Here is a 72089-nt window from a genome sequence, read left to right on the forward strand (position 1 = left end):
GAGCCCTTCCAACATTAGCTATTTCTAATTTTGTCATTTTTATGTGAAGAAGGTAAAATATTTCAAGTTATTTGAATTTATGCTTCCCTTAGCAATGAGCATTTTTTAAAAAATTATGTGGAATTTTAATCCACTTAATGATGTTCTATTTTGTGATAGGCTTCCATTGTTGATATGGGAATAAAGTCTGTTAAAAAAAAAAAAAAGTCTGTCAGTGGGCATGTAGCCATTTTCCAAAGGCAAGAGAGTATACATCCAACTAAATATCGATGTTTTCAAAAGTATAAGATTATAAAATAGTCTTTACTATTGTTGCTGTTCTTTAATGTACTTATACAGATCCATTTTTCTTAAAAGCTTAAGGTGTTTTATAAAGTTCTATTGGCCATATAATGATTAATAGTCATCTTGTATAAGGTTGGAAGCCTCTGTTACATTGATGGCTGTTCATCAAAAAAATTTCCTCCATAAACTTACATATTTCAAAGACATGGGCTACTTTTTTTTGAAGTGGCTATATCGAGGTTCTGTTCATTACCTTGAACTGCCCAGATTTATACATTTACATGATCTATGGCATAGTTTCCTCTGTGATATCCTTGACTTTTATAAACTATTTTTTTCCTATAACATTTTTCTTCAATTATTGTAACACTTGAAAAATTACATAAAATCAGAAGTTTCTTAGAGTATCTTAATGTCTATAATTTTAGACATCCAATTCATTGAAGTAAAAAACTAAATGAGACCTATTTATTCTTACAAAAACTAATGAGTTTTCTGTAATTTACCAAACGGTCACAAAACAATCCCTCTTTGTCTCTGTACATTTGCCCAATCTGTTCTCCGTGTCTGACATGAACTCAGTCCTCACCTCTGTCCCTTGAAATCCTTAATTTCCTTTTTCTGATCTCCCTTGCTGCTGACACTTTTCTCACTTCAATTATTTTTATTTATTTTGTATATTAATATTGAGAGGGGGGTTGTCTCCTTGAATAGAATGTAAGTTCCTTGAAGGCACGGGATGTGTAATTTGTTTTTGTAATTTCTGCTATCTAGTATAGTGTGTAGCACACAGCACATAATTAATAAATGATTTTGGACTGAAAAATTGAGTTGGAGCTTATTCCCAGTGGGGAGAAAGTTCTATTTTAGATCTCTCCTGGAACTGAATCTATACTCATTCTGGGAGAGTTTTGTTTGTCATAGAGCCATAAAATTTCAAAGTTGGAAAAGACAGTAGAGAATACCATATTTTATAAATTAGGACATGGAAACTCCAATTAGAGACATGGTTAAACCAATGTCACAAAATATGCCTTTCAAATAAATTTGCTCAGCTTTTAGTTATGACATTTCTCATGGTGTTTTTCAAAGAAATGATGATAATGGGATGTTGGAGTTCTAATGATCCTAGAATTCAACAATGCACAGATATTTATTCTACCTAAGGGACTAAGGATTCAAAATAAATACTCCTTTGATACTCCTCTCAATATCATCTGAGAGTTTGATTCTAACTGGGCTTATTCTGAAATCCCATTTGCTATTCTGCAAACTGAAATGTCCTCTTTTATTGAAATCTGAGTTGTTCTTTTTAAGTGGCCTCTATTAAGAGGCCTTTATTGTGGCTTCTAAGTGGCTAGACCAGTTCTCTAGATCTTCTGATTTTAGTACTATTTAGTACTTGCTTGCTGTAAAGGGGTCTAAACTTAAAGTCTCTACAATGGATATGTTTGAGTTTCCCAAATAAGCCACTTTTTAAAAATATATTTTTTTCTTTCTTTATAGTTCTAAACATTTCAATTTGGAAGTAAGAACAGAATGAAAATAATATTCAGTCTGGAAAAGAATACTCAGACAGGAAGATTATCTTTAACATTTAAGTAGAAAAGTAACATTAATCTATCTGTATCATTTCTAAAATGGAAATAATGTTGCTTTTGATAAAGATCTCACTGAGTTGTTGTGAAAATAGTATAAGGCAGCATGTTCCTAGCAGTGGTATGGTGGTACTTGCTATTGTGGTAAGCAAGCAGACAGGGTAGTTAGTCACCTTAGTTGCTTTACTAGTTTTCTTATGACTCAGGCTAATCCTCCCCTTGGATAGTAGAATTGCCCACCAACCTCTCCTTCAAGTTGTCCAGTCTGAGAGTGGGTTTCTTCTCACTTCAAGATTACATAGATGCTACAGGTCCTGACTCAGTGCCAGCCAGAAGTAATCCACTTCTGCTGACTCATTGCCTAGAGGAATTCTGGTTAACTTAACTTGTTAAAATGAACAATAACTTTCTTCTGTAGTTCTGAACCCCTGATCATACATACATTGTGCTCTGGCAAAATACTGCATTTTAAAAAAATTCTTTCTTTCTCCTCCAAACACCTCCTCTCAATAGAATTGTAAAACTAATAGAGATTATCAATGGGAATGGTTAGCAAACTTTTATCATAATTATCAGATTAAGAAATAAATCAAATATTTAGCAAAGAAAAGAACTTTTATCTTTGATATAAAAAACTTTCTAATTCAGTGGATTTCTAAGTTTCTACTGGGCATAGTGGATAGAGTTCCAGCCCTGGAGTCAGGAAAGTCTGAATTCAGATTTGGTCTCATGTATTTGCTGTGTTATCCTGAGCAAGTCAGTTATCCCTATTGTCTCTCAGTTCCTTCTCTGTAAAATGAGTTAGAGAAGAAAATGACATTCTTACGACACAGAGTCAGATATGACTGAAAAAGACTAAACAAAAGAAACTTTAAAGTAAAGTAGGAAGTATGAGGCAATATGGGACTCAAATACTAGACTTCCTCTTGGGGAGGAGGAAAGAAATTTAAAAAAAAATGGACTCCATCTTAGTCTAAAGGAATTTTCAGCATGAACTACCCTGTACTTCCTTATGCATATTTTGCTCAGAGCCCCACAAAATAGACATGTTACTCTGATTCATCAATTTGGCTTCCAAAGTGTTTCTCTTTTTCCTTCAAACCCTTAAGATAAGAAGGTCAGATCTATGAATCACATCAATCCTACCTGCCATTGTCAAAGTTAGAGTAAAATTATTGAGAACTAAGGAAAGAGATCATTACTGCTTATCCTTCCTACCCATTCATTCACAGCCTGGGGATCCCTGCCAATGCTTAGATTGGGTGCAATCAAGACTATTATATTGGTAAAACTAGTTAGCAAATCTTAAGGTTCTATATAATTGTTAGTTATCAATAACTTATACAAAATTTAGATAGACCTAGGCCAGTCGTTTAACCTCTTAGTGTCCTGGTCAATGCCCCAAAGCCAAGTTGTAATGCAGAAACCAGTCTGAACAAGCAAAGAAAGTTTCTTCATTGAGAGTTCCCTAAATTAAGGAAACACAGATCCCACTCTATTCTAACATGTAAAGGGTATATATTATTAAATACTATTTATATAATGATGCATATGAAATATGTATATGCTATATGAAAAAAGATGCTTCTGATATATAAGAAAGAACAACAGGATTATTACCAAGGAAAATTAGGACCATATTTTGACTCTTCCACTAACTAGACAGTGTCTACTAGCAAATCACTTAACCTCTTTAGGCCTTATCTAAAAAATAATGAGAAGATTAGAATAGATAAATTCTAAAGTTCCTTTTAGTTTTAAATTTTCATAATTCAATGGTACCATTAGAAGAAAGCTACAAAGGCATGCAATAAAGATCAATAAGGACCTGGCCTCCTTAAGAACACTAAAAGTTGGCTCTTCCTATTATTATACAGAGACTCTAGCTTTTAAAGACTTCAGATATGATCCTTGTGCAGCCACAGCTCAGGCCATTTATGCTGTTAGCTTTTAATAATACTCACTGCATCTCTTCCTGCTTTGACAGAAGCCTATGTCAAAGCCTGTAACCACATCAGACATACCCGACAGAGGAAGAATATCTGCTAAGGCATATCTATTAGCTCTGAAAGGAAGCTCTATAGAGCCGGCTATTAGTTATAGAGATGGGAGAAGAACCCTTTGTGATCTTCTGGTGTGGCCCTTTTAAATTGACCTAGAGATTCTCTGCCGGCACTTAGAAAATCCTTGTTGATTTTGTTGTTAAACTTGAATTTCCAAGCTAGGTCCTCATAATTCTTCTGCTGGCACATCTGGGATTTCATTGGATCAGACTTAGAACTTGAAGGGACCTACAAGTCATCTGTTTTGATTCTCTCATTTTTTTGGATGAGGAAATTAACATGAAGGAGGATAAGTGTCTTGTCCAAGTGTCAGAAATTATATTCAAGTTCAGGTCCTCTTGATCCAGAGGTATTGCGCAGTGGATAGAGTGCTGGAGCCAGAGTACAAAGACCTGAGTACAAATCTAGCTTTAGACACTGTATTTCTCCTTGGTTTTAATCCTGTGTGCAACTGACAAGTCATTTAACCTATGCTTCAGTTTACTATAAAAAGGAAATAGTAATAACACCTACATTTAATGGTTATTTGTAAAGATTGATTGAGATACTTTTTGTTAAGTGCTTAACACAAAGCCTTAACGTATAATGTCCTTATTCGGCCACATAAGAATCTTTGTTTGTATAGTGGTTTTTAAAGCATCTGACATAATTCTGACAGCAACAGCAACAGTCTACTTCAATAAGGACAGCACTGAGGTTGCTTCTGCTAACTCCAAGGCAGTTGTGGAAAGGATGGCAGAAGGTTATAATTAAAGATGTTGCTTTTTTTTTTTAATGTCTTTTTATTGACAAAACATATGCATGGTTAACTTTTCAACATAGATACTTGCAAAAACTTCTGTTCCAACTTTTCCCCTCCTTCCCCTAGATGGCAGGTAGTCCCATATACATTAAATATGTTAAAGTATATGTTAAGTACAATATATGTACAAATATTTCTATAGCTAACTTGCTGCACAAGAAAAACTGGATTTAGAAAGAAGGCAAAAATAACCTGAAAAGAAAAACAAAAATGTAAGCAAACAATAACAGAAAGAATGGAGGTACTATGTTGTGGTCCACACTCATTTCCCAGTGTTCTTTCGCTGGGTGTAGCTCATTCTGTTCATTACTGATCAATTGGAACTGATGTGGATCCTCTCATTGTTGAAAAGAGCCACTTCCAACAGAATTGATCCTCAGATAGTATTGTTGTTGAAATGTATTATGTATAATGCTCATTTTACTCAGCATCAATTCATATGTCTTTCCAAGCCTCTCTGTATTCATCCTGCTAGTCATTTCTTACAAAACAATACTATTCCATAACATTCATATACCACAATTTACCCAGCCATTCTCCAATTGATGGGCATCCAATTTCCAGTTTTTGGCCACTATGTAAAGGACTGCCACAAACATTCTTACACATACAGGTCCCTTTCCCTTCTTTAGTATCTCTTTGGGATAAAAGCCAAGTAGAAGCACTGCTGGATCAAAGGGTATGAACAGCTTGATAACTTTTTGAGTATAGTTCCAAATTGTTCTCCAGAATGGTTGGATCCGTTCACAACTCCACCAACAATGCACGAGTATCCCAGTTTTCCTGCATCCCCTCCAAAATTCATCATTATCTTCTCCTGTCATCTTAGTCAATCTGACAGGTGTGTAGTGGTATCTCAGAGTTGTCTTAATTTGACTTTCTCTGATCAATAATGATTTGGAACACTCTTTCATATGGGTAGAAATAGTTTGAATTTCATCATCTGAAAATTGTCTGTTCATATCCTTTGACCATTTATCAATTGGAGAATGTCTTGATTTCTTATAGAGTCAATTCTCTATATGTTTTGGAAATGAGGCCTTTATCAGAACCTTTAACTGTAAACTGTTCCCAGTTTATTGCTTTCCTTCTAGTCTTGTCTGCATTAATTTTGTTTGTACAAAAACTTTTTAACTTGATATAATCAAAATTTTCTATTTTGTGATCAATAATGATCTCTAATTCTTCTTTGGTCACAAATTCTTTCCTCCTCCACAGGTCTGAAGGTAAACTATCTTATGTTCTTCTAATGTATTTATAATCTCATTTTTTATGCCTAGATCATGAACCCATTTTGATCTTATCATGGTATATGGTCTTAAGTGTGGGTCAATGCCTAGTTTCTGCCATACTAATTTCCAATTTTCCCAACAGTTTTTTTTGGGGGGGAAAATTTTTTTTTTATTGTAAGTATTCTTGTTAAAGATATGCTTGCCAAGATACATGGGGAACTGATATAAATTGAGGACTAGCATCATTCACTAATAGAGAATAGTCAAAGGATAGGAACAGGAAGTTTTCTAAAGAAGAAATGCAAGCTATGAGCTTATCTCTGGAGCTGACGTTTTGGATTCACTGGATGAACATGTAGAGACTATTTTCTACTAATTTTTGATAGACTTGCCCTGGTTTTTCACTGATAAATCAGAAAGTGGGGATCCCATGTTACCTGATTCTTTCCCAACAAAAGAGTTTATCAAAAAGTGAATTCTTATCCCAAAAATTGGGATCTTTGGGTTTGTCAAACTGTGAACCTACCCTATTCCACAGATCAACTTCTCTATTTCTTAGCAATACCAAATGGTCTGGTGACTGCTGCTTTATAATATAGTTTTAGATCAGGTACAGCTAGGCCACTTTCATTTGCTTTTCTCTTCATAAATTCTCTTGAAATTCTTGACCTTTTATTCTTCCACATGAATTCAGTTGTGTGTTTTTTTTTTAGGTCATTAACATAGTTTCTTGGGAGTCTGATTTGGTATAGCACTAAATAAATAGATTAGTTTAGGTAGTATTATCATCTTTATTATATTCGCTTGACCTAAGGGATGTTGCTTGAGAGCCTAAAACATGATGGTCTGAAGGACACAGAAGGAGAAAGGAATCCATCATAGCCTTGTGAGAAGCTGTTTCCAGACTTTGGCATGCTGATACATTAAGCTCTCTTTGTAACTCCAGAATTCATCTTCACTCAGTTCATCAGAAATTCCAGAGATTTGAGCAATTAAGGAAGATGAGGAAAGTTAAATGTTTTATAGGAAGGTATGGTCTTCTTCAGGTGGGTTTCCTATCTTCCAAGGTCACAGGCAAGGTGCTGTCAATTAGCAGGGAAACCAGACACTTTTAGCTTTTTAGTTTCCAGACACAGAGATTTCAGATGTTTGGGTTCCAGAAAAGGAGCAAGAAATAGGGGGCATTTGGCAAGAGCAAGAGGGCAGAAATAGACAATGGATTAGGAAGAACAGAGGCTTTTCACCCCTAATATAATAGAACTGAGACTTTGCTTCAGTGGGAATATTTTAAAAGTGAATGCACTTAAAAAAAAACAATAAAAAACAAATATAATATCACAAAGGGACTATAGGATAGTAAATAGAGAGCTGTCCATGGAGTTAAGAAAACGAGTTCAGTTCCTTCCTCTGATACATACTGATCCCTTTAAGTCACTTCACCTCTCAATGCCCTCCAGCAATTCTTTGTAGAGGATTCAGAAGAGTTGAGCATCTGTATCAGTGGAGGGAAAGTTTCCACTGAGAGTTCTCTTCATGATGAAACTATTATATTTCAACACAAGGAGAATTGAGGTAAGTCATAAAAACATTTTTTTTTTAACAGACACAGGGCTTACTTTCTCTACTTTGTTGAATTGATCTATAGTATTATCAATGCTAAAGTCAAATAAAGAGTTGACTTCTGGGAAATGAATAAACAAAACAGAGTTTGAAGGCAGACACATGAGTAGTGTGACAAAAGATATAAAGCTGTAATATGCCAAATTCTTATATATAATTCCATTGGTTAACAGGCTTTTTGAGTATCAGGACTAGTTTTTAACAATAAAAAATACTAGAGATCCATGTCATATTGATTGTACTATTAGAATTCATTGATTCAAAAATAGTCTTAATAAAAGGCATCCACAGATTCAGTAGTTCTTTATAAAGGAAATTGCACTTTAATAAATGTAACAACATCTATATACATTTTAAAAATAATCTGTTAACATTATTATTATTTATTTAATCATGGCTCTTTTCATCCTCTGCACTTTTCTTCCTCCTTACCAGCTGCCTTACCTCTTCCTTAGTGCCCTTCTTCTAGCACTTTAAGCTTCTCTTTTAAGGTGTTTAAAAAGTCTGAGAGACATAATTTTTTGGTAGTCATTTTATTAATAGTGCTAAGTCAGTGGCACTCTAAAAAGACAAAAATAATTATGATGATGGACTCATGGCTTTTATACCCTTCAAAGAGAGGTGTTTCTCAGGCTGCCAATCAACTCTGGTTAACAATTAATGATAGAATGAATATTACAATTCTAATACATAACAGCCATACTTTGATTATGTAATTTACAGTTACCTGTAATTTTGGGAAATCTATTCAAAGAATTTATCTCTGCCCAAACCCAAATAGAAGATCATGGCTTCCCTACTTGGGTGGAGTCTGAACAAGATTGTTAAGAAAGTTAATCCAATCTCATTATCAGTGGATTATGAATCCAAGAGAATGAACTTTGACTTGAGGTCTAGAGAAAATGGGGGGGGGGTTTATTTCCCCAAATCATTAGTTATCAATAATCATTTCTCTCATTTTATATGTTTTCTTCTTATACTAAAGTGTAAACTCCTTGATGGTAGATACTATCTTATATGCTTATATTTATATCTTCAGTGCTTAGCACAATAGTTGGCATATAGTAACATTTAATAAATGCTTTTTTAAAAATTCTTAATTCACTTATTAAGTTATGGTGCATGTCTTTTTGAAATTAAGTAAAGTTCAAAGGAACAATTTTCAGTGTGCATAAATATTTGAAGACTCTTTGTAATAAGTTGAAGAGTCCCATCTCAAGAGTCTCTGGTATACAAATCTGCTCTGTCATACATTATTCCTCCAAATGTCTTTCAGGATAATTTATTCCTAGATATAGACTCACTATTACTTTTTTGGGGTGATATTTTGTAGCTTGTTTTCTTTTACTATTTTCCCTCACAAAATATCCCCATCCTTCTTACTCCTCAAAGTCAATTGGGATAATTTCCTGCCTTAGTTGATGTCTTGAGAAACTCCTATTTTCATACTCTTTGCAGAATTCATTATCATGCACTACTCCCTCTTTAAGATCACTAATGATGATGTTAAAAACTGTTACTCTATGGGAGAGATGATGCAAATGATGGATGTCCAATAGCTTTCTACACTGCTAATGTCGGAATTATATCAGGGTTTTTAAAAGGCATTGATGAAAAATTGAGGTCAGCCACAAAGGATTGCCATAAGGTTTAGATGAGATCATTTTTTTTTTAAAGCATTTTGTAAACTGTGATGAGCTGAATAAATATGATCTATTATTGTCATATAACTGTATAAAATATAATAAATGAATTCATTACCAGGTGAAAAGAGTTGAGATTGGTCTAATATGAAAGATTAGCCAGATGGATAGGATTGGTTAAGCTTAATTAAATTGAACCATTCAGGTTCAGAGAAATGCATCAGTTCCACAAAGACAACTCAATTTAATTTAACTGGCATTTATAAAGTACTTACTATATACAAAGCACTGTTCTGGTTATTATGGATACAGAGAAATTTTTTTAAAATTCATCACTCTCAAGGAACTTATATTCAAATGGTAGAATACAACATATAAGCAGATAGCAAATATATATACGGGAAGAGGGATAGGGTTGTAACTGAATGTACAGCTTAGAAAAATCAGGAGATTAGTTTAGAAGGAAGCACCTGATGTAAGTTTTGAAAGGAGATATAATTTTCAAGAAACAAAGGAAGAATGTTTGAGATATGGAAGGCGCAAAGTCATTAAGGTGGGGGATGAAATATCATGTATAATGGATGTTCAGTTAACCAGTTTAGTTGGAATATGGAGTGTCTGAGGGCAAGTAGTTTGAAATATTTGCAAAAATAGATTAGAGAAGAACTCTGAAAGGCTTAAAATGCCCATTAAAAATATATTATTTTATCTAGAGACACTTAAGCTTCTTTAGCAGAGGAATTAAATAGTGAGAATTGTTTTGGTAATATAATTTGCAATAATTTATAATAATTTGGCAGTTATATATATCAAAGATTGAAGATGGGAGAAAATACAAAGCAGAAAGACCAACTGAGAAACTACTACAATAGTCCAAGTGTATTGATAAGAGACTGAGATGGACTGCTGTGGATGGAAAGGAAGACAAGGAGGTAGAAGTGAGAGATGATGTGAAAGTAGAATTCATAAAACTTTGACAAGAGATCTGATAAGGAGGATGAAGTGTGAAGAGTCAAGGAAGATTCCAAGACTATAAAACTGACAGACTTGAATGATGGTGATGCATTTGATAGAAGCATGAAAGTTGGGAAAATATTTGAGAGGGAAAGATAAGTTCTCCTTTAAGCATATTGAATTCGACATGTATACAGGACATCCTGCTCAACATGACCTATAAGTAGTTGATGTAGAATTAGAATTTAGGAAAAAGATGAAGGCTGGATATGTAATTTTGAATCATCTACAAAGAGATGATTAGTCTACCAGACCTGATAAGATCACTAAGATCAAGAAGAAAGTCCAAGAAGAATCCTAGAAGTCTTGCCTTAGAGGCAAGATGTAGACAACACTGAAGAATTATCAGATAGGAAGAAGGAAAATAGAGTAGTGTTATGAAAATTCAGGGGTGATCAGAAAACATTAATAAGGAGGGGATAATTAACTGTGCTACAAAAGATAAAGAAAGAAGAGGATTGAGAGAAAAACATGGAATTTAGGAATTAAGAAAATGTTAATAATAGTGACTTGTATTGAGGCATTTATAGCAAAAAAGCAAAACCCTCATTCCCTCCCAACCCTTGAAGGGCACTGGTTAGTAAGGCAGCAAGATGGTGCAGTGAATAGAAGGTTGGAGTCAGAAGGACCTCAGTTCAAATCTGGCTTCAGATACTTACTAGCTGTGTGTCCCAGAACAAGTCACCTTAATCTTCAGTTCCTCACCTTTACAATGAATAGGAGAAGGAAATGGCAAAGCACTGCAATGTCCTTGCCAAGAAAATCACAAATGGGCTCATGAAGAGCCAAATATGACAACAATAACAAAAGGGCAATGGGCACAAAGAAAAACTGAAGAAGGGTCTGAAAGGAGAAACTAAAAGAAAGGTTGAACTATATCAGAGAAGGGAAAGATAAAAAAGACCCATTAGCCCTCTAGGCCTCTCAGAGTCTGAATTTACTTGTATCCATGCTGTTGAGATAGTTTAGTGTGAGAGACACTGGACTTAATATTAGGAAGATATAAGTTGAAATAAGACACTGACATTGTGACCCTAAACCAGACACTTAACTTTGAGTTTTAGTTGCCTCATCTTTAAAATGTTAGCTTTAAGGACCCGAAAGTTCTCTTCTACATCTAAATCTTATCAGTCCATTGAAGGACTAAGGAAAATTCTCTAGAGAGATCCAATCCTTTCCCCAACTCTTTCTTTTGCTTGCTTGATAAGAGTCAGGCAATATTTTTTTTTCCCTTTTCCCAAAATATTTCCTATGTCATGAATTTTTGCCTCAAACATAAAAGAAGCCAGGGGTCATCTAGAGATAAATCTAGAGTAATGAACTTCTGCTTAACAGTTAGAACTTTTCCTAATTAGCAACTCTGAGACATTATGTTGTTTTCTTAACTTTTCATCTGACATTGATGAGGTACAAATAATAAGGTGCAAGAATTGGTGGGAGATCCCCTCTGGTCGGAGGTGCAGATCCTATGCGAAAGAATTCACAAACCTGAAATCTGTGTGGCAAAAAAGGGATTTATTGATACTGAGAAGTCAGCTTGCTAGGAAGACAGATTTTTTAGTGGGCAAAAAGATCCTGTTAGAAAGATAGCAAAGGTTAACACTGAGAAGAGAATATCTTCATTAGTGGGCAAAAAGTCCTGGCAGGACAGCTTGCTAAAAAGACAGCTTCCTTGGCAAGCATAATTCTGTTTAGGAGTTTTGTGAACATTCGGGGTTCAGAGTTGTCTTTTGTAAGCCATCTGAGGCTTTGGCTTACATTCACAATTGATTCACTCAATGTTGACAATGTTTGGGGCCTAGATCTCTAATTGAGAAGAGATTACCTCACTGGGAGCTTGAGCTACTGGTAGTGGTTCCAGACTAATGTTCAAATCAATAGAGAATGGGACCAAGTCCCTGGCCATGATTTCCAACTGAATGAGACCATTGTCTGGGGAAGACATGCTTTTCCCAGGGGAGAACTTGAGACCCTGAATCACCCTTCTTTTACAGATTAAAGGTAATACAATTTCAGGGGCCCCCTCAAAGGTTAAAGGAGACACAATTCACATCAACATAAACCCTATAAAGTAGTAGAAGGGGAATTAAAGATCTAAGGATACATTATTTTGCTCCAGAAAAAAAGATATATAAAACTCTAAAAATTAATTCAGTAGGGAGGAGAGTGACATGGCAAATATCAACAGTCAACTGTATTATTCACAACAAAATCTATAACCTGTATTATAGAAAAAGCCATTTTAGTATTGGTGATGGAGTTAAAGACTAGATTGCAAGGTGTTAAGATGAAAATAGAAAATAAAAAAAAAAAGTGGAAATTATGAGCATAGACAGATTTTTTCCAAAGATTTTAGTTTTGAAAAGAAGGAAAGATTGCAGGTAAGGTATTTTTTTTGTTTGGTTTTTGTTTTTATTTTTTTAATATGGGAGAGACCTGGGTATCTATTGATTTTCCTTCTCCCTACTCCCCCCCCCCCCACACCCCAAGTAGGGAGGGACCAATAGATAAAAATTAAAATTTGAAGAGGGAGTTGATCATATACACATTCTTACAGAGGAGAAAGGAGAGATTGTGAAAGAAATGTACTTGTCAAGGGGAGGACCATTTCTTTTCTCAGAAACTGAAATATATATATATATATATATATATATATATATATATATGTATGTATGTATATATATAATTTTTTTCTCCCTAAGACATTGGAGTAATTATGCTCTTTCTTCCTGCCACATATAAAGGACATGCATTCTTTTATTCTCAGCAGCAGAAAAACCATGTTGGATAATGAGATAATTAACATCAGAAACAGCCTACACCTCTAGCTGCTGAAGTTCTTGTGGGTGTGCTTGAAGGGTAGAGACAGAAAATAAAGGGAAGTGAAATCATTTATGTATCATTTAATTTGGAGAAATCAAAAAGGGGAATGCTTTATCAACACAAATAGCCCTTTTCATTTATCCAAAAGGCAATGAAATGGTTTCCAAAGACTGAAAAAAGTGAACATAGCATCCATTATGCTACCCCATCCTTCACATTTCTCATGCCTCAATATTAAAGCACTAAATTGAGGGCAAATTGAGAGATTATACATCCACTTCTAGGTACTCCACAGAGTATGAGAATTTGACAAAGGAAACCGAGAATCACAAACTCATTGACAATCAAACTTGAAAGCATTCTCAGAGATTTTTTTTCATTTCAGAGATATAAATGAGCAACCCGGTGTAGTCCTGTATTGTACCAACAATAATAGTTGTAGTTTTCTTCCCTCCACATTCCAGTTTTCTGAGCTAATAATACTGCAAAGTAAAAAATACTTAGAAATACTCAAAATCCATGAAGTTATCGATCTGATATCAAGCTATACCTGTATACTCAGTTCCTTGGAGGCAGAGAAGGCAGGGATTGTTTTGCTTTTGTATCTTTTTTAAGCTGGGGAAAAATTATCGGTTGGTCCAACTAGCTTTTGGTCTAATATGGTACTATACAGGGAATTTCTATTGAGCAGGGTTTTTTCTCTTTAGGTTGATTCTATACTCATTGTACTAGAACCGCTGTAATAATAAGTATTGCTCTGGAAAAAAAAAGCCAAAAACCAAAATAGCATATATTCAAAGTACTCTTTTAAGTTTAATATGCACTGTTTACATTTTCTCCATCACTTTCTTAAATCTAGATAATCAACAAAACAATAAATCAAGCCCTGATTTATAGTATTAGCCAATTTCCAAAGTATAAATTCTTATACTTAAAAATTTAACAATCTGGTCTAGTAAGCCTTTTTGGCTGTAGCATTAGCATTATATAAACTTTTACATTTCTAGGGAAGGAAGTGTACCAGTAGTAACCCCCAGAAAACACATAGTCATATTCAAACACATATTCAAGCATATATTAAATACCAAGAATTGACTCCATGCTGTCATGCCCATGCATGGGTGATTAAAAAAAAAAGTATAATATAAAGTTACTGATATCAATGAGTTCACATAACAGTTAAAATAAAAATTGATATATGTAAAGCAACTTGAGAAATGACAATTTATAATTTATTACTAGAACATATATGACCTTTGAAAACAGTGTCTTAGGGGAAAGAAAAGTGGATTTGGAGTCAGAGGTCCTTGGATTGATATTCAACCCCAACACTTGATACAAATGTGAGTTTGGACCTCGATGTCCTCATCTGTAAAATGGGAGGGCTGAACTAGAAAGACTCTAACACAAACTTTCTAGCTCCTATCTATGATTCCATTGTATAAGAATATAGAGAAGGAGAAAATCATATGTTAGAAGAGAAAATCAATATAAAGGAGGATTATACTCAAATCTTCAAGGAAGTACAGAATTTGGTTTGGCAGAGGGAGATCATACTATGTTAGTATCATTATAAGAAAAGTAGCTTGATTATATTTTTAAGGGAAGGTTTGGAACGGTTTAGGTCAAGTTGGTGTGTACTTCTGCCAATGATATCTATGTATAACATTTGTAATAAATAGTCAATCTTCTGAATTCACCTGTTTAATTTTTAAGTTTTCAAGCATTTCTGTGATATTTATGAGCACATTCTTAACTACGAACAATAGAGAAAAAAAAATAAGATGTGCTTTGTGGGCGTTTGTAAAGCAGTTGATATCCTAGATGCTTTACTGGTTTCGTTCACCCTATCATTGTAAAGAGGTCTCCATGCATTTTTTGCATATTTTTTTGTTTGTTTTTAAAACTGAAGTTTTATGTATTGGTCTACCTGCCACCTAGGAGAGGGGATGGGGGGAAGAAGGAAAAAGTTGGAACAGAAGGTTTTGCAAGGGTCAATGCTGAAAAATTACTCATGCATATTTGTAAATAAAAAGCTATAATAAAAAAATAAATTGTATTAAAAAATAATAAAATAAAATTGAAGTTTTATGTTACAATTATGACCCCTGAATATAGTCCAAGTCCTTTATGCTGAAGTCCAAGTATGCAAAGTCAGTGATGCAGCTTAGTAAGAACATAAAGGGGTTAGATAAATTTTGTTCAGGAATGTTTACAGTTGCTATAGGCTGGGAGGCTTTTAAGGCTCTCACATAGTTTAAGAAGCAGACATCCATTGATAGATTATTTCAAACCAGGGCATACTTTTTGTTCTCCAAGTCATCCACTCACTGTGAGAGACAGAATATTAGTGTCCAAGGTAATATAGAGACCTCACCTATGTCAGATTATTCCAAAAGGAGAAACTAAAGTTCCAACCCTTTGACCTTGGTTTTCAGTGGGTTACCAAAATAGAGAGCTTTATATCATTTACCACATTGATATAACTACAACATCTTCACATCATGATCTGACACAATGAAAGGTAGGATTTTGGTCAAAAAAAGTTTTAATTGTAAGAATTTTATTTGTTATACAGTATTTATGATATGATAGATTTCATTGTGATGAAAGGTGAATATTATCTGGAATCATTGATTTAAAAAATGAGAAAAATGATTTTTGCATGTTACTGATCTTATTTTATACACTGCATTTTATAGAATATTTCATGGTTACTGTGTTAGGAAAGTGGGATATTATGCAAGTTAATGTTTTCATATAAGTGTATTTTCAGCAATGTCTAGAGAAAGATTCCAATTTTGGGTGTCATAGGAACCTAACCTCCTATTTTCCATAGTTTGTCAGTTTCCCAAAAAGAAGTTTCCTCAATGTAAAAGTGTTGCTATGTTTTCTCTCTAATAACCTCACTAGCAAAGACATTGCCTTTGGAGATTGTACCTCTCTTTCCTTTGTATCTAGCATCCTATAGCTTAGGAATCATTGCTCTTATAAGAGTTTATTTTGTGATAAGGTGGCTTTTCAGAGACAGGTTTGGACACATTTCTGATACAGACTTTGATCTGAGATTCCATTCCTTTATCCTAAGGCCATGTCTGAAAGCCCAGATCAAGCAATCTATCATTAAGATTTTATTAAGTATTAACTTTGTGCTCCCTCAAGGTGCACTTTGAACTGGGAGACAGTATATACATAAATCAGTCCATGCAAGATAAATACAGAGTTGGTAAGACTGTCCTATGAACAGTATGAGAAAAGGTCTTGAGATTAGGTATGTGGGTGACAAGAAATTAGCTTGTCTAGAGCAAGGGCAGGTTTTTTGTTTTTTGGTTTTTTTAAGTTGGATATGAGAATATAATGTGAGAAAGAATGAATTGATTATGGCCTGAAGAGTATGGACTGAATCTGAAAGGTATTAGGGAATCTTTGGAGAATGAATAACAAAAGAGACTTTTAAGGAAGATTAATCTATCAATAATTTGCAGGATGAAATTGAGTAGAGAGATAAATTAGAAGCAAAGGATAGTTTAACTTTACTCTAACCCAAACATAAAGTAGAATCCCCACTTACTAAGGAAACTCATTCCACTTAAGCCATGGTGTCTACTGCCTGAAGTAAGGCCCTTTGAATTCTAAGACAAAAAAGCTTTTTTATTCCTGCTAGGAATATTTAGACCATTTTTTATACCTAGTCTGGTCTCCCAGGTCATGTGATCTTTTTCCTTCACCATCTTACAATAGGAAAGCACTCTAGGACTTTAGAAGTCAGACCTGAGGGCCTTGTCAATCAGTTAACACTTTAACTCATTTAATTAATAATAATAACTGATATTTTTGTTCAGTTACATGTGCTTTTCATAGCTCATTGAGTTTTCTTGGCAAAGATCCTGGAGTGATTTGTCATTTCCTATTTCAGCCCATTTTACAGATGAAAAAGCTGAGGCAGACCAGGTTCAAATAGCTAGTAAGTGTCTGAGGCTGGATTTGAATTCAGGAAGATGAACTTTCCTGACTCCATATCCAGCTCTTTATCCACTGCACCAGTTAGCTGTCCCTATATAACCCTTTACAATTTGGAAAGAATGCTTTTAAAATAATCTGTTTAATTAGGGTTCTTCAGGGACTATGTCCTCTTCTGCCACAACTGTAGGAGGCAGTCAGCCTGAAACAACATATGGGAATCTTTTGATAATGATGATCTAATAGGTTCTTTCCTTGTCACATCTCTCTACTTTATTCTTTCTCTTTACCCTCATCTCATACTCCTGACTTCACCATGCAGTGAAAAGATTACTGTGGAGAGAATGTAGTGAAAGTGAGGAATCTTTATATCAGTTGTGAGAAAGTTTATATATGGCTTGATATTTTGGGAAATTTCCATGTAGTGTACAGATTTACATACTCTTTATACTTCTATGTGTACTTCATTCTGGGTCAGGTTCTCAGGCACTGGTTCAAGGAAGACAATCTTGTTTTTGTGTTTCTAGGAGGGGATGGTCTCCAGGGGTCAGGGTAATCTAGTTTGTAGATGTTAAGGTGTAAAGGGAATTAGGGGAACTGGTCTAAGTGGATCAGGTTGCTTATGGAGTAAGAAGGGCAGGGTGGGACAGCTCATGAGAATAAATCCTAAACTAATCTAAGAACAAATCTAGAACAAATCCATTTCCTACTTCTCACTCCCTCTTTATTTCTGCTATTAGAAAGATAACAGCGTTGAGCTATAGAGGAAAGAGTATTGAATTTGAAAAGACCTGGCTTTAAATCCTATCTCTTCTATTTAGTTAGCTATGGTCACATAACTTTTTTGAGTATCAATTTCTTCATCCATAAAACAGAATAATACTTGAATTACATTCCACTCTGAGTTGTTCTGGAGGTGAAATGAGAGATACTGGGTATATATAGGTACCTAGTGTTTTTAGTACTCACCCTCCTGTCCCCCAAAGTTTCAAGTTAAACCGCTCCCAGGAGAAATCTATCCCTGATTCAAGATATTGGATCAGTTTTCATTTCACAAATCTCCAGAGATGGATTTATTTTTGGTAGTAACCATAATTAATAATAATTAGTAATAATAATAATAGTTAAGTTATATTGCACGAACTAAGTACCCAGTATTTTGTTGAGACAAAGGACATGGTAGCGCCTCATTTTTCCATAAGCAGATCTGCTTGGTTTCCACTTCATTAGAACGTCTTGCTGCACCTAGGATAAGCTGTTTACCTTAAATATCATCACTATGCCGACTAACTGAGTTTTGATACCTAGTACTTTTTCAATCCCTTTTCAGTTCAGACTCTCAGGGGTCTCCTCCCTCCAAATGGAGGGCTGGAAAACAGAGCACTAAATCCCTTCCATAGCTTTCCTTTATAGAGGGTTGGGATTTGAACTTTCCATTTTCATTCTGCTTTAACTCCAGAGAAGGAACATCTTGTTCCTGGATATTCAAAGCCAGGTTACTCCTCCCCCCCTCTCCCACTCCCCTAGCTTTTCTTTTAAGTTTCCTTTTGTGTTATCTTCCTCTATTAGATTATATCTTAAGAGTAGGGACTATCTTTCTTTTTCTTATTTTTATCTCTAGTACTTGTAACAATGCCTATCATATAATTTTTGTTGAAATTCAGTCATTTTTCAAGTCATGTGGCACTCTTTGTCCCTATTTGGGGTGTTCTTGGCAAAAGATACCAGAATATTTTGACATTTCCTTCTTCAGCTCTTTTTATAGATAAGGAAACTGAGGCAGACAGGGTTAGATGACTTGTCCAGGATCACACAGGTAATAAATATCTGAGGCCAGATTTTAACTCCTGATTCTTTAGACCTGGCATAACACCCACTATGCCACCTTGATGCCACCTAGCTGCTCAAATCAAAGCCATTTAATGAAATGACAAAAAAGCAGAGAAAAAACATCACTTAAAATCTGGAGCATACCCTCCCAGAAATATCCACAGCATCAATGAGAAACCTGGATCAATGCAGAGAACTCCACATAGTGAGACACATATAGGGTCCAAGGGCAACACATTTAGGGACAAACAGGTGAAATGTATAGCCACAGCATGTTTGGAAGGGCAGACTATGGAGGTCACAGGGCTAATCCACAGCATGTGAAAGACTAACACCATTACAAGTACTGATGTCTTTTAGGAATGGGGATCTTGCTTCTCTCCCTGAGGCCACTGTCTTTCTACTTTTATTGACTGTTGGAATGGCCTCCCCACTGGTTTTGTAGTTTGTGCTGGACTTTGCCAGATGCTTTTCCACTGTTGGGATGCTACTCTGCTCTACTCATCATTCAGTTTTCTTATCCTCAGGGAAGGAAAGATGACACTATGTTCTTTTAGCTTAAAGCTTGTAGGTAAGCTTTCTTTCCAGCTGTTTTAGGATTGGCAGAAAAAAAAAAAAAAAAACCCTAACATTTCCTAGGGCCAGCAGAAAGATTTCTCTGTCTGGTTCCCTCAAAGTCTCTGCTATTATGAAATCTTTTATCTCCTAGGTCTAAGAGATTATTCTCTCCAGGTGCCAGGCTCTTTAGAATAAGGAGCAGCACATTCCACACTAGCTAATTCCTTTAGGTCTTGATTTTTCCTTGAATTTCTATTCCTGGTAGAGAGCTTGGGCTCATTGGTCAGAGACCTGACCTATTATGATGATTAGTCCATATGCTTTTTTCAATCTCTGTTGTCTATGATGAGATTAGGGCTCCTGGAGGGCAAGGAATTAAATGATGAGGTTAGTAGCAGGTTTGGGGTTCAGGGAACCAAATGAAGAGGTTTGGTTCCCCTAAATCCCCTTTAAGATGGGTACAAGGCAGGGAGTTGTGGGAACCCCCTTCTGGCAGTGCAGAGGTCCTTTGTAAAGGAACTAACAAACCCCAAAAGCTAGACTGATAAAAAGAAGTTTATTATTGGCATTGGGAAGTCAGCCTTTGCTATGTGTGAATGAAAAGACTAAATTCTTTGGTGGCAAGGTCCCGGCAGAGAGATAGAAAGTTTCTAGTGGAGGAGTCCTGGCAGAGAGAGAATTTCTAGCAGAGAAATCCCGACAGAGAGGTATAATGTCTTGTTAGGGAAATAGGTGAGGATAAAGAGAGAGTAACGCTGAAAGAGAATATTATTTCAGTGGGCAGAGATTGCTGCTATGCCAGGGATGGCATATTAGGTCCTCTGCAAGGAGTGAGCCCCAAGTTGGCTCTTTTTATCTACAAGGGGGGGAGACAGTTCTTCATGGGGCTGGGTACATTTGAACTGAATTGAATAGAAAAACCTTAAAATTGAATGAGTGTCTCTTCAATTCAATAGGGTTGGATTTCTCTAGCTCAGGACTCCACCAGCTCCACCTAAATAACAGAATGAAGCTGTTTGTCCTGGGAGGCAGGGTCTTTACAGAGGCAGGATTCAAGGAGACTTTCTCCTTGAAGGAGTTTTCAGAGAGTTTCAGGGTCTCCTGGTCAGCTAGCTAACCTAACAATGAATACTTACTCAATACCTATCAGTGGATGTCTGCTTCTTAAAAGTCTCTCATTCCTGGAGCAAAATATCTACCTCCTTTCTTTTCTTACTAAGCTGCTTCATTAACTTTGCACACTTGGACTTACAGCACAAAGGACTTGCACTGTATTGGGGGCGGAGGGGCAATAATTACAACACAAAACTTCAGTTTTAAACACTGATATATTTATCATAGATAACTAATCAGAGACATCTTCAGGTACAAAGAGAAAGCATTTATTTAATCCCAGATACACCCCAGAGCCATCTCAACTCCCACCATGTGCCCCTAGAATCTGTCCAGCTTCCAGTTTGTCCAGGACTTAAAAGCAAAAGACCCGAGTCTCCTCATTGGATAGACTAAAACGTCGTAATCCTCCCTGACCAATGGTCACCAAAGTTGTCTGCCTCCCACAGGTCACGTCACTTCCTGTTATTCACTAACTTCCTGCATCCCAGGGTTCAAGGTCTGGGAATAGGGATCATGTGACTTCCTGAAACCCAAGGCTCAACTGGGTATAAGGATCATGTGACTTCTCCATCCAATCAGTCCCATTTATGTGCAACAAGTGCATGGAGAGCTCTTTGCAGTGATGGGGTGAACAAAACCGGGGAAGCACCGAGGATTACCAGCTGCGTTAGAAACTGGCCCACAAAGCGCCTCTTATTTTTTCTCTACTGCGCATGGCCAAGAATGAGCTCATAAAAATCACACAAATGCTTGAAGACTTGGAAATTAAACAGGTGAATGTGGAAGATGGGCTGTTCATTGCATATATGTTATCCCTGGATATAATTGGCATTATACACACCAACGTGACCCTAACCCTTCCCACCACTCATAACTAGCTCAGGGTGGAGAGAGAAGTAATTATTCTCTTCTATATTCCCATGTTCAGGAGTGGGTGAGGGGACCTATTGAAAGCAAATCAACAGGTGAGATCAAGCCCAGGAAGTAAATTTACTGATTCAAGTCAGTCAATTGGTTGTTTAGATCCCAAACCAGGAGACACCATAGGTCATTCAAAACTCAGCAAAAGATTTATATAGCCTTAGAAAAAGAAGAGTATTCAACTAGGATTGGCAGTGCAAATCCCTTGGAGGATGTTCCCATGGCAATTCTCTCCTCAGGCTTTGGAGGATCTCCAAGAGCAGGTGATGTGCCCTAGGTACCTTATACCCAAGGGGTAAGAAAGTGATGATTACCATTCTAAGCCCCTTATTCCAGGAGGCAATGAAGTCTAGAAAAATACTTCAATATCTTTGAAGGAAAAATTAACTTAACCTGCCTAGGGGAGAAGGTTTAAGATATTTCTCTAACCATTCCAACCTTTTAATGGTAACAGCCTTACTATCTTGTAGACTCTACAAGTGGTTCTCAAAGTATGGTCTAGAGAATCCTGGGGAATCTCTGAAATCCTTTTAGGGGGTCTACAAATTCAAAAATAGTTTTATTTCCAATATGGTAAATGTCTATAAATATAATCCAGATAAACAAAAACGCTTTGGAGAGATCATCAATCATTTTTAATAGGATGAAGATACTGAAAAAAAAGTTTGAGAACCACTGTGTAGAGCTTCAGTGTCAAACATCTCACTAAAAAAGGGATGAGAAGAGAAGGTAATAAGCATTATATAGTGCCTACTATGGGCCAGGCTCAGTGCTAAGCCTTTAACAAGTATTATCATATTTGATCTTCATAATAACCCTGGGTGGTAGGTACTATTATTATCCCCATTTTATAGTTCATCAAACTGAGGCAAACAGATGCTGGATGAGAACTTAAATCTTCCTGACTAAAGACCCAACACTCTATCCACTATGCTGCAAATTACTACTGGGAGACTGTGGCAGCTTATAACATTCCCAAGTTCATCCTGAACCAGATTAAAATGCAATTGGGAAACACTTAACAAAATAAATGGAAATTAAAACAAAACATGCATACCATTAATACAGGCAGTTCTTGTTTTACGTAAATGGCAGATCTCTGCATTAAGTGATTTGTATGTAATGTGAACATACTTTACCCACCCACTTCACGAAGCCTATATCTTTTACTTCACAGAAGTCATAAAGTATACTGAGATGCAGATATAGTAAATACTGCACCATGATAACACTTATGAAATGAAAAGTTAATGACAAACAATGCACAGAACTGTGCAGTAAAGCTAACCCAGATGTATAGTAGGGTACTCCTTCTCTACTTTCTTGCATCCAGCCTTTGTAACAGATGGTTGACTGCAACTTTTGTGTGTGTGTGTGTGTGTGTGTGAAGCTATTTGGGCACTGGCTCTTTTTTCCCTTGTATATTGAGCAGTAGTATTCTCAACTCATTTTTCAGAATCTTTAAGTAAAGTCGAATTTATGAAAAGCAAGATGTGTCTGTACGTGGTTTTCTAAGTCATTATGCAGCCCAGCGGGATCTTTATGTATTTTTTAGCAGCACCCTACCTATGTGAGTTTGAGACCATTGTTTAGAGTGCCTTCTACCACTTAAATGACTTCGGGTTCTTGCTGGCCAGCTGCTCCTATTCAAGAAGCTTGACATAATCAGCATTAAAAGAGGGAAGAAAAAAAAACACATAAAAACAAACTAACAACTCCTTGAAGGGATGACCCAATCGGGGAAAGTCCCAGCAGGAAATGAATCCTGGCTTAAACAATCAGTTCCATGTGGTAGATGAAGCCAAATCTTTGCAGTTCACCATGGGTTTCCCACCATTAAAAAAATGACCAAATAAATAGGATCAGCACCATGAATACATGAATATCGGGACTGTAGTAAAGTTATTGACACTTGAATAGTCACAGATCTTCACGTGGTCCAAGGAGAATGAATATCTCCTTCCCTGGAAGCCCATGGTAGCGAGGGCAAGGAAATAAATGGAATACAAAATCTTGTATTTTATGGGAGGCTTCTGCAGGACTGTTGCCTTCCTGGGGCTGGTTAGATTAAATATTTTCACCTCCTCCTTACAGATATAAAACAAGATCCCTCTCAATAAGGCCATTCTCTGGTCCTTCAAGCCGTCTTAGGAAAAGAGTTATATGAATCAATATTTATTAAGTTCCTACTGTGTGCCAAAGAACTGTGCTAAGAGATGGAGATGTAAAAGGAGGCAAGAGATAGTTCCTGTTCTCTAATAACATTGTGTTAAACTAGCATAATACTAGAATGGCTAGTTAGTTTTGTATCAATATTTTCACATAGTAGGCAATGAATTGTGAAGTGGGGCTGCTTTTGCCATTGAAAATACTAGTGGCCACTCTTCTGCCACTGCTGCTGAGAACTGTCTGATAATGTTCTCCTGCCTTAGGGGCTGCATTGTCTGATGTCCATCCGTTGCCTGATGTTGACGGCTGTCAGCTGCTGCCAGACCTCCAGTCTGCTTCTCCATCCCTGTGTTAGTGTAGAATATCCGTATTAGGGGAAAGAAACAAAGTGACCTGGAAAACCCCAAGGGCAGAGATTCCTCTTGGCTAATACTTGTGTGATCCATTTTTGACATGCAAGCATAAGTTGCTTCTTCTGGACTGGAGGAAATGACCATGGAACTTGAATTCTGTGTTCTTTGGGGGCTCCCCACTGTAAGATCCAGAGAGAGAAATTTAGAGTTATGAGTTTATGGGTGGGAGTGGAAGCTTTTCAAACTGTTGCAATATTTGTTCATATCCTCAATTTCATAAATATTTGTGGGCTCCTGGTGAGAATTTAGCCTTGTCCTTTCAAATGCCGTCCACAAAGGTTTGCACCAAAGAAGCACAACAAACTCCAAGAGTCAGAAATTACTATTGTTCTCTCCAATTCCAGTGAACGAGCAAACAAACAAAAACCTTCTTTTGTACAACTGTTAGATAATCCTAAAATTACTAGGATCTGCCTTGGTTTGTAGACTCTTGTTTTTGGGGTCCCTCATGCCACTCCTAAGTGGTTGGCTCAGCCCATGCCACAATACCTAGGACTAGCCACTTAATACCAAAACAATTAAGCAAATGTGACTCTCCCTTTGGCAACTGGGTGATAATGACTATTAATAATTTTTGTTGTTCATTTGGGCTGACTCTTTAAGAGAGTGTTTTGTTTTGTTTTGTTTTAATTTTTTGGCAAAGATAATGGAGTGGTTTGTCATTTATTTTTCCAGCTCATTTTAAAGATAAAGAAACTGAGGCAAACAAGGTTAAGTACCCAGGGTCATACAGCTAGTAAGTGTTTGAGGCCAGATTTGAACTCAGGAAGATAAGCCTTCCTGAATTTAGTCCAGACAGCTGCCCTTACCTATATCTCTCTAACTCTTCTCCTATAACAAAATGTAAAAAAATATAAACTCCTGGAAGGCAGGGACTTTTTATTTTCTGTTTTTATTTCTAGTATCTAATATATTATGCAGCACATAATAGGCACTTAATATATGCTGTTGATGATAATTTGAACTATTGCTTGAGGAAGAAATGATAAATTTATATATATGTGTATATATATATACACATATATATATATACATATATAAACACACACACATACATATATACAAAGACTTCTATTGAAGTGAAGGGGGAAAAACATTGGATATATATATTTTGAGTTTATTTTCCAATCAACCATATGAATGAGCATATCCTCAAAAGTTTACTTTTTAAAATGTTTAAAAAAAATTTTTAATGGGCACTATAGGATAAAATCCCAAAAGTCCAAGAGAAGTGAAAAGTTGAAATATGCACATGTGGGAATGGGCTATAACTACCCTGGGATCAAGAGGAAACCTGAAATAAATCAAAAATATATTTAGATTAATTTGGGATATGGTAATTAAAAGATAAAGTGCATGAATATTAGGTTATAAAGTTATTGGCATGAACTTATTAAAACATACTTCAACAGTCAGGGTGGAATAGAAGCTAAATTGTGACTGGTTGTAATAGGTTGAGTCAGCTTTAGTATTATAAAAAAGTTAAAATACACTACAAAGGGAATGTAATACAATGAGGCAATGACTCAGGGGGCTGGCTGAGATAATGAAATGAATTGCAATCAAATCTGGTGGGCAATGTGTTCTTTTATTACAAAAGGGCTTGTAAACAAAAGGGAAAATATGAAAATACACTCTTAAGGTTTTCCTATATCAATAAAACTTTTATGATGGCAGAATATGCTCAAAGGGGAAAAAAAAACTAATATGAAATGAATTCTTGCATATGGCATAAAACGACTCCCCTTTATTTAGATTTGTTATTCATTAATTACTCAAGGTCTTATTTTTCAACTGAGGAGCAGATTGAGCTAAAAGTCTGTGTGAATAACCAAGGGGGTGGGTGGAGGCAGCAAAGGACTATCATTTGGGTTAGTAACTTTTCTGTCTTATTTTTAAATGTACCATCTTGACAAAGATAAGTCATTTAACAACAGTTTGAAAAATGACAAACTTTCTTTTAACATCAAAATGCTATTAGTACTTGTGATGATCTAAACCATTAGTTCCTTAATTACCATGTGTTCTTAATGCTTTGCTATGTATGTGGGGGGAAATTGTCTTAGGATCAGCATCAAAATTAGCCTTTTCTCTTTGCATTTTCATTGTTTTTACCTATTTGTTGTTTTCTCTCAATCTTTATGCCATATAGCAATGCTTTAAAAATTTTAACTTTCTTTTTTAATGTAATTTTTATTTCATTTTGCTTTTTTTTTTTTAATTGGTCAGCAAGCATTTATTTTCTCTCCCTATTTCCTTCCCCCTGAATGTTGAAAAAAAAAAAAGAAAAGAAAAACAAAGGACTTGTAACAAATATGAATAGTCAAGCCAAAAAAAAAAAAAAAGATCTCATTTCATATCTTAAGAATATCACTTCTCTGTCACAAGCAAGGTTCATTACTGGCTCTTTATTTTGTTAAAGAATATTCTTTGGTTCTAACAACTATCTTTCAAGGTGGGATGTCAATAAATTAACAAAATCTTCCAAAGTGGGGCAAGATATTCTTTCCAAAGTTTTACTGTTCCCTTTAAAGTCTGGGTCATTCTATTAGTCACCAGATACAGGAATTTTTCTTCCTTTGAGAACCTTTTTGGTTCATGAGATTCTGACACAATAATCAGTTTTTCCCCATCTTGATTTTCTTGACTCATTCCAATATGTTGCAGAATTAGAAGCAACCATGAGTGTTACCTATCCTTCTTTGATTGGCAGAGTATATAGCATATGAAAACAAGATTTATTAGGGACCTCTGCCAGAGGAAAGAAACCCTAATATCTGAGACTGTGAATATTTCTGAGAATTTGAATGAACTCTTTGGGATTACTGGTATACAGTCAAGGATTTTGATTTATTTTTCTCATTTATCATGACTGGTATGTTCTCATCTAAGAAACTTGGTACTTCTAGTCATAATTGAACTTGACTTTTCACTTACAGGCATTAATAGTATAAAAGAAAATGTTACTTGAAAAAGTTACTTAAAAAGAGATCTTTGGAATAATCATTGGAACAATCACAAAAATCTATCAATTTTCAGAGTTTCTGAGCCAAATATAAGGGCTCTCCCACAAATCTTTTTTTTTTTTTTTTTCCTGCTTGCTGTTCTTTATTAGTTGAAGGTGACCAATGGAGAGAGGAAGGATTGTTCTTCTTTACTGGCCTTTGTATTTTTTTTTTTTTTTAAGACTTTATTTTTCACTAACCCCTCTGTTCAGGAGATATGTTCTCTAGTGGACATTATTCATTGTCCCAAAGTCTCAGTTAAGAGCCAAAGAGCCAGTGGAGGGAGAAAGGAAAATTACAGTACCCAGTAAGTACCTATTTAGAAACAAGAAATGCTTCTTGTTCTGTCCTGTACTTAAGAAAATTTGGAATATAGTATGCCCACAAATAACACTGGAGTAAAAACATTTTAAGTTGTAAAGGGTCCCTTAAGATGGCAGATGTTCATATACCAGAGGAAACAAGAAACGTAATAGTCAAAAGGAACAATATATGCTGTTGTTATTCCCTTTAGCTTTTCTTGCTGAGATTGCTTTGGTATTGAACTGGGCAGGACAGAAATTACATATCTGTCACCTAGACAGCTCCATATCTAGGGAAGTTCTCATATCTCTTTTTTCCCGTTCAACCTTATATGAGTTAGTTGTGCTTTTCAATACTAGTATCTCCCTAGACTTGAGCTGAGAATTTGACCTCTGTTTCCATCAAAATTTGAAGATGTGAAATTCTCACCGAGATAGCATTGTAAAGGATTAAAAAGCTAATCAACTGCAGAAAAAGAAGGGCCAGAAGGAATTTTCATCTCCAGTTGTTTGCCTTCCATGTCTTGTTTACCTGTTCCATGGTTAAACAGTCCTCAGCTGACATGAACTTGGATTACAAAAAGAAAAACAAAACAAATTGATTTATAAAATTGTATCTAAACTGGGGCAAAAAGGAGATAGAAACAAGATAGTATTTACTGTCACCCTCTCATCTTAGAATTGTATTTTTTATTTCATGTTTATTATGCCACTGTCTGTTCCAGGTAGAGTTTGCTGGAGCCAGCTCACCATCTTAAGAGGATTGCTAAGGTTTCAGTGTGAACATTTATACCCAGGCAACTTGAAAACATTATAAATCAGGACTTGATTTATTGCTTTGTTGATCGTTGAGACTTAAGAAAGTGATCAAGAAAATATTAATAATGTAGATTAAATTTTAAAGTATTTTGTATATACATCCAACCACCTCACCCCACTCCTCAGAGACAGTTGTTAAACTCTGGGCATACCCCAGTTATATCCATTATTAAAACTAAAGGGCTTTAAAAATAAAAGAAAACTTTTCTACTTTTTTGTTGTTGTTTAAACAATGTGATCCCAAGAAAAATGGCAACGTGTGACTGGATGTAATGCAATAGTTTCCTTAATAACAATTTTCCCAAGAATTCTTTGGGTTCATTTTGCTGAAAAAAGTTTTGAAAGTTTACTTCTTACATTTCAACCAACCAATTTTTAATGAAATTGTTGAGGTCTAGCTTTGGGGTACCTAAATGAAATTAGGGTTAAGGTCTAGTGGCAGGTTTGGGGTACAGATTCGACGCAAGGGGGTCTAGTAGCGGCGCGAGTTCCCAATAAAAGCATTTATTGGCCCAGAGAGCTAGATTGATAAAAGAGGTTTATTATTATATAAGCAAAGTTAAAGTATAGGCGAAGGTAGAGATAAGGAGGGCACTGGCCAGAGGGTCCAGTGGACAGAGGGTCCTCACATAGTAGCCATGTTTGGAATCTCTGCAAAGAGGGGTTCCCAGCGTGGCCTTTTTATAATAGGAGACTTAGCTCGAGGGGCTTTCGGGTGTAGCCCCAAAGTTGGCTCATATCCGGGTGGGGCTGGGAACAGGTCAGATCTTCTATTGGAATTCAAAGGGACCAGGATTTGTGAGTTAAAGGGCAATTTACATTATTAACTAGGAGAGGGTGGGAATCTAGAAAGCAAGCTTTCCCGCATCAAAATGATGTGTCAAAGAGGAAAAAGATTTCTGGAAATTTCTAGAAGATCTTGCTGTTATTTTTACAAGAAATAACTCATGATAGGACAATTGAATATAAGAAGGACAAATCTAGAGTTCAGATTTTGAACTAGTTATATCAAACATCTAATGCTTTTGATTGAGGCAATTTAATGTGGTCTGCAATATTGTCTGTCTTTCTTTTTTCCTTTCTTTCTTTCATTATTTTTAAGATAATTCTGGTAAAATTTTAATCATTTGCCATTTTGTTTATTGGACGTTATTTAATGTATTTAGTACTGATTATTTTACAGAAATATGACGAATATGACAATTAAAATACTTGACAAATGAAAAATAATGCTAAATAATTTGAAATTAAGATATACATATCCATGAGAATATCTTATAACTTTTGTTAGAAAATATCTCAGCAAAATCTTAGAAAATTACTTAGTACTTTTCCAGTTCTACATATTATATATATATATAAAATTATCTTCCTTTTTTTGGAGTGGGCAAGGTAATTGCATGTCAGGGCATATCATAATGTCTTGCACATAGTAGATGCATAGTTTATGCTAGCTGAATTGAATTGAATCTGTTTAAAATATCCTAATAGTATTATTTTCTTCAAATTGTAATCCTGGGTGCGTTGTTGCATATTTTCCTGCAGAGGGCAGGAGAGTACAGACGCAGAGCACACAATCTGTAAAACTAACTGCAGTCAGTTCAAAAATAAATAGCATTCAGTTATGGGAAAAAAAAAAAAAAACCCGCTAAGACTCATGTCTACACAATATCTAAGCAGTTTGGTTGAACCACAGCAAGCTCACTAGGCCATCTGGTGGTTTTATTCATGTGTTGACCCACTGGACTTCTTTTTTTTTTTAAATAGACTAAAAAAATTTTACAGCAGTGAAGTAACTGAATTGACTTATTTACTGGAAATAGTCACAATGGACCCTCTCTGAAAAGATGTTTAACAAAGGTGCCCCTGTGGCTCTGGACATCTTTATTTTAGAGCTTGTGTGCTTCTTATTTAAAGAAGGATTCTTTTGTATTCCCTTTGGAAAGGAGGCTGAAATAGAAGCTGATTTAATGAAGCTTTTTTTCTAGTTAGGGCATCTCAAAGAACTTTACAAAGTTACAAGTTAAATTTAGTTCAGTGGTTTTTGAGACAAACATAAATGCATTCTTTATGGGCTCAACTACAGTTTATGTGAAATCTTCAAGATCATTGTCTTTTTGGTTAGGGCTGTATTTAGATGGATGTTTCAAGGCGCTTTTAACTCTGACTTAAGAAATCAAAGAAATTATTTAATTTGATTTTTAATGCTGCCCTGGAATGAAAGTAGTAGATAAGAATATGAGAATGGGATGTTGAATTCTGATATATGAATATTACTAACTGACACACATTAATGGGAAAGTTGGTCTGTATGGTGCTTAAAAAAACAATTGAATTAATTATCTGTTATTACATAAACAGAAAAAGGAAGTGTTTTGCCTCTTAAAATTCTTTAGAAAATAGAAAAATTCATGAACATAAAGATTAAATTGGCTGAATTCATTGGCACTTTGGGCACAGCATCTCTTGACCTCAATATTTTCATCTGTAGGCAGTTGGGCTAGTTGATTTCTAAGATTCTATTTACCTCTAACATTCTATAAATTTATGAGACACTAATCACTTAATAGCCTGATGGATCTGTGATTTCATTATAACCATGGGAATAATCCTTCCATGTGGGCAGGTTGCAATCTCTGCATGATTTCTCATTCTATGTAATTCTTATTCATTCATTCATTTGTTTATTTCCCACAATAATCCTTCAAAGGGAATTCACCAGTTAATATGCTAGAGGCATTTCTGGATCCTTTACATATGTCTCAGGGGTATCAGTAGATTATTTTAGGCTCTCCATCTGTCACTTCTTATTCTCAATCTCACCTGTCCAACATTTTTCCAAGCCCTATATATCTTCAGTGATAGCTTGAAGATATTTCTCTTTCATACAGTCATCTAGTTATTACTCTCATGGGATTTCCATGCTCTTCGTGTATTTTATAATTTTGATTCTCTCAGCATGAGAACATTCCATGATTCATAGTCATGTAGGTTGAATGGGAGAATATTGATATTAAAGAGATGGAGTATTATGGCTCCATTTTTGTCATTCTAACTTATTCACTAACTCTGACCTTAATCTTTTGTATCTCAAAAACCTAGCATAGCACCTTCTACGGAGCACAATTTTTAAAAATTGACTTGAACTGAATGTAAATAAAGGTCCCATCACTCTTCCCAATTGCATTCTCTTAAGTGGAAGTTGGCAACATGCTGAAGTCTCTATCAATTCTGGCTTTCCCTTACACTATACTGAGATAGCACAGTGCAAATGTGAGAGTTCCCCTATCATTTTATCTTTAGTAGTCAAATCCATACAAATATTATTTCATGTATCACTTATAAGCATAGTAATATTGCTTCACTGTCAATAAAAAAGGAAAAAGGAGAAAGAAAGAGAGAGAGAAAGAGAGAAAGAAAGAGAGAGAGAGAGAGAGAGAGAGAGAAAGAGAGAAAGAAAGAGAGAGAGAGAGAGAGAGAGAGAGAGAGAGAGAAAGAGAGAAAGAAAGAGAGAGAGAGAGAGAGAGAGAGAGAGAGAGAGAGAGAGAGAGAGAGAGAGAAAGAGTGAGTGTGAGTGTGTTTGAGGAAAGATTTGAACCTGGGTAATATGGCTCCAAACTCTACATTCAGTCCATTATGCCATCCTGCTGCCCATTTAATTCTGCATAGTTAATTTTTGTATGGTTTTTTACATGGTTAAATGGTTGCATGATTAATTTTTGCATGGTTAATTTTTTGGCCTAAACAATTATAAAAGGAGAGGGATATCAGCCTTTACTGAGAGCCTGGAGAAAGACTCCTTTATGGGAAACCTTAGTATCAGCCAAACCAGAGTGTTCATTCCAGAAGTCTGCCCAAAGGATAGAGCTGTTTAGATTTTTTCACTATAAGGTATCTCAACTATGTGGTATAAGTTATCTGTATTTTTAAAAATTCCATCATTAGTGGCCAAGCAAGCTATATAGATAAGACTTCCCTGAGACAAAATTGCCTCCTTTCTTTTCTTCCTCTCATAGAATGGATTATATGCCCCAGAAAGTAAGGGGTCTCCTATCATCACAATTTAAAAAATATTAGTTTGCCATTGATTAGCCAAATAAACTCATCTCATTACCCATTCCTGGATCTGAAGCTACTGTCATAAATTACTCAGTACTAGATAACATATGCTATATATGTGTATGTGTGTATATATGTATATATGCACACATATGTATATATAGTATTTTGCAAGTACAGAACTTAAAAAATTAAATATAGTATTTTAGAATTTTATTTCTTAGAGTATATGGAACACCAGTCTTCCAACCCTTATACAGTTATGAGTACTTTTCCTATGTAGTTCCTAGCCTGATCTTAAAAATTCCTTTTTTGGGGTAGGACAGGATTCCAGGAGATCTTTGTTAGATTTGCATCTTGCAACTTATTCTCATGAAATAATCTCTCCTTCAAAGTAGTTTGGTAGTGATTTGGAGAAAGATGAACCAATATTTTAAGTGTTTTGATACTGAAAATTGATAACTTTTGCTATAAATAATCTGTTTTTCTACACTCAAACAAAGAACACAACTCTAGCCAATTAGGATATCTAATCCAAAAGGAAAATTTCCAGCAATTATACCAATGTGATGTAGATATATAGTACTTCTGATTGTGTTCCAAGTATGTGTCAATAGCATTCCCATTTGTGCATTGCTATTCAGATCATAGCCAATTTTTTTGCAACCCCATTCTGGGTTTTTGTAGCAAAGATACTAAAGTGGTTTGCCATTTTTTTCTTTAGCTCATTTTATAGATGAGGAAACTGAGGCAGATAGGGTTAAGTGACTTGCCCAGTTAGGTGTCTAAAGCTTGAATTGATCTCATGAAAGTGAGTCTTCCTGGCTCCAAACCTGTCACTCTATCCATTGCATCAGCTAGGTGTCCTATGTTGATCATTAAAAAGTACAACATATGAAATTAAACATCTTAAAGTTGTTTCTTCTGTTTTCTTTTTTTTTTTTTTTCCAGTATGACCAGCATAAGAAATCCTGTATACTTAGGTGTAGAAATGATTTGCTATGTCTCATACCTGCTGATGAATTAATCATAGTCCTAGCTATAAATAATTATACATTCATTACTTGTATTCCAACACTTGGTATTTTTATTGAGATATCTGAAAATTAATTATTCTTTTATGGCATGCCATTCTCATGGAAAGTATTAACATAGAACTTGGTGGTAAGTTCTCAGGAGATATTTTTCACTGTCAGTGAAAATGTACTTGTAAAAGTTTCCCATTACAACATCAGAATTCGTTAACAAATTTTACCATAGATGTTATGTGCATACTTCAATGTATCTGTTACATCACTGATATGGGTACTTTTTAATGGTATTACCATGCTTTTTCATTGTAAACAATTCTTCTTTATCTACTGTCATGATTTTTCCACAGAACATGTATCTAATAGGATTTTTATTCTTTCATATTCAATGTTTGGGTGACTTATTCAGGTGATAACATAATGACTTTTTGCAATTAAAGTTTAGAGATGTAGGATTATTTTCTATAGAATCACTAAAAGTATCTCAAGAAAACTTTTTTAACAGGCAAAAGTGCCTTCCTGTTCTCATATGATTTTTATTCTTTCTTTTAAATTTCTCTTTTTTGAAAGCCATCTATTCTGTGTAATTGGGAAATTGCAAATATGTTGCATAGAGAAATCTATTAAATATTTTTTGTATTAAAATTATTATTGTTTATTTATTTTTAATATTTTTTTCTTTTAAATTTTGAATTCTCTTCCTCTCTCTCTTGTCACAACTTGTTTATCCATTCCCCAACTGATTTGCATCCATTTGTATAGATCTTCCTGAATTTTTTTCTGAAACCATTCTCTTGTCATTTTTTTTTATCACAATGGTATGTCACAACTTATTCAGAAATTTCCAAATTGATGGGCATTCATTCAATCTCTAATTCTCTGATACCACAAAAATAGTTGAGGTAAATATTTTTTGTACATATGTCTTTTTTACATTTTCTTTAATCTCATTGGGGTTTAGACCTAAAAGGGTATTGTTGGGTCAAAGCATATTGACAATTTTATGACTGGGAATAGTTCCTAGTTGTCTCCCAGAATAGCTGGATCAGTTTACAACTTCACTAATAATCATAAAATATCACTTGTAAGTCTGGGATATTATGAATAAAATTTTTGCATTGGTATATGTTCTAATATGTTCCAGTATACCATACTTGTTGATTTCTGGAGGATCTTTTGAGATCAAAATTTATATTACAGATTTTTTTTATTAAATCTATGAAAGATAACAAATTTGTGGCATATAATTTTAACCACTATGTTGTAGCTTTCTGGATATTTGGTAGGTGCTAAATATTAACAACTTCCAGTTATGTGTTCCACAATTTTTACCATTTTTCCCATACTATGAATTAATAATTCTGGATTCCTTGATGATAAACTCCATAATTTTTGTGGCAATGACTTGGTTTTATATTGTTATATCACTTCCATATTCAGTAAACCCTATTGCCTTCTTATTTCCTCTAAGATAAAACATAAACTCTCTCTCTGACTTTCTTCAAATGAATTAAGAATGCTTCATCATGAAAAAGGTCCTAGAGAAAAAAACAGAAGTCTTTAAAACTGTTAAAACTTTAAAACTACCACTTAGGGGACTTAAGATAAATTAATAAGGAATAGATCAGAGAAGGAAATGTTACAGGAAAAAAAAGGAAAATGTCTTAGATGGCATTATTATCTAAACTTTTCTCCCACCCCACAAATAGTGACCCAAAAGATATCCCTAACTACTAACATATATGCCTACTTTCTCATGTCCATTTTTGTGTTATCTGTGTAATTTTTTGTGTGTGTGTACATGGTTATATCTTGTTATTTTTCATGAAGTTATCTTAAGTGTATTAAGTGGAAAAAAAAGCTTTAAAAACTCTTGATCCTTCTCAAAACTTTCTTTATAATGAAGCAACTTATTTTATACATGTAAACCATAGATATAGATGAATTCGTGCATGCTTGAGATGTTACTCAAAGAAAAGATGTTCCACAAAACATGTTGAGGGCATTACTGGAAGTAGAAGGTTTTTACAGTATTTACTTTAAGCATTTAACCTATCATTGGAAAAATGTGTATGTATATTTGTGTCTGTATTTATGCTAAAATATGGAGAAAAAGATTAGGACTAAGTGATATGTCTAAAAGAAGATTGGGAGAATAGATAAGCAACTTTGAAAAAAGAGAAAGAATACTTATTGGGTCATTGAGCTGAAGAATTGGGGCTCTAAGAAAGAGAAGTCTTCATTTATCAGTCTGCCCCAGGAACTGACTATGTATGATTCAAGTGATTAAATATGCCATGGAATCTACATTGATGAGATCACAGATCTATTAATGTATCATCTTTTACAGATCACTGAATCAGAGCAGAAATGAAATATTTTTTCCCAGTATTTCCATAGCTGGCCTTATGTAGTACTCTAATTAGTGCTTGAGAGGTCAATCATAATTTCATTCATTTTTATGATTAGGAAAGTTTTTGTAAAACCTCTAAGACTAATGATCAAGACCACCAAAAGATCAGAGGATCACAGATATTAAATAGGAAGGTATTTTAGAAGTTACCTAGTCCAAACTTCTCTTTTTACAGATGAGTAGATCAAGGTCCAAGAGGTTTAAATGATTTATGATTGAGTAGATAGAACCTTGACCTTCCACTTAGATTATTCCAGACTACTTCAAAGATTTTGTTGTCATTCTGTCATATCTGATTATCTTTGTGATCGTGTGGACCACGGGAGTTTTCTTGGACAAAAATACTGGATTAGTTTTCCATTTCCTTCTCCATTGGTTCATCTCCAAACTGATCACCCAAGCAAAATATTATTCTTTAATAATAATGTTACAGTACAGTAGCATAACATGGTAGAGATAGTGCTGGGCTTAGAATCTGGGAGATCTAAGTTCAAGTCTAGTCTCTAATGGTGGCTGGTGATATGACTGTGAAATATGCTTGACTCTTGTGAGTCTTAGGCAATTTATTAAATTTTTTATTAAGTCATAAATAGGATACATCAACATTGGTAGAGAAGAATTCCCTACCATGATGAGATAATAGTTCCTTTGGGCATTTGAAATTACATATTATTCTCCATGACATTTAGCAATACATTGTAATGCCGGAGAAACTGAGGCAGGAGAGAGATTAGAGAGTTTTTAATATTTTATTAATTGGAGAGCATAATTGACTGGACAGGACTCTTGTCTCAAATAATCCAGTCCTGAATGGGAGAATCTCAACCCCTTAAATACCTTTTTAGAACCTTTTAAATTTCTTAAATACCTTTTTGAAACAAAGAAGTGGGAAAAGGGTGTGAAAACTTCTGTCAGGATAGGGGAGACCATAAATCCTAAAACCAGAGATAGGACATCTGAATACACAGAAATAAAGATGTCAATGAGATACCTTGGAATATTTTAGAGGGATATTATAAATTCTTGAGGAGAGAAAAGAGTCAGGAGGTCTACTCTCTTGTTTATCTTGCTTGTATTAACAATTTATAACCTTAGAGTAAATGGTCCTCAGTCTTAATGGGCCAGAGGGAGGGTTTACAACTAAGGGGAATAGTTAAGGAGACTGAGACAAGGGAAACTTGTACAGGGAAACTGAGGTAGAACAGTTCAAAAGAGACTGTGGCATAACAGTATGATCATAGATCTAAACTTGAAGAGACCTCAGAAGCTACTCAATACAAACCCTTCATTTTATGAAAAAGGGAGCTAAAGCCAGGGAGGTTCTATGACTTTTCTAAACCCCATAGCTCCCAAGCTTCAGTTTAAGGAGAACATTGTAGTTATTTCTTAAAGCAGTTGCATATGCAGGGCAGTGAGGTGGTACAGTGGATAGACTTCTGGGGCTTGAGTCAAAAAGACTTATTTTCTGATTTAAAATTTGGCCTTAGATACTTACTGTGTGACCCTGTACAAGTCACTTATCTTATTTGCTTCCATTTCCTCATCTGTAAAAATGATCTGGAGAAGAAAATGACAAATCACTTCAATATCTCTCTGAAGAACTGGATACAACTGAAAAATGAATGTACAACAAAAATAAAAAAGCAGTGTGATTGGATATGGGTTCTGCCTAGTAAAAGGCATATTAGGAACCTGGTAATCATGCTTCTGGGATCTGATATGTTATGAGAACATATATAAAACAAAATTCTGGTAGTGAAACTTTGAAATTCCCTAGAAATTCTCTTAACATGGTCAAGCATTATAATAAATGCGGTGCTAATGAATAGATTATATTAAAATTAAATTCCTTAAAATGTTGTGGGAATTATTGGCAGGAAAAAATAACACTTGAGTACCTATAGCAATTGATCAATATTTTGCAGCCAGGAAGATCAGGGTTCAAATCTTGCCTCTTGTGATACCATATGACTTGGACAAGTTATGTAATCTCTCAGACAATTCTCTAATATTCTAAGTTGCATTCAGGGTATTGATCTCCATTGGTAGAGGTAGCTTCCTCATTCAAATAAAAGCACAGCCCTTAATTTTTATCCTACTCTTTGTCAGGTACTGTCCTAGGTTCTGGATATGAAAACAAAAAATGAAATAGCTCCTATTCTCAGGGAGCTTACAGTTGAATGGTATTTGGGAAGGAGACATAAACATGTCCATACATATACAAAATAAGTGAAAAAAATTGAAGTAGAAGAGACAGAAATTAGGGAACTTCATTTCTGTTAAAGTTTAGGGATTTTGAGAGGCATAAGTGAGGAAGAAATGCATTCCAGCCACAGGGTACAACTTGTACAAAACTATGGAAACAAGAAATGGAGAGTCCTATTGTAGGAGCAGCTAAAAGGACTGTTTAGCAGGATCATAAAATGCATAAAAGGGCCTGATATAGATAGGTAATTGTAGAATAGGTAATTATAGAAAGATAAATAGCTACAACAATTATTAAGCTTCTAGTTATATTCCAGGTATTATATTAAGTGCGGATGATACAAATATAATCTGTACCCTAAAGGAGCTTCTATTTTCATGGAAGAAGAAAACACTAAAAAATTCTCAAAAGGAAGGACAGAGAGGATACATAGCAAAGAGACTTCAGGAAGTGATATAGAGACCTCATATAATAAAATTAGGTCATTTAAAGCTTTTCCTATTATTCTTGTCTTTATTATAAGGCAATACTTTTTTTTTTAAAGAGCTTCAGCACATAGAAAAGTATGTCTTCTAAGTAAAATGGGACCATATCAAGGTCAGAAAGGAAAAAAAAAAAAAAACTCCTGGGTTACTGATTTGAGTAGAATGCCTTCTACTTCTATTCCCACACCCACCACATTAAATTTGACTTGGTGTTATCATGTTGATGTCACTCCAAAATAGTCACATCCCTAAAATAGTATAGGAGGAATGTCAGGTTTCTATTCATCATTACAGTTCTGACATAGCTCTTGTGGAAGCATTTAATGATGTTCTGTTGTTACATATCACTTATCATTGCAGCCTCTGAGTACATTAGAAGTCTTTAAAAAAAATCCCAGTGGGGTTCTATTTGTTCCATTTTTGCTGGTCTCTGAAAGTAAGGTAGGCATTTAAAGGGGCACTTTAACTCTTTGGGATATAATTTTGGTTCTACTAAATGTTAAACTAGTTGCTTAAGGGAATTAAACTGAAGGAATAGCGTAGGACCTTGGTAGAAATATAGGCACCAAACCCTGCAACTGATAGGGACTTCATAGGGTTACTTTGTAAAAATCCCTTTCCTTCAGACACAATTAAGGTAAGTCCTTTTTATGTATATAAGGTATCTTTAAGGCTCTCTTTATCCTTTAGTTAATCCTTTCAACCAGATTAATTTCTTAGGATTTATGCTTTTTATGGTTCAATGATTAGGAACACAGTGGGACTATAAAAATAACATTCAGAGTGCTTATAAATAGGTGGGGGTAAAGTTGAATAACATTGTCATTAATGATTGAGATCTCAAATGAAGTGAGGTGGAATAATATGGGTTTTTTTTTCTCCTTTAATTTGTATTGAAACTATTCTATGATTTGTTTGTTTTTTAAGATAATATGACTACTTTTTGATCCATCCATACCACTATTAGGTCTGTATTCTATAGAGATCAAAGGAAAAAGAAAAGGACTTATTTGTACAAAAACATTTATGGCAACTCTTTTTGTGGTGTCAAAGAATTGGAAATTGAGAGGATACCCATCAATTGGGGGAATGGTTGAATAAATTGTGGTATATAATATTAAAAGAAATGAAGGGGAGACTATTTTTGTCAACCTGCATTTTTGATTTCCTTCACAGGCTAATTGTACACTATTACAAAGTCCGATTTTTTTTGTACAGCAAAATAACTGTTTGGACATGTATACATATATTGTATTTAACTTATACTTTACCATATTTAACATGTATTGGTCAACCTGCCATCTAGGGGAAGGGGCGTGGGGAAGAAGAAGAAAAGTTGGAACAAAATGTTTTGCAATTATCGATGCTGAAAAATTACCCATGCATATATCTTGTAAATAAAAAGCTATATAATAAAAAAGAAATGATGAGGGAGATAGTTTCAGAAAAAACATGAAAAGATGAGTTGATAGAGAGTGAACAGAACCAAAAGAACACTGTATATAGTAATGGTAATACTATAAGAATGATCGACCATGAAAGGCTTAACTATTTTGATCAAGACAAGGATGTGAGACAATTCCAAAGGAACAATGATAAAAAATCTTATATACATCCAGAGAGAAAACTGATGAACTTTGAATGTTGATTGAAGCATATTTTCTCATCTTTATTTTTCTCTCTGTGTATGTATGTTTCTTTTGCAACATGTTAATATGGTAATATATTTTGTATGGCTTCATGTATATAATCAGTATCATGTTGTCTTCTGTAGGGGTGGGGCAGGAGCAGGAGAAAGGGAAAGAATTTGGAATTCCAATTTTTTTTAAAAAGAACATTAAATTTTCCTTACATGCATTTATAAAATATTTAATTAAATAAATATAAATATAATAAAACCGTAAAAAGATAAGGTGGCTAGTATCTAAGTCTGATAATTATAAGCTATCAAGCTGAATGGAACTATCCATTTATTTTATGGATAAAGAAACTAGAGTCCAAAGAGGCTTATTCCAAAATCATTCAGGTAGGATGAAGACAAATTGAAAACCTATTTAGTCTTAGTATCATTATCAATAGTAATAGTCTTTTGTGTCTTTCTCTCATCTTGTTCTTGTGATTTATTCCTAGGTATGTTATCTTCATTGTGTCTAAAAAAGCAAAGTTGCCAAACAGTTTTCTTTTTTTTTTCTTTTTCCTTTTAAAATTATTCTTTTATTTCTGTTATACACTTACATTCCTTTAAAAAAAATTTTTTTTAATGAATTGTGTCGGGAGAGAAAAATCAGAACAAAAGGGAAAAAGCATGAGAGGAAACAAAAGCAGAAGAAAAAAAATGAACATAAGCATGTGTTGATTTACATTCAGTCCCCAAATTTCTCTCTGAATGCAGATGGCATTTTCTATCCAAAGTTTATTGGGATTGCCTTGTATCACTGAATCTTTGAGAAGAATCAAGCCTTTCATAGTTGATCAATGAATGCACAATCTTGCTGTTACTGTATACAATGTATTCCTGCTTCTCTTTGTTTCACTCAGCATCAGTTTGTGTAAATCCTTCCAGGCCTTTCTAAAATTAACATGTTCATTTTTTTATAGAACAATAATATGCCCTATCTTATTCAGCCATTCCCCAACTGATGGGTATTTATTAATTTTCCAATTCTTTACTACCACAAAAGGAGCTGTTATAAACATTTTTGCATATGTAGGTCCTTTTCCCTCCATTATGATTTCCTTGCCATACCCACTAGTGACACTGCTGTACATAAACATTTTTCTTGACAGGCTTCTCAGTAATTCTAAATTAAAAGGGATGCTGAGGAGTGATGCTTCACTTGGTAGCACCAGAAAAATACCATATAACCCCAAAGTCCTAGTTATATATCAGGAGAGAAATTATAGTGGGTAAAAAGAAACAGGAAAAGAAAATACAAGGGTAGAAGTAGGATGTGAATGCAAGTGATTTGACTTCTCATTCAGTTTTCTTTTCATTACACCATATTGCCATTCCACTAGTTTTTTCTTTCATTTTATATGTTGAATGGAGGGAATCCTTAGAGCATAAAAGAAAGGACAGGAAATGGAGGAGGATGGGAAGAGACTCTAGTCCAAAATTAAACGTTATTCGGGGTTAGTTGCAGTGGGGAATAGTGTGTCAGAGAAGTAAAAAAAGAGGTTTGGAGAATAGGCACTTGGGGATAGAGGCTAAGATGATTGTAAATTACAAAAGATCTTTTTGTAGCTTCTGGTTAAAGAGAGAAGGGACTGCCTCTGGTTCCCAAGGAATGGGAGGGAGGAGGAGGGTTGAGACCAGTGGGAACCTTTTCCTTTAGCCATATGCCTGCTGTTACTACAGTCTGTGCTGTTCATTTCATGGAGCAGAAATTCTTCCTGAAGGGATATAATTAAAGAAATGATTGAATATAATTTAGGATGTAGATGTAGGCACTCCATAAATGTTGTTGACTGACTCACTAGGGGAGATTTCCAGTTCTTTGAGACAGGAGGTTGATAACAATCAACATTAAGTCTGTTTCTTTAAATCCACAGAAAACATTTTTTTCCTCAGTGCCTGGCCTGTTTCCAAAATTAGGCAACAGAGAAATGATGTTGATGAGCAAAGGAAGACCCCCTAGGGTAACCTCATCCCTTTGGTATAATTTTTTTTGCACTCCATATTAATACTGTTGCTTTGTGAATGACATAATATCCTCATCTTGGGCTCTATGGAGACATAAAAGTGCTCATCTTAAGGACCAGTCCTATCTGGCAAAAATGGATGGCCACTCACAAGATATAACCGGATGAATGCCAAACCACTCCCTCTCCTGAATTATCTCCTTATAGGGCTGCTTTGTCATCATTTCTCCTGATTTGATTTGAAAACTCCCACAACTAGAATTACTCCTAGGAAGTCATGAAGGCAGGAAATTGTTGTCAGAAGATGCTATTAAATGACACAAAACTGGAAGGACTTTAGACATCTAATGGTCCAATATCTCATCATACAGATAAGGGAACTGAAGCCTACAGAAGATTGATAATTTGCCTATAGTCATATAAGTAACATATGGCAGGTATGAAATTCAAATTTTGTTCCCATAAGACCAAATTCAGTGTTCTTTCCATTGTCCCATGACTGGGGTTCTTACAAAGAAAAAGTTGGAAGGATCCTTAAGAGTATACTTTGGGTTTTGTAGCTCTAAAGCTACACAAGAGAGGTTTTTGCTTATTTGTTTTTACTTTAATGATAATAGTGATAACACCTCTTATTCACATTATAATTTAAAGTTGACAAAGTTGAATTTCACAACAACTTTGTGACTTAGGTCGTAAATCTACTGTAAAGTTCATTTTACAACATCAAAACTGAGAATAATATATAGACTCTCCATTAGTAAACTCCTTTATATCTAGAAATGTGAAATTTCCTGTTATATGTCATTTGTGGGTTCAATTCAGATATATAATAGATTATTTAAAAATTATTCTCTTCTGAGTACTTTGACATCTTCAGAAAACACAAATTCAAACAAATATTATTGGTTCTCATACTCATCAGCAACAGTTGCATCAGCTACTTTCTTTTTCTCATTCTTTTATTCTTTCTGTTCCCTCAGGTAGAATAACTTCATTGCTTTTCAGAGAGAAAAGTCCCAAAATGTGTTTCTTGAGAAACTGATCAGTAATTTCAAAATTATAACAGATGCTAAGGGATGGTGTATCACCTGGCTAGCCTTCTAATACAAGATATCAGATATCAGAGAAGATATGGGGGTAGGAATGAGGACAAAGTAAGAATGGAAAAAAATAAAGGCTTTCCTTTACAAAACTGGCATAACAAATGGCAGTTTTTAAAGAGCTATAAATGAAAGATAACCATTTGTATTTTCTTATTTTATCTAAGGAAAACTTGATTATAAAAATTGTGTTATTTAGTTTTATCCAATTCCTTATGATCCCATTTGGGAATTGTCTTGGGAAAAACACTAGAGCAGCTTGTTCTTTTCTTCTCCAGCTCATTTTACAGATGAGGAATTTGAAGCAAAAAGGACTAATGACTTACCCATTGTCAGGACCACTGCATGAGACACTTTGCCACCTAGCTGCCAGTATAAGAACTTAAGTATTAATAAACACACACACTTCAATTTGAGAAGTAATAGTTGATTCAGCCAATTTTTCACTCCAAATAACTTTGAAATGGGAGAAGTGTTGATTTCTATAATTTATAAAATATATTATTATTAATTTTTAAACCAAATTCTATATAGAATGATTTTATGTGTGTTTGTGTGCAGGTTTGCATTTGTGTCTAATCATAACCATCTCTAGAGTGGGGGGGAAGAAAATTGTACATGACAACTTTATTATATATTTAAAAGCAATAGCATATGGTACATACTAGATTTGCAATTGCATGTGCAATCTTTTTTACTTGTATTATAAGATAGAAATGCTTATTTTATTCTATAAATTAAAAATAAAATAAAAAAATTAATTGTTACTAAAAATATAGAATTTACCAGCTTACAGTTGAGAAGAGGTAGATTCCAATCTTGACTCATGTTATTAATAGTTTGACTCTGGATATGCCATTCCAAGTGTCAGTTTTCTCATCTGTCATATAGGTATAATAATGATATCTACCTCACAGAGCTGTTTTGAGGAACAAATTAGAAAACATATATAAAGCATTTTACAAACTTTAAAGCATTACATAGATTCTATTAATACTAATTATTATTATTGTAACATGGTACTTTTAAAGCATTACTTGAAAGTGAACTTAGTGATACTATTGTCATAATGATTTCCTTAAATCAATTTAAGTATCATTTGATAAGCATTTATTAATCATGTTTATTTATTTTACATATACATTTATATACAATAAATAGATATAAACAATACATTAATATATAAGTATATACAATCTAAAATTATCATTACCTTAGTGTTTTGGAATTTGCCAAAAAGAAGCTGTTAAAGCTCATATTGCCCTGTTCCTCAGCCTACAGACCTTATTTTCCTGTAAATGCCATTTTGGTGCTACAGATTAGAAATATCCAAAAGGATCACTCAGACTAACAGTGACAGAAATGTAGCTCTCCATGTAGTTTCTTACATTCCTTTTTCTCATTAGGCTTTCCAGAGAAGGAGAATGTCATTTAGAGCAGGTCTCTAAAGCTCTTCCTTTGACTGTCTTTTTGTCAGAAACGTGCTGAATCAGCTTCCCAGCTCATTCAAGAGAAATACACTGTGCATGCTGTAAGGGTCAGCCTGCACAAAGGAAAAGTGAGAAGGAGAGCTATTGAAATACTAATTAGCTAACAGAGTTGTTTGAAAATGGTAGTCATACTAGAAGGGTGTGTTTTTCATGCTTCACATATAATACTGACCAGGACATTCATATAGTAATGGAGTAAAAAAGAAACTCCCTTGAGAAGCTTTAAGGATGTTATTATAGTTAATACCATGAAAGCTAACTGACATTTCCTAAGCTCTAGGTCTGGAAGGGACCTTATTGGTCAATTCCTTCCAACATGTCATTTTATAGGTAAGGCCCATGGTGGAAGTTAAGTAGAATTCATCCAAAGTCACACAGGTAGTTATTAGCAAAACTTGGTTTTTAATTGGTTTTAAATTTGTTTTTACATTAATGATAATTTAAAGGATTTAAATTGGTTCTTTGATGTCTGGTTTCTTTCCTTTCTTTTATAGCACTACTTCTGATTCTCAAGTTTAGGGTCCTTTCTAGAATATGCTTTCTTTTTTATGCTATTATCATTTAGGTACCATTTTGGCAATCAAATTCAGATCCTTGTATATAATAGTAAACATTTTAGCCACATCCTCTGCATTGCCCAATAAATAATTAGCTCACTAATTGAAGGTGGTATTCTCTTGTCTAGAATTAAGAGGCCACTGAATGACTCCTAGATAGAATTATAAATACATTTTAAAATTTTTAGTTCTTTTTAAACCTCATTTAGCTGTTATAAATGAATTTTTAATTACTAATTTATGTATGATGTAACAATAGTTGACATTTGTCTTGGACTTTAGAGTTTGCAAAGCATGTGAGTTGTCTCCTTCATATCCTACAACAACTTTACCATAAGGGATTTGTTACTCCCATTTTACAGATGAGGAAACTAAGATACTAGAGAAACTAAGATAAGGTCATGATTGGCACATAGTCACAGAGCAAGTGTCATATGAGATATTTATTCCAAGTCTTTCTGATTGAATTCAGCCAAACATTCACTAAACCAGGAGGTCTTCGAACTATTTTGTATGGCAGACTGGCAAAATCCATCAACCACTTTCCAGAATAAACTTTTAAAATAATGAAGTAAATGCTAAATTTCAGTTAGAGGTTAGAAAAAAATGAAAGTGCATTTTTTTTTCCATCCAAGTTCATGAACCCCTCTGACATCTATCTATAAGGCTCCTTGGATCCCAACTTAAGAAATTCTGGTCTAGGCAGAGAAGAGGTGTTCTTTTTTGGTGCTATATAGCAAATTATTGATTTTGTTGAGGCCCAAAACCCTTCAGGATCTCTCTGGGGAAATTTGGAGGTCTATAGTTGGCAGATTAAGAACCCCTAAACTCTACTTGCTCCTTCCTTCCTAATGAAATAGTCATAGCATCTCTGATATAAAGTCAGTAATATTTTGTTCATATTCCTGAAATGAAGTATATTACCATTATGCTAAAAAATTTACTTTCATTATTACCTCTTCCCTAATTTAAAATCTTTGCAGGCCCCTTAAATCTTGGTTCTTTAACTCTATGAATATAAATTCAATCTGATTTCTTTTCAACTCTAAATTCTACAATCTTGGAGTAGGATTTGAGTTGGGGAATAAAAAGGGAACTTGTTTGTTTCCCACAAACATTAAAAACAATTTGTTGTAGCAAAATCACACTGTATTGGAAGCAAAAGATCTATGCCACATTAGACATATCACCTAGCCTCAGTTTCCTTCTCTGTAAAATGAAGGTTTTATACTAAATAACTACAAAAGTCCCTTTCAATTCAAAATCCTCTGATTCCAGGAATTCTTATAAAATCCCAAAGACTCTACTCATTTTCCTCCCCAGTCCCTTTTCATTCTGGGATTTGGGAAAATAGCACGGGAAAGTGAAAAAAAGGCTGAGGAGAGAAAAGTAGTAGAAAAAGCTGTGGTATAAAGTTCTGAAGTCAGGGTAATATGTTGGATCAAACAACTGGGATTTTGCTTTGGAGAATTCTTTGAGGGGTGAGAGATTAGGAGGTGGAGTGGTAAATGCTTCCTCCAATCAAGACATTGTATCCACATTTTTGGTTCCCATGTCATATGGTCCACTGACTACCAACATTACTTTACTATTACTTCTACCATCCCATTACCATAGTGGTCCTCTCCTAGGACCATCGCCTTGTCTTTAATTGTCAGCTATGCTCCAATGGCATGAAAGACTCTAGTAAGTTTCAATCCTACCTCTTCCATGTGTGATGGATTGTCCTGGAATCTAGGACTATACCTTCTTGGGGGCTACCTGTGACATCCCCTAGAAGACTATAGACTCTATTTCCCACTCCTCCCATATGACCAAGATTTACCAAGATCTACCCTTATTTCCTCCACCCCAAACAAATTTGCTTTGGGAGTTGAAATTTGCAGCTACACATTTATCTAAATCAAGCCCATGAAAAGGGAAAAATATATTTAGGATAAGTTCTTTCCTCTTTCCCTGACCTCAGGCCCCAATCTAATAATTAGAGCAGTAGCTTGGAAGGCCAATTTCTTAAGAGAGTTCATTTTTTTTGATCTGTCCACTAACACAGTGAATGGCCTTGGGAAAGCCATTCAGATTGTGCACATTAGTTTACTCTTGTATAAATGGACACTAGTAAAAGGCATTATGACTGATCATTTTTCCTAGCTGGATAGCTGGGGTGAAAAGTTCAATATCATGTTTAGGGTTCTCTATTTATAAGGCTTTGAGTAATTCCTGTTTCTAAATGGGTCAGAATAAATATAGTCTATCAATCCCCTTTGAAGATTAGGCAGACTAGAGGCTTGTGAACAGAACAATGAAAGGGTTGTTTTTTTTTTTCCCTCCACCCCCACATACTTTATGTTTAGGTATGATTTTAATCATTTTTTGCATATTTTTTAATTGGTTCATCCATCCTTAATTATCACATTAGCTGAACTCCTCATTAAAGTACTCCAGCTACTTATCTCTGAAGGACAATGCTATAATGAGGGTGAAGGACACTTAGAAGACTGTTGAGAGGATGATTGTTGTGACTTTGATAATTTAATGTGACAAGCTGACATTTCATTTACTGCAGTGAATTTTTTTTTTTTTTATGAGCGGGGAGATTACATAACAAACTTGTCAATAAATAAAGTTAGCTTAATCATTTCTTTGTTAAAGTTCACACAAATGGACATAATACTCACTGAAACCAAATCAAGGACTAAGTTTTCAACAAGGACAAAGGAATAATCTGAGCTTTAACAATATCTACTTGCTAAAAAGTTTTATATATATATATATATATATATATATATATATATATATATATATATATAATATATGAAATTTCAAAATTGCCTAGTTTTAAAATGGAATGCCAAGAAAAAATTGAGACTTAAAAATGGGAATTGGTAGAATTCAAACACACAACAATACCTGGGATAACTAATGTCAGAGACACCAAGATAGAATTAAACAAAAAAATAACATTTTAAAAAATTAAGTCCCTTGGAAAAAGACATAGATGTCATGATTATCAAAAGTACAGATGACCAGAAGGTGGGGAAAACTAATGTTCTGACTGTCAGAATTATAATCCTATAAGAACCCAACTTGGATGATGGGCTAAATAAAAAGGAAATTTGATCGACATAGATGTAAAGCCCTGTATTTAATTTAAAAGAATTCTTCAAAAACAGGATGGAAAAGAATGAACTAGTCAGCACTGATGTGAATGAAACCAAAGAGGATTTAGTTGAGTAAAAGCCAAAAATGATTGGAAAATGCGAAGATATTTCCAAATATGCTAATGAGGTTTTAGGCTGCATTAATAAAAGTATGGGGCAGTTAAGTGGCATAGTGGATAGAGTACCAGACCTGACATCAGGAAGATTCAATTTCCTGAGTTCAAATCTGGCCTCAGACACTAGCTGTGTGTTTCTGGGCAAGTCACTTAGCCCTGCTTGCCTTTGTGTCCTCATTTGCAAAATGAACTGGAGAAGGAAATGATAAACTATTCCTATATTTCTCCTAAGAAAATGTCAAATGAAGTCATGAAAATTTTGACATACCTGAAACAACTAAATAACAACAATAAAAATTAGGTTCTAAAATGAAAAAAAAAAGTCATACCAGAACTATAACTAGCAATATTTAATCTTGGGTAAGCAGCAGTAAAAATGGAGACAACAATCATCACAAGTGTGACTTCAGTCATATAAAAGTAAACTGTGTTTCTCTGATTGAAAATTTGGCCTGTATTTGGTAGAGTCACACTTCTTAAATAGAAGTGGAGCTGAACAGGAAAGAATGGTTCTATGGAAATCTTCTGAATTTCCCCCCCTGGAGTAAAGTTCCAACTGCCCTTCCTTTGTTAAGTTTATGAGTTGTTTTAACTCTAGTTTAGGTAGCCTATATATACTTGGAGTGCTATATTCATTATAAGGAAGAACATTTATGGATTGAAATATATCCTATGGAGGGCAACAGAGATGGTGAGACTGTCTGAAACTATCATGTGGGGAATAGTGAAAAGAAAAAATATTGGCTGGAGAAGAAAAGATACAGGGAATGTATTATAGCATTCTTTTATTTGAAGGACTGTTATGTGGAAGAGGGAGTAGGTTGATTCTGTACAGATAAGAGTAAAATGAGAACTAATGTGTGGAAGTTGTAGGGAGGCAGGTAAATGATGACTTAACATAAAGCCACATTTCCTAAGAACTAGAGCTGCCCTTGAACAGGGCCAGTTTCCATGATGGGAAGAGATTTCCCTTGAACTAAAAGTATGCAATAACAGGCTAGAATAACTATTTGGCAGGGATTTTGTAGAGGAAATGAATGCAATATTAACTTTTCAACTAATTGCTTTGACTTTGTATAAACACAATCTTAGAGACAAACATATCATGTGTCTGGCATAGCATTGGGCTATACAAAGCCTGAAGATCTTGCCAACCCAAGAATTCTGTGATTCAAGTTAGTCCTATGAGAAGAGAAAACCAAAATATGAATGACTACACCCTGAAGGCAATTCTTCAAGTAAGGAAATTATCTATCTATATCTATATATTTATGTATATCATTAGTTGATACATTTTGTCTGAATTGACTAGTTAGTAAAACACCTATTTCAGCCCCCAAAAAGGTAAATTAAGTCATTTTTTGTTGAAATGTTTATATCCTATTTTTTGTGATCTTGTTTGGGGTTTTCTTGGCAAAAATTTTGGAGTGGCTTGCCATTTTCTTCTCCAGTTAATTTTACAGATGAGGAATCTGAGACAATCTGAAGGTGAATTTGAACTCAGGTCTTCCTGACTCCAGGTCTTGTTACCCTCCAGTCACTGATGAATCATGAATTCACTTTGTAAATAAGTTGTGATTTTATATAAATATAGTCATATCTACATTCACTGGATGGTTTTACATTGTAGTCTAACTATAGCAAGTGGTGATAGGATGTGATATTTAAATTTTTGTTCTATATTAAACAAATAAATCCATATAGATTAGAGACTTGAATATATATTATACATATGCACACAGTTATGCACACAAATGTATACAAATACAGTATATACAGGTATGCATATATATATATATATCATAAAGCACACATACATGTATATACATCATCTATTATGTTCTGAGCAACAAAAATAATAAAAGAATTTTTTGCTGCTAGGAGATAAGCTAATTTTGTTTATGTTATTTTTATATTGTGTTATATACATTTTAATACTATTTTATTTATTTACATTATAAGTATGCTATTTATAGCTTGTATATAATCATGTGTCATCTTTATTATATGATGATCTTATTATATAAAACTGAGAGGCCCCTTTCAAATGCAGGTTGTCCCAAAAGTTATCCCAGATATGTGGCAGAATGAGGGTATAGGCAGGCATCTCACTCAAAACTATAACTCATGAACTTCTCTATTTTGTTTGTTTGCTCATTTATTTTTTTTTAACTAACCAACCTGGAAACATATTAATTCAAAACAAACTAAACCAACTGTAAATTAAGTAGCCTGGCCGAATAAGTATTGAGAAAGATTTTCCCCATATACACAGCTGAATACTCTAACAATTTATCATACCACCAGTGGAGGAAGAGACACATGGAGGGGCTTATGCATATCTGGGGCAACTCAAACTGGGCCCTCTGGGGATGCATATATTAGGTGACTGCTTTCTCTGTTGAGCTGCATCTGTCCTGTATTTGTGCTGCAGCTGCTCTCTGCTACCATCTTCTGGTTTTTAGCTACTGCTTAGCTTCCTCTCCCATAGGAAGAAAATTAGCCAAATATTTAGCCTGATAGCCTCAGGAATAATTTTTGTCAAGCATCTATTTGTTGCACCCAACCTATATCCAAAGTGTTAGCTAGAGTATCCCTTAGTCACTTTAGAGTCTGAATTACTAATTCTTCTCCCCATAGGATCTCTCAGTTTAATCTACATTTGATCTATGGTAGAGAACTTCTTAGAGTGTTACTATTATACATATCATTCCAGTTCAGATGAATCATTCCCAAGGTTTATAGAGAAATTGGGTGGTGAGGATATTCTTCCCACTGCTGCCCATTTTCTCCACTCTGGCACTCTCTCCTGCCCTCCTCCCCCCCAAAAAAAGCTATCATGTGTCTCAAGTTCCATGTAAATACCATATTTTGGACTTGGATAAGAAAGATGGAAAAAGATCTGGTGACTTTTGTCCTACTTACCACCAGCAATAAAAGATGCTGAGCAAAACTTTATTCTATAGGATGGTGTCCAGGAGAAGAGATGTGAAAGTATTCAGTGGAAAATTCAGGAAATTTCAAATTGGAAGATATCAGAACAGTTATTTTTTTTTTCTGAAAAAGCTCCTGGACTCCCTAGGCTTATGTAACAAATGATTTACAAAATTAGTAATGCTATTCCAGTGGTTTAAAATGTCCACCTTCCTGGTAAAACAAGGATTAGAATACCTTAGACCTCTATGCCTGGCTAGTAACCAGATCAGTAATTAGCATGTGTGGGATCTTTTTTCCACCATGTGCATTGGGTTTCTGGGTTAAATATCATGATGTCACCACTGCCATCATCCCTGGAGAAAACATGTGTTCAGTGCCCTAGAAAATTATTCTCAAGTTTCAAGGGAGTCAGCACAAAGTGAATTAATGAGTTGAGACATAAACAGACTTCTGAGGTATAGTCTTCTAGAAGAAGCCTGGATGTGCACATTTGGAAGTCTGCACAGCAGTGAAATAGACTCTGGTTTCCTCTGTTCTGTTTAAGCTCACATTAGCCATCACTTGGGGAGTTAATGTCACGATGCTGAGTGTTAAAATTCTAACCAGTTGGCCTTGTGCAGAGTAGAGTTTCTGATGTACTCTGTGAGATTTCCTGCTCATAAGTCTGATGCCTCATGATTACCAAGCAGGAGCTGACTGTTAATAGGGTACCAGCTTCATCTGGCAAAATGTCACATGTCTCTTGCAGTAGATTTTGAGTCCATATCATTTGGCAGCTCATAAATCATTTCTTAAGTTACTGAATTGAAGGACGACTGGTTCTGAGTCAGTCTTCAATGTTTTGGGAGACGGCTTTGCAGCTGTTGTATATAAACATTTCAGCACATTCATTATAATCCCATTAAGAAAGAAAAAACACCATGGATTTGCAGTTTACAAACATTACCTTTACTGACTGGCTGCTCTTTTTTAGATAGCTTTCCATAAGCAGTTTGACAAACAGGTACATCTTACCTTTGGGGCTCTGGAGAGATATTATAGGTAGAGCCATTCCGAACTTTCTGGTCTCTTCAGAGCAGTTAAAATGATGCTCTTCCTATTTGCCAGCTGGTGTTCTTTTATCCCTGCAGATATTTGCTTGAAGTTTGGATTTCATTCAGGATATCCTCGTTTTGAATGCAACATGCCTTACAACAAAAAAGCTTCACATACGTGTTTGGTGCTGGCTTTCCCATGAAGGATTTTTCAAAAACTTCATATGTTTCACCAGATACATTAATTTGTATGATTTCCAACTAATTTTAATTTTTTCATTTTTGTTCTTTTCTCTTTTCTTCAGGTGCATACTGTTTATTGCTTCAATCAACCCAGGAAAAGCAGAGCCTTCAGTCAACCAGAATTTCTTTTGTGCAGATTTTTTAGGAGAAGGGGTAATACATGAATCTGGACATTTTTATTGAATGCTTACTGTGTGTGAGACACTGTACTAGTTGGTCTGAAAGATATTAGGAAGCACAAAATTGACTTGCTTTTTAAGTTCTAGTAACCTGAACCATTAGATTCCAAATTTTATTTTACCTTCTTCTACCTTCTTGCCTATTTACAGACCATTCACCAGGTCCACAAGACTCTACCATATTTCCATTTACTGAATTTTTCTAGGAATGCTTCCCTGATTTGAAAATGTCCATCTTTCCTCAAATCTCTTCTGCCCTTCTCTTCAATACCTCCCCTATGCTTATCCTATAGTTACTTGTATTACAGTTATTTGTATGTTTTTCCTTAGAGTGTGGTAGTGAAGTTCCAAAGCTCCAGACACTGAACGAAGGACCCTAACTATAAATAAAACAGCTGGAAGGACTGAAGCAAGACTTCAACTAAGACCTTTTGAATGGCTCTGAACCTAGTCAAAGAGCCTCTCATTCACTAGGTTGTTAGCAGATTGAAACCAGTTGTAGAATGTTTAAGTATATTCTATAATCTAATGTATTTTCCTTATACATCATTATCAAATCTTTACTGGAAGAAAACTCCTTAATTTCACAGATATTCTACCCTGGTAGAGTGAGTGGGATTTGTTTTCTAGTATAAGCAAAACAATCCCCTTTAAAAAGCTGAAGAAGGGGATAGATAAATGATATAACAAGTAGAGTGTATGTGTGTGTGTATTCACACATATACACATGTATACATGCACATATATGCTATCTCGTATACATTGTGTAAAATGTATATAGAGATAAAGTATATAATTTACTTACAGAATTATACTTATAGGTTTCCCATGTCTGCATATGGGCAGACCTCAATTACAATGATGATTGTTGGTAATTAGACCTAGCATCAAGAGGTTAAGGATTTGGCTACAGCCATTCAGACAGTACAGGTCTAAGGCAGGACTTGAATCCAGACATTCCTGACTTCAAGTCTTTTTTCCTCTAGGTGCTATTCCACATTGCCTCTCTTTATCCTCTATTATATTATAGACTCTTGAGAACAGAAGAAATAAATGTCTTTAATCATCATATTCCTGGAACCTAACACAGTATGAATTTTGTAAATAACAGCCAGATAAATGAATGAGCTCAAGAAATTTATAAAATAGTTGTGTGTTGTCTTCTCTGCAAGAATACGAATAACCTTTAACCAGGGGATATTTTGGCTCACAGTGCCTGGTGTATGGAAAGTACCTGGTAAATGCCTGTTGACTAGCTGCTGAGGATAAAATACCTATATATATAGAATGCCTGGCGGGATATATTAGGGTAAAAGCCTAATGAATAATATGGTATGAACAACATGTGTGAACAATAAATGCTAGAGGGATTTGGAGGACTGGAAAATATCACTGTGAGCTGCCATAGTAATAGATTTTTCTCTAAGCTAAGCTTAGAATAAGTAGGATTTAAATTGGTAGAGATAAGTAGAACACTTAAGGTAGCCAAATGGTGAGAAGAATATGGCAGAGATTCTGTAAATTGTATTTGGGATCCAGTGGGTATGTTAGTGTTGTGGCAATTTTTTTTTCAGCAATTAAATTCAACAAATACATTAAATAGCTAGTGTGTACAGAACTCTATGCTATGGAAGGGGGAAAGTAGATGAGTTATTAAGTTCCATTCCTTGTAGAAGAACCAATAACATGCAATTGTAGGAGAATAGCGAAAGATACAGATGAAAGGGTTAATGAAAGTCAGAGTACAGAAGGTTTTGAACACTAGACCCAAGAACTTAGAATGCACAATGGGCAATGGAGTAGAATTTACTGAAAATAAAAGTGATATTGTAAATTTTGAGCTTTAGGAAGATCAATTTGTTGATCAGTCATTCAATCACCATGCAAGATAGATGGGCATCCATCTGTGCCCATCTACAGAAAGAAGCTAATATCAGAAGAACCAGTTTTGGAAGGTATTGTTAATAGGCTGAGCATGAGAGAGTTAGGACCAGAATTAGGGTGGTGATACTAGAAAGAAAGAAAGTGACAGTGCAAAACACATATAATGTAAGTTTTTTTAGGCCAGGGTCTTTAATTTTTGTTTTTAAATTTCCAGAATTTACCACAGCATATATAATAGATACACATGTAATTAGACATTTAATAAATGTTTATTGATTGACAACATGAAGGAAGATTTGCTAGAACTCAGTGTTTTATTGGACACATGAGGAGTCAAAAATGATTCCTAAATTTTAAGCTTTGAATCATAATTATAGTTTTAGAAGGGAATTTAAAGGTCATATCTAGAGGTCACAGGCAAAATTCTCATTTTACAGATGAGCAAACTAAGGCCAATAAAGGCCTTAATAATTTATCCAAGAAATTGAACTTAGGCCTTCTGACTCTATGTTCATTATCTCTTGAGGTCAAAGAAAGAAGGCTAGAACAGTTAATTGAAACAAGTGACTCAAGGGAAGCCAATTTTAGAGATAAGGTGATGAATTTGATTTTAGATGTACTGAGGTACCTTCAGGCTGAGTCTAGATGATCCCTTCTTGTGTATTGTGAAGAAAATATATTGTTCAGGTATGAGTTGAAAATTTAAGAGTATATTCTGAGAATGACTATAAATTTAATTCAGTCTCTGCCACCTTCAAATTATATATAAAATGCATTGGCAATGATAATAATTGATCTTAGTGAAGGTCCATTATTCTAGTTTTATTGTCTATGATTTTAAGACTAAGTTTCGAATATAAATTTTTAAAAATCATATTGAGCATAAAATTAACAATTCCAATAATGAATATATGTAGTTAAATGCAAGGCATATATTTCACAGAACAATATCAACATTTTTGTCTGCCTTTATGTGTAATCATTTTACCACTTTGACTTGGAATATTTTTCCCTCTGTTACAAATATATATAGCTAAGTAAAAGGAAATTTCCACATTAGCCATGCCCAAAAAAAAAGTTTCAATCTGTACTCTGAGTCCATCATCTTTCTGTCAAGATGGGGATAGTATGTTTAAAAGTTCTCTTTAAGGAAAAGGACCCACATGTGCAAAAATGTTTGTAGTAATCCTTTTTTTATTGTCAAGGAACTGGAAATTCAGTGGATCATCAGTTGGGGAATGATGGATAAGTTATAGTATATGAGTGTAATGGAATATTGTTCTATAAGAAATGATGTGCAGACTGATTTTGGAAAAGCCTGGAAAGGCTTATTGAACCGATGCTTAGTGAAGCACCAAAAGAAAATTTTATACATTCAAGATTATGGGATGATCAACTGAGATGGACTTGGTTCTTTTCACCTATGAGGTGATTCAAAGAAGTTCCAATAGACTTGTGATGGAGAGAGCCACCTGCATCCAGAGAGAGAACTATGGAGACTGGATGTGTAACAAAGCAGAATAGTTTTACCTTTTTTGTTGTTGTTGTTTGCTTGTTTTTTTTTTCTTTCTTGTGTTTTTTCCCTTTTGATCTTATTTTTCTTGTGCAGCAAATCAAATATGGAAATATCTTTGGAAGGAGGGAAAGAATTGCACATGTTTAACTTATATTGGATTGTTTGCTATCTTGGGGAGTGGGACGGAAAGAGGGAGAAAAATTTGGAACACAAAGCTTTACAAAGATGAATGTTGAAAACTATCTTTGCATGTATTTAAAAAAATAAAATACTATTTAAAAAAGAGATCTCTTTAATTGTCATCATTGGATCATTGTTGATCAGAGTTCCTAAGTTTTTAAAATGTGTCTTATATGATATTCTTGGACAATATAAATTATTCTCTTGGTTCTGCTCACTTCACTGTGTCAGTTCATACTCATCTTCCCAGGCTTCACTGAACATGTCCCTTTCATCATTTCTTATATCTCAATAGAATTCCATCACATTACTAAGGCCAATAAAGCTTTTCAGCTATTCTTCAGTTGATGGATACCCCCTCAATTTCCAATTCAATGTCATCACAAAAAAGTACTATAAATGTTTTTGTACATATGGGGCCTTTTCTTCTTTCTTCAATTTCTTGGATGCCAAAAATGGCATCACTAAATCAAATAGCATTCCTAGTTTAATAATTTTGGGGCATAGTTCCAAATTGCTTTCCAGAATTGCTGGTCCAATTCATAGCTCCACTAACAATATATTGATGTTCCTGAGAGGTGAATTTTTCCAGGTAGCAGGTGTAACAAACCATGGTGAAGTTATTTATTGTGTGGCTTTTTTTTTTTTTAAAGCACAGTCATTATTATTATTTTCCCCTTCCCCCTAATACTATTCTTACAACTGAAGCCAGGGGGATGGACTGAATGACCTCTTGGGCTTCTTCCTAATCCACTGATTGTTGATTATTGCAAAAATTTACTAAATACTTAAATGTGAGGTAGGAATGTAAATAACTCTACATTTAAGCAAAATTTCTCTCCTTTGCAAATTTAGGTCTAATTCATGCCTGCTCCATTGCTTCTGCGCTCCTTGGGGCTGTTCCAGGGTTGTAAGAGAACTGCTGATGGGTACACAATGTAATTACTCTGTAGCTGAGTGCCTCCCCTCCTCCTGCCTGAAAAGCTAAGAATGGAGGGACACTGAAGATAATACAGAACAGATTTCAACTCATGGTTATTCATGTAGCTAGAAATATATAGTGTGCTATAAAGTACAGTAAAACCTCATCTATTTGGATTGATTGGTACCAGGCAGGATTTAAATGAAAATCTAGTTAGTCCAGAAAGATGTCCCAGGATTTTTCCCTGGCAAAGGAAAAGGTTAGAGAGGTCTGGCCCAATAAAGAAACAGGATGACATCATTGGACAGAATAGGGACCCTGGGCAAATTACCTTTTTTTTTTTTTTGGAGATCTGCCCCCTTCAGCCTTTTTATACAAATAAAATAAGGTTAAAATGGACATCCAGAATTTTCTTGAAGGGGAAAAAGAGGAAGGAGGAATAGCGTGCAAAATGAGGAATGTATTTAGGCAAGGACAGGGCGTTACCAGGAAGCCACATACTGGCTCCCCTATTATGGGCTTATTAATTCATATGATTATTTTGTCTTTTTTTTTTCCTCAACAGATGGTGGCACTATTTCCTTCTCTGTGACCAGTTTGAGATGTTGGCAGAAACCCTGGAAAGTGCAGGGCTCAGGGTGAATATCCTGATTTGTCTACCTTGGGGGATAATTCTAGGGGAATATCCTTTCTTGTGGCCTAGTTTTCATTAAAATGTAGTAAGTATTCTGTCTTGATGGAGTGGGTGGGATTTGTTTTCTGGTATAAGCTTGCTGAGCAAAACAGTCCCCCTTAAAAAGCTGAGGGAGGAGATAGATAAATTATATAACATGGAGAGCACTTCTATTATATGTATATATATATGCATATATATTTCTATTATATTATCTTATACATTATACTTATACATTTTATTATAATATATATACATGTAGGGTATAGAATATATATACAAATTACTATTAATGGGGAACACATAGTGCTGAAATTTAAACAATCTCAGTTCCCCTCTACAGATACCTTGTACAAGTTACCAGCTCAAAGATATACAATAAAGGCCCTTTGGACTAGTTTCAATTTTGGAAAAGATGCTATTGAAAATGCTGCTATCATATATATAGCTCTCATTTTCCCCTTTTACTCTTCTCACAAAGCTTTCTTAGGTCAGATTTTTATCACAGATTTCCTGATTATAATAATAATCTTCCAATTGGTCTCCCTTGTCTCCACTCTTTCTTCTTTCTAATCAAATCTCTATATAACCACCCAAATTTATATTCTCAAAACACAGATTTTCAGCTATTGACTCTAGAAAAATGTAAACGGATCTTTCTTTGGCCTTTAATGCTTTTTACTTTTTGAGTACGACACACTTTTCTTGCTTAATTGATTTTATATTGTTTTCCTTTATGTTATCCAAAGGGTCCCACTATCCCTCCCATTCCCACCCATCATGTATTCCATTTCTTGATTTCATTTTTCCATAAGTTGTATTCCATGTCTGGAATCCTCTCCCTTTTCCTTCCACAACTTAGAATCCTTAGTACTCCATGATACAACCCGTGAAACTGCTTGATCCCTTCAATTGTTTATATTCTCCCCTGCCCCCCACATAATTTTGTATTTAGTTTGCATGTATTTTAATTTACTCATCTATGAACATGTTGTTTCTACCCAGTAGGATATAAACTCTTTGGAGGCAGGAGGATGATTTTGTTTTAATTTTTATTTCCCCAATGCCAAATAAAGTACCTAGCACATAGTAGACATTGAATAAATGTTTATTGAATTGAATTCAATTGAACTTGCTATTCTTATTAACCTAGAAAGCCTTCAGAGATTATCCTGGTGCAGTATCTAGTCTAAAGAGCATGTAAGTTAAGTGCAGAGAGGCTGATTTTAGAAGATTGACCAGCAGGTAATGGATTTAGGCAATGTGACAAACTCACAAACACTGTCTTTTAGGTCCCAAAGGATTATGACTTGGGCTAGTAGAGAATAACTGTCCATGCTAATAAAATCATGGTTTTTTTGAAGGTGAAGGAATTTAAAAAAGTTACATGCATCCACTACCTAAGTTACCATGGGCCTGTCCATATGTTTGGTCTAATAAAAACTAGGCAATGATTTACTATGTAGATATACAACAAGTATTTAGTCTAATAAAAGGAAAAGGGGGAAAAGAAAAGATAAATGTGCTTGATAAAAATATAAACTGGGGATAGTCAGAAAAAATTGGGAAGAAGGAAAAATGACTTCTAAAATTCTTGACAAGAGTGGTAGGAAATCATTTATCCTTTGACTGCCAGTAACAAGACTAAACACAAACATACATTGTCACATGTGTCAGAACCTCCAGAGGGAACTGTGCTAAGCTCAAATCATTTAAGTATATTTGACATATAAACCAGAGCTTCTTAATTTTTTTCCAGTTGTGATTCCTTTGTGCTCAAAAAATTTTTATATTTTTGGATTTATATTTTTGGATCTAGGAATATAGATATATGAAATAGGTATACAAAGCAAACATTTACTGAAAATAAATTATAATTTCATGATCCTCACATTCAGTTACAAGATTCTTTATGAGGTTGTGAACCACAGTTTAAAAAGCTGAAATAAAAAGGATTTCAATTTGAGTTGATTGGCTTTTCTGCTGATGAAATCTACTTTCAGGTTATATAGTCTGCTCTTTTCTCAAGAACCAAGTCCTTCCCCTCATTGTTCACCTTCCTTCCCCATCAATTTTAGTTTCCAAACCTTTCTTATGTTCTTAGATCCCTTTCTCCATTTTCGAGGGATTTACTTCTTCCATCTGGTTCTCTTTGTTGTAGAGTTTCCCCCCCATAACAATGATGCCTTTGGACTTAGTTTTCTGTTGTTTATCTTGTCTCACAATCTGGCTCTCTCCTCTCTTTCCCAAACTGATTTCACATGACTACCTCTTACATAATTTACTTTCCAGCCAAATTGGCCCACTTGTCCTTCTTTGTAGACAACATTCCATCGCCTACCTCTATTGCTTGGAATAGGCTGTGGAATAGACTGTTCTATGCCTGGAACCTTGTTCCTCCTCACACCCACATCAGAAGAGGGTTTTCCTGATTTCTCTAGTTATTAGTGCTTCCCTAATCCCCCTTGTTGTGCAGTAGATAGAGCAGGGGGCTTGGAATCAGAGTGACTCATTAACATTGATTCAATTCCAATCTTAATACACTTACTAATTGTTTGTCCCTGGGCAAGCCACTTAACCCTGCTTGCCTCAGTTTCCTCATCCTAAAGTGAGCTGGAGAAGGAAAAGGCAAATCATTCTAGTATCTTTGCCAAGAAAACCCCAAATGGGTTCACAGATTATTGGGCATTATTGAACTATAACAACAAAAAACCCCTTTTACCAAATTGATGAGGATAGTGGCAGTGCAGAGAGTTGAGGAAATCCCCTTTTGGTTGGAGGCTCAGGTTCTTCGTGAATGAATTCATGAACCTGAAGAGTTTTAAGTGGCAAAAATGGAAGTTTATTGTTGGATGAGAAGTCAGTTTTGCTAAGAGACTGACTTCTTTAGTGGCAAAGTCCTACTAAGAAGAGAATGCCTTCTCAGTGGACAGGGTCCTGGCAGCTATATCAAGAGACAAGGTATAGTCTTGTTTTGGACATTCTGCAAAGAAATGAGTAAAAGGAAACCTATTTTATGAACAGCACTTGGTAGAGGGCTAGGGACAGTTTGAGCTGATCAGACCAGGATTTCTCAATTGAATGAAAATTTAGAATTTTCTGAATAAGGATGTGACTTTCCAAACGATCAATAGGAGTTGATTTGCCCTTGAATAATGTTACTGATCTCATCCTGGGAGGATGGGCCCTCTCTAGGCTCATTGGAGACTGAGAGACCCTGATGTTTCAGATCAAAAGGGGATACAATTTCAGAGTAATAATTTTACAGATTAAAGGGAACACAGTTGCACACCCCCTTCAAAATGACTCCATAATTATGTTGTTTTGACGTAAATTTGTATATTTTCCCTTCAGGTACAATTTAAGCTCCTCGAGAGCAGGGACTGTTTTCTTTTTTTCTTTTTTCTTTATAGTCTCAGTGCCTGGAATATAAGTGTTGTTCAGTCATTTCAGGCATATCCAACTCTCTATCCCCATTTGGGCTTTTCTTGGCAAAGGCACTGAAGGGGTTTGTCATTTCCTTCTCCAGCTAATTTTACAGATGGGGAAACTGAGGCAAAAAGGCTTAAGTGACTTGAAACAGTGTCTATGAATGGATTTTAAATTAATGTAATTGAGTCTTCCTGATTCCAAGCCAAGATTCACAAGTTTAGAAAGTGTCCTAGACCAGATTTGTACTTAGTCACTGTGCCATCTATCTGCTCCCTAGAATGTAGTAGTAACTCAAGAAATGTATGCTAATAATAATAGTCAGCATTTAATAGCATTATAATGCTATGATTCCCCCCTCCCTTTTTGGTGAAGCAATTAGGGTTAAATGACCTGTCCAGAATCCCACAGCTAGTAAGTTTCAAATGTCTGAGTCTGAATTTGAACTCGGATCCTTTGGAGTTCAGGGTTGGTACTCCATCCATTGTACTACCTAGCTGTTCCCATTATAAGCTTTGGAAAGCACTGTATTTTAAAATACTATCTCTTTACAATACCTCTTAAAAATATGATGAGGATGAGATGAAGAAATTTAGGCAAAAAAAAAAGATCTTGTGATTTAGTGACACATATGGGAAGTATCTGAGGCAGGATTTGAACTCAGGTATTCCTGAGCCCAAGACTGGTGCACTATTCATTGAACTACCTGGCTGAATGCTAAATTAAGTTAAATCTAGATTATAAACTGCCTTTTGTCAGCAATTTTGTATTCTCTATTTTTTTGTGTAACTCATCACTCTTGTACATCTTATTCGCATATTCTTGTACATCATGCACCCTGTGGGTCCACAATAAATACTGATTGATTGATGACCATGAATATAATGAGCTTTCTGCATTATTGTAAGTGGCATTGAGAACGGCAAGCTAAAAAATGACCCAACCTTTAAAAATTTCTGCACCACAAGAAGCTACAGGGCATATTATTTTGGATGAGGATACAAGGATCATTAATTGTTTGAGCAGTCTAATTGTTAACAGGACACCTGTAGTGAGCAAAATGTGTTTGTACTTGCTGAACAGAAGACTAATGTGGCACAAGATTATTTAATGTTAAAATGCAATAAAACAAGGTCTTTTCATTCATATTGGACTTTTGCTTTGTTTATAATTTATTCTAATTTTGTCAGGGCTTAAGAAAGTATTCCTTTTAGGATGGTTTAGTAAAAAAGTTCTGGATCTAAGTGACTGAGGATCCAAGTTTAATCCTAGGCTTGTCATTTCAATCTGTGTGACATTAGGCAAGTCACTAAATTCCTCTAAAAAGTTTCCTCATTTGTAAAATGAGGGGATTTGTCTAGATAAACTCTAGGCTAGTCTTCTACACCTAAACCTATGATTCTACTTATTAAGATTATGACCTTAAATTTAGCCTTTTCCTTCCTACTTCTCTGAATTTCATTGCTATAATGTCCAGCTACCATGGAGACATTCATTATATTTTCCCTTTACATTCTCCTTTACTCCTTATCCCATCATCCCTTTTTTCTTTCTCTTTCTTTCACTTTTCTTTGGATTCAGGTAGTTGCTCTGTTGCAGTTCAGTCATTTTCAATCATGTTTTACTCTTTGTGACATGATTTGGGGTTTTCTTAGCAATGGAATGCTTAGCAATTGGAATGATTGCCATTTCTTTCTTCAGTTCATTTTTTTAAAATGAAGTAACTGAGACAAACAGGGTTAAGTGACTTGTCCAAGGTCATATAATTGGCTAAGTGTCTGCAGCCAGATCTTTACTCAGTAGGATGAATCTCCTGGACTTCAGGATTGACATTGTGCCACCTAGCTGTTTTAGAGTTGATAATAATATAATAGTGATTTTTTTTAATACATGTAGCACCAGAAAAAGGAGAAATTACGATGGTAGTATTAATTATCAACAGACTCAATATTTCTATAGTGACTCCATACATTGTGTCTCTCACACAGAATTTTTATAACAGCATTCTGTGTTTCAGTCAAAATAATTCATTTTTTTTTAATTAAAGCTTCTTACTTTCAAGATATCTATATGGATAATTTTCAACATTTGCCTTTGCAAAATCAATTTTTTCCTTCCCTTTCACTCACAACCTCCCCTAGATGGCAAGTAATCTAATATATGTTCAACATGTGCAATTCTTCTATACATATTTCTACAAATAACATGCTGCACAAGAAACATCAGATCAGAAAGGGAAAAAATGAGAGAGAAAACAAAATACAAGCAAACAACAACAAAAAGAGTGAAAATACTATATTGTGACTCACACTTAGTTCCCACAGCCTCTCTCTGGGTATAGATGGCTCTCTTCATCACAAGACCATTGGAACTAGTCTGAATCATTTCATTGTTGAAGAGATCCACATCCATCAGAATTAATCATCGTATAGTCTTGTTGCCAAAAATCACTCATAATCTTATGCATACACACACACACACACACACACACACAAGCTTGTTTTACCTTAGTACATTTTCTTGCCAATTGGATCTTGGAACCATGAAATATTTCTCCCATCCAATAGTAACAGAGACACTTCAAGCATTTGTTTGATTCATTTTTAAGCTATGTCTCCAAATTTATAGTTAAACCTATATGAACTCATGCACCTGAAATAGAGGGAGCACAAGTATTCAGCTAGATGATATGGTCAAGCATTCTCATATGTTGCCTGGTAACTTCCCCTCAGAGAATTTATAAATACAGAGCTGCTATTGGAAGGTAGGTAGTACAATAAAATAGAGTATTATATAAAGAATCAGGAAGATTCAGGTTCAAATTCAGCTTGGTACACTTAATAGCTATATAATATAACCCACTCAAGTCACTTAATCTTTGCCTCAGCTTTCCCCTCTGTAAAATAAGGATAATAATAGCATAAACCTCCCAAGGTGATCAAAAAGATCAAATGGGATAATATTTGTAAATGCCTTTTAAATCCTAAAGACCTCTATAAATGTTTGTTGCTGCTGTTGTTTAGTAGATGAACAAGTCTGATGTTTCTTGACTCCAAAGATATTAGAGTAATTTGCCATTTCCTTCTCCAGTCCATTTTATAGATGAAAAACAGAGCAAATGGGGTTAAATGACTTGCTCAGGTCACATAGCTAACAATTATCTGAGGTCAGATGTTAGATTTGAATTCAGGTCCTCCTGACTCCAGGACTTACTGCCTAGCTACCCATATAAATGTTAGCCATTATTACCTTTTTATTTACCTTAAATTTTGACATTGTAGAAGGGAAAATATTCATGAGGATTTCAAATTCCTTACAATGTTCTGCCAAATAGTAAGAAGAATAACCTGAATTTTATCTGCATGGTTTAATATACTTGAACTTCCAAGATCATCCAATCACAACTGACAACTTGCTGTTAAGTATTTCCTTCTGTCACTAATGCAAATAGACAAGTTTTGTCAAGAAAAACAGTCCAGGGGAATGTCCCTGAAAAATATTCTTTTGCAAAAATATATAGTCACTGTGTTATTCTTATTGATGAAGAAAATTACAAATTTCTGTCTATGAGTTCTTTGGATTTAATGAGAAAAGTATTCAGTCCCTAGTGATTTACATGCCAATATTTTCTTAAGTGTTTTAAAAAATTTATAAGGGTGGGTGAACTTACTTTGTATTATTTGAAGTCATTTTTCAATGAGGCTATTTTCTCCAGTTCGAATATAAATCAGATTTCAAATGCAAACTACTAAATATATAGGGAGTTTTATTAGTTAACTCTTTTCAACAATAGAACTATTACTCATACAACCCCATTCAAAGAAGTTTAGTTACTATAATAATACTTGAACACAATTTTACTTATGTCACATTCCCATGGCATAAAACTCCAGAGGTTCTTCTACATGTTATTTTGTGCTTTTAAAAACTAAAGACTTATTTTGGCCCAGTGTCTATAGAAGAACAATTAGCAAATTAATGAATTATCCTCTGTTTATACTCCAGACAATCTAATTATTAATCTAATAAGTTTAACCTTCATAATGGGCTCTCAGTAACCTTCAACAACAAAATAATTTGCATTTCAGATATAAGGATATTTGAATTTCAAGTCTTGCATTTCACAGCAGGAAGCCAAGATCAGTCACACTTTATCATGGAAACCTCTTATTAAAGCAAGAAAATATGACTTAAATAGGCCAGTATTCTTCCTTTGAAATAAAAATTTAAACAGAAGGAGGGTAAGTAGATGTTGCAGTGGGTAAGGATCTTGAGTTCAAATCTAGCCTCACACTTATTAGCTGTGTGAGCATGGGTAAATCAATAATTTCTGCTTGCCTTGGTTTTCTCAATTGTAAAAAGGAAATAATAATAATAATAATATCAGTGCTTACCTCATAGGGTTATTAGGAAGATCAAATGAGATACCATATGTAAAGCTCCCTCCAAAGATGAAACCTTAACCCATCTACCATTACCGGTTCTATGCTATTCTTGTCCTTGTCTTTCCAAAAGGTTGTCACAAGAGGTATAATGACCTTTACAAATGCTAGTATAAAAAAGGTTTTACCAAGACTGTGACCTTTACCATGATATTCAAATCATGTAAAACATCAAATACATTCTTATTTACTCATGGGCAAAAATCATGTTTATGAAGACAAGACATTGTACTTTATCTTGAGACACAGTGGGGAACCATTGAAAAAACCCAAGTACTAGATTTGAGAGTCACTAGTACATTTCAAAGTACTTTTGCTGCTACATAATACATTTTTGCAACTGAAAATATCAATTCATTTCTCATTTCTACAGGTAGTAACAAGAAAATATGTATCCTTTAAAAAACAAAACAAACCAGCATTTCCTTCCCTTCCCCTAAATATCAATGTATGAGCAACACTCCAGAGACAGCACAGGAAGTAAAGGATATATTAATAAGGGCAGCACATGGACAGGAGGAAGTGGGTGATAAGCATCATGGGTGTATAACAAGATCATTCCAACCTTAAATGCACAAGCTCTGTTTCAGTGTCCTCTTTTTTAAGTATAATTATCTAACACCTAGTGAATTTCCAGAAACAGGGAGATGAATGAAAAAAGGAAACATGCAAGAGAAATATAATCAATCAATCCATTCAAAATCAGAATTTTAAAGGGCAACTAAATATCTGAATTTCAAGTTGATTTTTTTTATGTTAAAGCTCCAAAGATGATGAATTATCTCTTGGTCTCACTCCTAATTCTTCTAATGGCTCTAGCTAATTCCTTTTGACACTCTTAGCAGGTGGCTGACTTATCCAAGCTGAGCCTAAGCTTTTAAGTATAATAGAAAGATGTTTATAATTCTCTATACTTGACTATATGTAGGTGAAAAGAGGAAAGAAAGAACATAGGAGAGTGTGGAAGACAAAGCTGGCTGACATTTGTGTAAAGGAACAACAAAGGGTAATGTTATGGACATAATTCTGGTATCTCAGCATCTTGATATATTGATTCAATATGTGTCTGATTTCCATTGTACAATACAACTTAAAAAAAATAGAACTGAAAATCAATCTGGCCAACTGAAAAATTTATAGAATATTTTCAAAGGTTTGGAATCTATCCTTGAAATGTAAATTTTCATTGTTATGATTTAGAGTTCTTTTCCTCTTCTTTTTAATTTCTCCCCTTACTCCCCTTTCAACAGGATTTCCCAAAATGTGATTTGCTGAATTCCAGAAGACACAGAGTTGAGGCAAGGCAACCATTAATGCATATGCAAATCCATGAATAAGCAAGCATACCTTCTATAGCCTGAACAAATTATATGTCTATGCACATCTATACTATTTTTCAGATGTAGGCAGATGATGTTGGAGTCATTAAAATATTAATTTAAAAGTACTACTCAATTCATAGTAGCTTTATCATTATACATTTTTCAATCAATAAATACTGTTGATCAATCAACAAACATTTAAGTGACTGCTATGTGTATTAGGCATAGAGATACAAAGACAAAAATAAAACTATCCCAGTGCTCAGGAAATTTATATTCTATTAGAGGAGATAATATATTTAAATATATATTTGTATGTATATTTTCTATATATTTATGTATAAATATTGTACCGTACATATGATTTCATTGGTAGAGGGAAATTTCTATGAAGAAACTTCCTTTACAAATGAAGAGTTGTACCTACTTATTCTTCAGTTGACAATCTTAGAGAGATATTTACAGCCCTAAAAAAGGACACAAAATAGATATTAATCAGAAGCAGAACTTGAACTTGGTTCTTCTTAATTCTAAGATTGCCTCTGTTGTTGTTCATCCTTCATTTTCGAATAGTACCATTGACATTTTGGATGATGTTTTAATTTGCTCTTGAATTGGATTTAAGTGAGACAGAACCCTTCAAAAATCTCAGCATCATTTTCTGTTCCAGACTCATTAAAGTCCAGTGGCAAGACAAAAGTCGAGCTAGCAGGGGAATGACCTAAGATGCAGTGGATGACCTTGGCATCTTTAATGTCTGATAAAATTCTAAACACTCCACAAAACCAGCTTCAGCCACCTTCATGGTACTGGAACAGATTGTTCTCATTCACTCATCCAACTAGGGGAAATCTTCATATGCTTGGGGTAGACATTCCCCTAAGTCACCAATGGGTTTGAGGACTATCGACCTAGTTTAGCCTGTCTGCTAAAATGATTTCTACAAAGATGTGTCTACTGCTCATGTTATAGCTCCTTGGGGACACAGGTGAGAGTTGAGTGACAGGTGGTCACCAAAGGTAGATGAGCAGTCCTGAAAAGGATTCAACGAGCTCTCATTCCAGAGGTTTTGATACTTCCTGAACACCTCATTCCTTTTTAACATACTTCCTCTGTATTTAGAATATATACAAAAGAAATATGAGATAATTTTGCAAGGGAAACACTAATAGCTGGTAGAATAATAAGTTATACTTAGAATACAACTATATCCCAAAGAGGTCCAAATTGTTATATTTTTAAAAGATAGCCTGATTTGAAAAGACTGGGAACTATAGCCCTATGTAATGAAATTACCACTTTCATGTCTCACTATTATCCCATCAATAAGATCAGAATCTAACAACAGTCTGGCTTAAGACAGATTAGAATACCTAAATACTAATTAAGCATACCAATAAAAATGGGTGTTTATAGAGACAAAACAAGAAAAGTCACAGTTAAAATGCAGATAAAAAATGCAAAGGACTGTTAAAGACAGGGGTTACTATTAGTTTTATATACCCATTAGTGCTTAGCTTAATAAATCTTTGTTGATTTCTGCCCGGAAATGCCTAGCAAAACATTGAGAATGTCAGAAGTACATAATAAATCTTGGTTTGTTTATGTAATCTCAAACCACTGAAGGACCATCTCACTTAGATAGACTAGACAAATAGGATCTCCAAAAAAATCACAATGTTAGATTCTATGACATCTCAGTAAACTTCTATCTTCAAATGTTATCTCTTCCTGCTCCTTCCTTTGAAGTTCCAAAATGGAATCAATCTATCATCTGATGACATAGCATTTTATCCATTTAAAAATGCTTTTCAAATTTTCTTTTTTGGTTTATGATAATTATCGTAATAACATTCACAAACAGCAACATTGGAACAATTTGACCATATGTGGGAAACCACTCCCCTCTCCATGGACTCTGTGTAAGACATTTTGCATAATGGAAGAATACATCACTGTTGAGCATACATCTTTCTGTTTTATATTTCATTTGATATTTGTAGTTAGAAGAAGATAAAATAAAGTTTTTATGTGTATGATTGTATCTGGCATGGACTTTTATACGATTTTAATTTGTATATAAATAAGAAAACTCACTGGAGAAGACTCTTTAGGGAGATAATTTCTTCTGCATTGCCAAAAGGAGTATGTATGTGCACGTATGTATATATATGCGTTTTAAGTCAATAAACAAAAAATAATAGCAGAATTTTATATTCTTTACACCTTTAGATTATCATGTGAATGTGATGACTTGGTCTGCTGTAGAAAACATTCTGCAAATCAGCCTGTCTCTTTCTAAATTTTTCACCAAGGAAACCCTTGGTAAATGTGGATACCACTCTCATAAAGATTTTATAGACATGAATAAGTAGCTGCACAAGTTGGTATTTACAGATGTTCACTCAATTTCCATAAAGGTTTAACAATACCTTCCACAATCTCTCTTTCAAATATCTTAAAAATGAATAACTTAATACTTTAATAAAATTGCAGAAATCATTTCCAACACAGTTTACTTTTATTTGTACTTGGTCTGGTACAGCTGCTCTTTCTCATTTAAGTAAGTTTCTTAAGCATCATTTTTATTTCCTCCTATCGTACACTGGGAATTAAAGTGCTGGGTTATAAATGTGATTCCACTGTCATAGATAATCCATAAACATAGGCCTTGGGTGACAGTATGGTGAGATAGGTCCTGCCCTCCCTAATCCCCTCTAGATAGCACACAGAGGTCTGATTCTTCTCAGCAAGGATATCCCTTATCTTCTCCTGTGGGCAAAGTACCAGTTTCACTTTTATGGAACCCAGAGTTAGTTTCATAAAGAAGGTCTCTAATCCCCAGCAGCACCCCATTATGATACTTTGCATCTCTTGTGACATTTGTTCTTACCCTCTGGGTCAGATAGTGAAAGAGAATAGAGCAGTAGAATTCCCACAGATGCTAATAGCTACTGCAGGGAAATTTTGGGCAGGGGACCACTAATCCTGGGCAACAAAATGGCTGTTTGTATAATTTCTTTCCCCTCTTCTATATACCAGATGGCATACTATTTATCCTAATAAATTTGAAATCATGTTAATTTTGGACTTGTTAACAACAATTACTTCAACCACCATAGGGTGTGTTCTCAGGAGGGAACATTTCCATCTTACAGTGACTTCATTAAATTAGGTCAGAATGTTGACTTTAGTTTAGTGTCAATATTTAGCTCATTCAAGATTATTGACATAAAAATGGGGATAAGCCAAGTTCCGTACCACTATTTACTGAAAGATACCAGGCAAAAAAAGTAGGTAAACTCTCAACCCTAGGGGAAAGATAAAGAGGCTCACCTTCCTCTTCTTGGCATTAGGATGGAGCAACATGGAAGGGGACGTTGTATATGTTGTCAGACAGACATTATTCTGTATGGGTGTTTTAATAAAGGAGGGCTCAGTGGTATGTAGATGTACAGATTTGGATGTGTCCGAGGATTAGGACTATAGGAAAATAACAACTGTGTCAAAACAGAAGACATCAAAAAGATCTTTAAAACAAGAATGGCAAATGTAAAGAAGGGGAAGAAAAGCCAGAATTGTTTATTTTCTCCTGGCAAATACCATCAATGGATTGAAATGGCAAAATACAGCTCTGGTCATGTGTAAAGTTAAGTGACAAGTTCTTTCCAAGCCCTATGACCTACAGATGTCTCCCAGTGTTTAGAACCACTGTCCCTAACTATAACTATAACTCTCTCTATATATATACATACACACACACACACACACACACACACACACACACACACACATATATATATGTATATATATATGTAAAACACTATAGCATTTGTCACCAAAGAAATAAATTTGGGTTTGAGGAGAGTCAATGAGGACCTCCATACCTTTACCTTCCCTATTGTCATAGCCATACAAGTTGTTCCCTGAACCCATGAGGGAACAAAGCTAAGTCTGCAACTCATCATTTTCCATTTCTCCTTCCATAACCAAATATGTTTTGCTAGCATTTCACTGTACCTTTAGCATTGATGTATTTCTGGAAGTTAGAGGTAAACTTTTTTGATAATTCTCATCTGGTTTTTACATGTTTTTGGAAACTAGAAAAAGATAATGACAACCTACAACTTTTAGTTCGAGAAAAAAAGACAATCAAAGAATTTTAGTACCAGGAGAGATCATAGCAACATAGATTTAGAAGAGGAAGGAACCTTAGAGATAATGCTAGGATCAACCAAATGACTATGTACTCAATCAATTAATATTTATTAGGTGCCTTCTTTATATCAAGCAAGAGGCTAAGTGTTGTGGATACAAAAAGACTTAAAAAAAAAGAGAGCTACTTCCCTCAAGTTGTTAACAATGTAATGGGGAGGGATGTATGAAAGCACAAGCACACAAGAGTAATGAATAGATTGTAACTATAGCAGTCTTTGGAAGAAGATATTAGAATAATTGTATTATTTTTTAGGATAGAATGTCAGGCTTTGTAAACAAATGGAAAAAAAAGTAAATATATCATATCTGTACTTTATTTAGAACTTTGTTGATGTTGTTCTGGATGGTCTCATCAACACGTTAGCAATATGTAGATTGTTTAGCCACATAAGTGTTGGGAATACAATATGTAACTTTGCTTTATCTTTTCTTCTCTTCTTGTGAGAGGATGATGGTGATTCAAGGAGACTGAGAGGTAGTTGCTGTTCTCTCACCTCTCTACTGAGAAGCCGTTGCATTGTCTGACCTCTCTCCTCTTCCCTCTGTCACCAATTTATTTTCCCAGTCTACAAGCAACAACTGTGTCAGTAAAGGCTGCTTTGCAACTCCTTCAGATGTTCACAGCTGTAGAGACTCACGGAGAATTGACCTGCCCCTTACCTGTATGGTGCCAGAACATA

This window comes from Antechinus flavipes, chromosome 5 (assembly GCF_016432865.1).
Source record: "Antechinus flavipes isolate AdamAnt ecotype Samford, QLD, Australia chromosome 5, AdamAnt_v2, whole genome shotgun sequence".
NCBI classification, from domain to species: domain Eukaryota; kingdom Metazoa; phylum Chordata; class Mammalia; order Dasyuromorphia; family Dasyuridae; genus Antechinus; species Antechinus flavipes.